General features: G+C 36.1%; 1 protein-coding gene across 10 annotated transcripts; it reads right to left on the bottom strand.

The window, feature by feature from the left end:
* Positions 1-4,062: 4,062 nt before the first annotated feature.
* On the bottom strand, positions 4,063-62,504 carry USP45 (ubiquitin specific peptidase 45). Of its 10 annotated transcripts, none has more exons than XM_042253370.2 (18): positions 62,470-62,504; positions 57,709-57,818; positions 54,188-54,360; positions 52,695-52,798; positions 51,592-51,692; positions 39,622-39,764; positions 38,924-39,019; positions 36,286-36,416; positions 34,919-35,006; positions 26,068-26,149; positions 24,115-24,206; positions 22,513-22,569; positions 22,038-22,181; positions 20,099-20,765; positions 16,509-16,606; positions 12,295-12,381; positions 8,880-9,033; positions 4,063-8,320 (listed from the first exon to the last, which is right to left on the bottom strand). In XM_042253370.2, the coding sequence occupies exons 2-18, from the start codon at positions 57,806-57,808 to the stop codon at positions 8,190-8,192; spliced, it is 2,448 nt and encodes an 815-aa protein (XP_042109304.1). In that variant the 5' UTR covers positions 57,809-57,818; positions 62,470-62,504; the 3' UTR covers positions 4,063-8,189. The 10 variants fall into 10 exon arrangements, with proteins under 10 accessions (XP_042109304.1, XP_004011301.2, XP_042109306.1 ...); XM_004011252.5 differs by having other exon boundaries at positions 54,188-54,357; XM_042253372.2 differs by lacking the exon at positions 12,295-12,381.
* Positions 62,505-63,451: the final 947 nt, after the last annotated feature.

Below are 63,451 nucleotides of genomic sequence, written 5' to 3'. Positions count from 1 at the left end.
ACTTTTGCATGACTGAACAGAGTGCACCAAGTATCTAAATTGTTTCACTGGGAATTGTGCAAAAGAAATAGCAACTAACAGTAAAATAAAATGTTAAAAACACACCTAGAAGGATAAAAAAAAATGATAAAGATCACATGCGTTTGCATGAAATTCAGCCTTCTTGTGAAAATACTTGACATCCAGATGTTCCTGAATCAGTATTAGAACAAAGTCCTCAATAAGTAAAGATCTGCTTGGTCCTCAAATCAAAACCACCCACAAAATACAACTTCATCCTGGGAGAAACATTCACTAAGTACACCTACCAACACCATCAAGTGAGTACATATTACTGGAGGCAAAAGGAAAATTTGGTTCCTTTGATCCTTGCCCTAATTTCACACACACAAAAAGACTACACAACAGTCTAGTGTGATTTTTATGTTGTTTTGGTTGTGTCCTGTGGGATCTTAGTTCCCTCACCAGGGCTTGAACTCCAGCCCTGGGCCAGGAAAGCACAGAATCCTAATCACTGGACTGCCCTGAAGCTTCCCTGGTGTGATTTTTTTTTTTTTTAAGAGAATTTTTAAAAGTACTTCATATTTTATTTTAAAAAATACTATTTTTGGCTGTGCTGGGCCCTCCTTGTGGTGAACAGCTTGTCATTGCAGTGGCTTCTCTTCTTGAGAGGAGCACAGGCGTTAGGTGCATGGGCTTCAGAAGTTGCCACACTGAAGGTTCACTAATTGCAGTGCACAGACTTTGTTGTTCCACAGGCATGTGGAATCTTCTTGGACCAAGGATCCAACCCATGTCCCCTGTGTTGGCAGGGGAATTCTTATCCACTGTACCACAGGGGAGGTCCCCTTAGTGTGATTTTTTAAACCACTTTCTGAAATAAAAACTAGAAGCACATTTACCACATATTATCAGTGGTTGTCTGATTTTGCTGTCTGATCATTTTCCAAGTTTTTTGCCTAGGCCCTGATTTTCAAGTTTATTTCTCTGAGAAACTTTCTAATCAGAAAAACATCCCATCTTCCATGTGAAACCTGATTGCCCTAGAGAAACTTTAAGTGCCTACTTTCTGTAATTATATTTGTTTGCTTGTTTCCTGTAACGTTGAAACAATTTTCTGGTAGGTTTTTGTTTTTTCCTTTGAATTCTGTTCTCCAATTGGCCAACATACTGCTTAGCATATAGAAAGTTCTCCATTTGTCCAATGAGAGAATTATTAAATACCTCACGTTTGTGCCTTCTGCCAGTTTAATGAAGCACCCTCTGCAAACAGTTTGCCAGACCAGGAAATGAGTTTTACATTTCCCTCAACACTTTCATCGAGGATTTCTCTGTCGCTTTATGATGTGAAGAAGACATCAGGCATATTGAAAATATGGGGCATCAGCTTACCAGTTATTTGATATACATAGGAAATTAATATTGGAGACTAGAAACGGGATTTTAATGCAATGGTAAAACATTTAATGTAACTATCACACACAATAACCTGGGAGGCAGAAAATATATTTACTGAAATTTGAGCAGGGTAAGAAGTTGAAAAATAAGTGTGTGTTGGGTACTACTGGATGCATTTGGCAAGCTATTATTAAAAACGAGCGGAGCTCAGAGAGCAGTGCTTACTTTGTAAAGCTGAAATCAGGGAACAGAGGCAACCAGAATTCGAGCCTCATGTTTGCGATTTTCAACTCCAAGCAGTAGGAGATAAACTTTAGAAAGCCTGTTAAATGACAAAGGATCATTAAAACTCAGCCTTGCAGCAAAGATCATACATAAGGGTGTAAACATCATAGTTATTTTGGAAATTTTCAATGGGTTAATTAGGGTAATCTAATTTTTTTTCTCACTTGGGAAAAAAAATACCTAAGGAGGAAAATGTGGTTAAGAGGATGGCTCTCGCATCAAAGCTTATAGACAGAAGGTACCTGCCATAACGTCAGGAGAAATGTATGGAGGTAGGAAATCAAACAAATACACCCAACCCAAGAACTATTTGTCTCCAAAAAAAAAAAAAAAAAAAAAATGGTATTGGCATATAAATCTGACCAGGAACAAAGAGGTTTACTAAGCTTTTAAGAGTCATAGTGAAAAAAGAAACCAAAGCCTTAGCTAACAGAACTTGTGACTATTCTAAACTTTAAAACTTCAGCTCCCAATTATCTAGGAAAAGCCTGAAAAAAAAGCTGTGCAACTTCCAAGGATGTCATACTCCTCAACAGCCATTCAAATGTAGCCAAACAGTGACGTTTGAGTCACAGAGAACAATGGAGAAGTGAATTGTTAAGAGAATAGAGGAAAGGGCTGATAATGAATATTTCCCATAGCCAGGGTAATGACAATGTCTCCATTCTTCTTCCCCTTTCTGAACGAGGATGTTTATTATGGTAATAGTTCCACTGGTTTCACCACTGTACAGTAAGTGTGTAGAAAACAGAACATACTCGTTTCCTGGGCCTCCAGCCTGACCAGTGGGAGCAGCATTCATACCTGACATAGCACTTCCAAAGAGCCTGGTTTTGGAAAGGTGGATGGTACTCTGGGGCTTATCTCTTGAAAGGAAAGTCACTGTGCTCCACATGCAGAAAGAAGAGCTGAGTATCTGGTGACCAGAGGGCAGATTCTGAGAAACTTTTAGTGCACTCACAATCCCATTCTCCTTTTCTTCAGAGCCCTGGAGACTTAACTCTTTTCTTCCCATTCTTCCTTGCAATCAGACAGGGCTATGTGACTGCTTCTTTCTGGTCACCCGGGTGTGCGAAACACATCTAAAGTGAAGAACTTAATTGCTGGTGCAAGAGCTTTGGTGTTCTCTTCCCCTGACACAGGGAAGAGGCCTGGTGTTCAAATGACAGAGCCAGAACGCAGTGAGTGAGGATGACAGTCACCAGTTGGCAAACAGTTGCTTCTGCAGATTGTCCAGACTCTTAGTGGACTTTGGATGAGGAGGAAATAAACTATTTTTTTCCCCTCAGTGCACCTGGATTTATTGTTAGAAATAAACTTTTATTGTGTTAAGTCACTGTTACTACAGCATAACCCAGCCTATTCTAATACATACGGGGATGCAGACGTTTTAGATATTTCTGCTTGAGTACAACTTTAAAAATGTATGAAAATGGCTTCAGGGAATTCCCTGGTGGTGCCATGGTGAGGACTCCACACTTTCACTGCTGAGGACTCCACACTTTCACTGCTGAGGATGTGGGTTCAATCCCTGGGGACTAAAATCCCACAAGCCGTGTGGCACAGCCAATGTTTAATTAATTAAACATCTCATATAAAAAATGGTTTTAAAAGGGCTTCACGGGGTCCATGAACCTCAGAAATTACATTCAAAAATCTGAGGCATATATTTTTCTAATAAAATATAAATGTCAAAATTTCCCTTCCTAGCCTCTCTATTGCCATCAGCAGAAGTTCAGAAACGGCCCCAGAATTAAAACCTTCCACTTCCTCCAACACTCATAGCTTCTCTTTGGGACTATCAGGGCTAATATCATCCATCTTTTATCCCTAGAACATCCTTCATCCCATGGAACTTAATTCCCATATGGCTCTGTGGGTAATGCTGCTTGATTTTTCTCTGTATCATTTAACATTTGAAATATCTTTTCCTTAATTTTCACTCCTTAGAATGTCTGTTTCCTCACTTTTTGGAGAGACTTCTATCTCCTGTGGTCAGTACTGTATCCCCAATGCCTACCACACGGCAGATATTCAATACTTAATGAAGGATGGTCTGTAACATTCAATATAACCTCAAAGAGCTTCGTGTCCTAAAAACAGTTAAATGAAAAAGGGTAGACAAAATATTTCCTAATGAATTATTCTGCCTAAATAACTCAAACAGTTTGAGAAACACTTGAAAGCATGAAGACTTAGCCTTGTTACATACTGCAGTCAAAATGAAAGAGGCCCATGAGATATTTTAGTTTGAAAGAATAAACTTCTGAAATATGAAGGATATTTTAAATATAGCTAAGTAAGCTGATACAGTGTTGATACACAAAATATTCTGTCAATAATGTGCACTGAAAAGACTCCAGAACCAGTCTTGAAACATGAAGTAAATATGAATTTAATATTTATTTTGCATGTTTATATAATAACATTAAAATAATATTCCATAAGTTACATAGCTATTTTCAAAAAAAACTGCAGAAAAAGATAAAATAGTAGGAATGACATATAATCATTATTACTCAAAATTAAAAATATAGTTATCTTTTAAATAGATTTGAATTTATGCATTTCTACATGAACTGAACATTTAAATATCTAAAAATAGTCTTTCTTAATGCAATAGATAATAAAGAATCACATTTACTGTACACATCTGGCTTAGCTTTATTTCTTCAGGTAACATGCAGACAAATTTTGAGGATGAATTTAATAAAGTAGGCAAGACATTATTTTATACCTCAAAAATAAGATGAAGTTGATACATTTCACAGCTTAATCCTCAGGAAATTTTATTCAGATGCCATATAAAATCATTGACTAAACTCACACATGCGAACTAAGAGCTCTTAAATATATCATAGTAAAATAGCTTTGTTGGCACATTTACAGTAAGAAAACAGGTATCACCTACTCTTAGAACTGATGCCACTCTCCATGGCCATTCAAAACGGTGGCCTTTACATCAGTTTTAAAAACATTACATGACAAAATCTTAAATATAAATAGACTTTGGTTATGTCAAAAATATTCACATAATTTATATATAGTCAAAACTTTATCATTTTAAATATGGAATAACGACGGAAAACCAAGGTTATATATACACTGTAAGCCAGTTTCTAAATAAAGCTAAACTCTCGTCTTACTTCTTAAATTCATCTGGCCAAACACTGTGGTAGTTGTTTAGAGGATCTGTAAACATTCTCACTGATTTGTACTATTTCCTGAGGTCATCTGGAAGCTACTGTTACTAAATTAGCTTCACAATTTAATACCCCTGCAAATGTGCTTTGGAAATATTCAAAATAAAAGCAAAAATTTTAATGTAGATCCATGTGTAACTTAACATACTTTCTCTATTACAAAAGCTATTTTTAGTCAATTCTTAGATCTCAAAATTAAATTTATTCCATTACTAGCAGACCTGGAAAAGCAAAGCATTCATAAACTTCAGGCCATTAAAAAAAACAATGAAAACAAATATCAGAATTAACTCATTTAACACTATGGAAATAAAAATAAAAGTTATCTCCTTACCTCTAGATAATGTCTAAAATTTACACAGGCCTCATTTTAAAAGATGTTAAAATAGTACCAGTCCAGTGCCTGACTCCTGGATGATGTTAAATAAAATATATACTTAATGAATAAACATGAAGTTAAGCATAAAAACTACTGTAGTACTTGAGTACTCAGTTAATATTCTGAAGCTACAATGTATCACTTAATGAAAAGTCACTCTTAACTGGTATTCAGAATAAAGTTTAATAGATCTCCTAATTAACAAATATAGCCCTAGTTCATGTCCTAGCATCCTATCAATGAAAAAAGGAACTAGGCACTTTCCTTGATGCTTGTCCTCAGGGATTATTCACCATCTCTACTTAAATGTGTAATGGGTAAGCCAAGAGGAAACAGAAAAGAATGCTCATTTCTTCCCCTTCTTTCTTCTATTCTTTCCTTTCCCTGTTTCTTTCCTTCTCTTTTTCATCTATCCATCTACCTATCAACGAAATAAGAAGCAGGTGACATCCAAAGAAATCTGCATGCCTCTTAATGGTATTTTTTCTAGAAGAAAAATGAGGCAACTTAACATTTACATTTGGGCGAGTGACAATTACATCTTGGTAATTATCATTACCAAGATGGATGACTTGAATAAAGAGATTTAACTAATAGTTTTCCAAAAGATTTCACTGCTCTGGTACTGAACTCTTCAATGTTAATGGAGTAAAGTTAAAGAGAAAACCTTTAAACACTGTTCACCTTTACAGGATACAACCTGAGTTTATAGGTTAACTTATATAAAGATATATTTTTCCATCATTTCACTGTTAAAAATCAAGGAAATCACTACTACTGAAATTTTGACAGCTTAAAAAGAGTTTATGCAATGACTTTTTAAAGCTCTGAATTTCATATATTATTACTGTCTTTAACACTAATCACAATTCCATTCATCCATATAGCAAAAGGCAGCACTAATAACCTTGATAATATTATATACACTTAAATATTAAGAAGGGTCAGAATCTTGGTTAAATATTTCCACATGTTATCTATAGCCACTTCTTTAACAACAGGAGAATGAACTAGCACCAGGCACTTAATCAGCACCTGCCTGTACTATCATCTGTGAGCACTAATGATGAGGATGCTTGACCATGCGTTATGTGTTTTGATTTAATAATCTAACACCAAAGTAGTCATTTTTTAAACATTTAAGCCTAAGGAATAGTAACATTTTCATGGCAAGTTTTGACAGCTTAATAATTTGTTTTCTAGGAGTGTGGGGAAATATCATCATTTTGATATTAATTATTTTGAAAGAAAATCAGAAATGCCAACTTAATGGTCCATTAAAATAAAAACAAAACCTAGTTGAACTTACTAATGATGCTTACTAAAGACAAAAAGTGATCTCAAAACCCCAAAATCATAATTAATATTTACTGCTCTACAGAACTAGAAAATGCATATTTTCCTGTTAAGTATAAGAATATAATTCCCTATCATTTACAAATGTGATTTGGTAATTTACATTTCAAAAGTATCCTATGGTTCCATATGAATTAACAACTTCTATTTACCAATTCTACATGTAACAATTATCTATAAATACATTTTGATCTTGGTTAATCACCTGTAAATTATTCTCAACTCCATCATGAATAGGCTGAATATAGTATGTTGATAAAATATTTTAGTATTTTTCTAGTTTTCAAAACCTCAAAGCAATAAGCTAATCAATGTTATTTGTAAATCCATATTACTGAAGTAACAGTGGTGCTTTTTTATATGATTGAGTCATATAAAAAATGATAAAGTCACTATGCCAATTGTGTAAGTATATGTTACAAAAAGGGCTTCTTTCCCTGATAGCTCAGCTGGTAAAGAACCCCTTGCAATGCAGGAGACCCTGGTTCAATTCCTGGGTCAGGGAGATCCCCTGGAGAAGGGTACCAGAAGGCTACCCACTCTGGTATTCTTGGGCTTCCCTGGTGGCTCAGACAGTAAAGAAATCCACCTGCAATGCAAGAGACCTGGGTTCGACCCCTGGGTTGGGAAGATCTCTGAAGAAGGGCATGACAACCCACTCTAGTATTCTTGCCTGGAGAATACCTATGGACCGAGGGGCCTGGCGGGCTACAGTTCATGGGGTTCACAAAGAGATGGACTCGACTGAGTAACTAAGCACAGCACAGCACATGTTATAGCAATGTTTCCCAAACAGCTGGGTGATATACCACTGGATAGCCCTGAGATGATTTTAAGTGGAGTGCTACATGAGTGGACAATTTTTCTTTAATAGTTATACATTTAATACTTATTAGAAAAAATATAACTAGCACATAAAATGTGGAATATGATCAAAATAACACTATGGTTTAAAAAGGCTAAAAAATAAGGTTAAGAATAATAAACAATGGCATAGGAGATACACACACACACACACACACACACACACACACACACACACACACACAAACAGAAAACTGGTATGTGAGTCACATTTGGGAAACACTGTCTAAGGAATGATTTGACTTAGCCAGCATCATTTCTGAATGCCTGCAATAAGTCACATTATAAAGGAGTTAACTATTGTGAACTGTTATTCTTTTCCAGGACAAATAAGTTTTTAAAAACATGTGTTTATGTTTATTTTAAGGATATAAGTTTGAAAGCATTTAGTTTTGTTTTTACTTTGTTTTGTTTTTGGCTGCATCCCACAAGGTATGCAGAAGCTTAAGTTCCTTTACCCAGGGACCCAATCCTGCAGTGGAAGCTGAGTCTTAACCACTGAACCACTGGGGAAGTCCCTGAATGCATTTAGTAAATTTACTTTAAAAGGATTCACCAAAATGGTAACAATGTTCAGGAACATTTGAGGAACATGCTATTCCTACAGAAAAGACTACAAAGGCACATTGCATATTGTGGTTAACACTGCAGCATTTAAATAAAAGTGACCTAAATAATCATTATCAATACTAATTAACAAATAATTATAATATTCTTTCATAAAAAAGAAGGTATGCTTGTGCACTAAGTGCTCTTGATTCTGGAACCACCTGCACATAAGTGTCACTAACATGGACCCACTGGCTTGCTGATTCACTATCAGCTTCTTTCAAACCTAACAAAACAAAAAGAAGTATAATTTTACAATAAGTATGTTCTGATTTTACACGAAAGTTATCACTAACTATATGTATCTAATGTTAGACTTTATTGCATAAGGCTGTTTGGGGTTAAACATCTTCCAAAATGAACTCTTTCAAAGCATTAATATTAAGAGCATTTAAATATCTAGTGAAATACTAGATAGCCTTATTTAAGGAAAAGTGCATTTACACTAAAAGAGAAAGAAAGAAATACATAGATGACTGAAGCAAATTTTTAACTCTAGCTCTATTCTGAGGACCTAGTATATCTTCAAAAACTACTGATACTATTAAATAAAATGCTATTCCACTGCAAAACACAATGACTTAACACCTTGAAAAACTGGATGCCATTTCACATGATGTGAAGGGTACAGTTTTACGATATTTAAGATTATCTAGGTACTCTTTAAGGTATTTCTCACTTAACAAAGTGAATGCACATGAAGTATCCATTAAAAAACCTACTTCTTCCAGAAAAAGAATAAATTAATTTGTTTTTAAGAATAAAACAAACTTAGGGTGGCATACCAGGTACATTTTTCTTTCCAGTGATGTGTTCCAGTAATTTCCTGGAGGGTGTTCTCACTTTCACGTAAGCGGTGTAGTGACCTCCTCTCATTGAGCCGCTATGTTCCACTACGCCATAGAGACCATAGAGAACTTTACCTCCCACACTTACATTCTTTAAGACAAAGAAAAAAAAAACTCAAATTAATTAGTAATATTTAGTGAAATCTTATTATAAGGAAAATTAAATTAAATGTACATCCTACTTAAAATAACAGCAATTAACACTATACTGGGGTACTTGCCCACCTGTACTAGACTAGCAAAATGCAAAAACTTGACCTTTTCTGTTGCCTGGGCTGTTGGGAAAAAGAGTGCTCACATGTGAGAATGCAAAAGGGTAGCTCTATTCAGAAAAATGTCATGCTATTTAGCTAAGCTACACGTGCATTACTCTTGGATTTATCAGTCCCTTTTCTAGGACTCTATCTCATAGGTATCATGAGCAATATGTAAAAACACATGCACCAGACAAGTGATTGCAGGATTATTTGTAATACCAAAAACCTGTAGACTCAAAAGTGCATAAACTGGGGACGGCTTGAGTAAACTATAATGCATCCACAGAAGAGAGTATTATGCTGTTTTAAAAATGGAGTGCAGATTATCTCTAAACACTGCTATGAAATACTCTCCAGGATACAATGTTAATACAGTAGAAAGAAAGGATACATCTTGTAAGCTATAATTATTAAAGAGGTGAGATATTATATACATATATAATAGATATGTACTTATTTGTTTATATTTTTTAAAATTATAGATGAATAAATAATAATTTGAAAAAATGGTTATCTCTAAAGAAAGGAAAGAAACAGGCAGAACGGACATGGAGAAAACTTACTCTTTTTGAATTTACCTTGATTTATACATTTGACTTTAGAACTACATAAATACTTTATGTAATTATTAAACAACAAAAAAAATTTAAGTAATAATACCTAAAAATGAAAATTTTAAAATAAGCAAATGAACATCCAGTTGGTGGCATAATCATTCTGTGAGCAACCACAGGGGTCATGTCAAAAGAACCGAGGAGCCAACCTGAAGAGGCTCTCAGTGGCCAACAATGGACCCACTAGATGTATTAGACTATGAATTAAAAGAAGAGTGCAGTAAATTCAAACATATTTAGTGTGTTAAAATTCATGAATTCATAATGATAAATTTACTGATCACAGTTTGAGAATGATAGTAAATTCATTATTCTGAAACTGGCTTAAAAGGAGAATGGGGAAAGAATTGAGCATTTATCCTGCCTTTTCTAAAAGAACTATAATGTAAAATAATTAAAGAGATGAAAGGAATTTCTCTTTATATAGAAGTATTCCAGTAAATAAATGAAGAAAGAGTAACAGGATACCACAATTCTGTAACTGTTAATGAACTCATTGGGCAACACTGGTTGCTAACATCACAGAACTGGCATTGTGTGCCACCTGATGAAAGAACAGAAACTCCCTATGAAACAGCCTTATCAGGGGTTGGGGTGGAAGTTGAGGGGTGGGGTGAGGATCTATTCAAGCTTCTCTTGATCCAACTACCTATTTGTAGGAAATCAAGAGGATAAAGGAATAATCATCAAAATCTAAACTCTATGAAACTACCAGAAAGATGATCCAGTTTCTTCAACAAATAAATTGTACGAAGCAGAGATGGGAGAGGGAAACTATGTATTAAGAGAGAGATTTTTCAATCATGACATGTAGTCCTTACTTGGATATTAATTCATTTAAAGAATTCTAACATGTATACTATCATTTGAATTGAATCGCCAGTCTATGTCTGACGCAGGATGCAGCATGCTTGGGGCTGGTTCATGGGGATGACCCAGAAAGATGTTATGGGGAGGGAGGTGGGAGGGGGGTTCATGTTTGGGAATGCATGTAAGAATTAAAGATTTTAAAATTTAAAAAAAAAAAAACTAAAAAAAAAAAAAAAAAAAGAATTTATTAGACAATTGGAAATACGTATGCTAGAAGATAGAAAGCGGAAGTGAAGTCCCTCAGTCATGTCTGATTCTTTGTGACCCCGTGGACTGTAGCCTGCCAGGCTCCTCTGTCCATGGGATTTTCCAGGCAAGGATACTGGAGTGGATTGCCATTTCGTTTTCCAGGGGATCTTCCCGACCCAGGGATTGAACCCAGGCCTCCCACACTGCAGGCAGACTCTACCATCTGAGCCACTAGGGAATCCCAGAAGATATAAAAAGTAATGCTAATTCTTTTGGCGTGAAAGTGTATTGTGGTTATGTTTAAAAGGGAGGGGAGGGGGTAATTCTTATCTTTTAGAGAAGCATAGAGGAAAAGACTTATGAATGAAAGGATACCTGATACTTGCTTCAAAATAATGTAAGAAAAAAATTAATATAAAAGGAAGAGGTAGATGAGTATGTGGATGGGGTGGGACTGGCCATACAGGTAGGATCTGGGGGCGAGAGGTTCACTTGTACTGTTCTCTTTGGTGTTTGTTGGAAATTCTCCATAATAGGTACTTTTAAAAAATATGTTTTTGTAAGTTTAATACACAGCTTGCTAGACATTTTGTTTGACACATTATCAAGTTCTATGACTATATCAAATTCTACGGAGACTGAATATAAACATCTGGCAAAAAAGTGCTAGTATTCCACAGTAGACGAACTGGATTCACTGAAAAACTGAATTTAAGATATTTTTGTCTTGACTGATCAATGTATTGAAATTATTAAGTTCAATAAGTTTATGTACCACTAAACCCAGACTGTTAACTAGAAATGGCGAACAGGGCAATATGTGAGTTACCCCAGAACTGTGTGGTTTCCACATGGAAAGTAAAGTCATCAATTTCACTTACAGTTAGTTCTCACATATAAGCACAAGCAATTATACACCAGCTTGTTTTCTATGTCTGATTATTAAAGTACTAGTAATTTTAAATTTGTACTCAGTTGGCAAGTACACTAGTCTCAGTTACGTACATGAAATGGCATGAAAGACAATGCACTAGTACACTGGTTTACAAAAGAGAAGAAAACTCTTCAAATGCTAAAACTACTACCAATTAAGCACATCATTCACAAGGAACAGGAGAGGGCACAAAGTCTGCTTATTTCTCTCAGCAACTATCTGACTCTAGCAGCATTTACAAGCAGCTTTGATCAGTAACATCATGCCTCACTTATGCTTTACACATCTTTTCAACTTATTCTGTCTCCCAAAGGACAAAAGTCATATTCAGTGTGTTAAATGTTGGATGGAAGAAGAAAGGGAGGAAGGGGACAAGAGAGACAGAGGGTAGGAGATAGGGAGAAAGACATGGTCTAATAAACAATACATAGGATATTCTAAAGCATATTATTTGCAAGACAATTAAATATATTAATAATATACTATACCTTACAAGTAGCAGAACAGAATGGTGCTAAGTCAAGCATAAGTGGAAAATCTACATGTCTGTTTACTTTGCGAAGACTCAAACCAGCCTCAAAAAAAAAAATTGTAACAAACTTAATTTATAGATCATTGGGTTTGTTAATTTTAATTAAAACCAAAAGGGAAATCCAAAAAGTTAGTTTCTTCATAGCTATTAAAATATCAATAATCCAAAACTGATATATGACTAAGTTCTCAATTAGGTTTCATAAACTTATTGCAAAGATAGTTCATTTACATGGGTATTTTTACCACAGACAATATGAAAATAATTACTTTCACTGTGCATTTGAACACTGAAAAATAAACTCAATGTGACTGAAGCTAAGCTACTGACATATATGCTACCTAAAAATGTACTCAATTGAAGGGTCAGGAGTCTGGTATTACAGGCCTGACTCAATGACTGGTTAACAGTTAACTTGACTCTAGACAACCTTATCTAGATCAAGGCAGAAAATGGGTATAAATGCGTTAGATTAGGTCATGTTCAGTTCTAAAATTCAGTGATATTCATTCATTAAAAAGAAAAAAGCCTGAACACCCAAATCATTTTATCAATAAAAGTAAACATTACATATTATATATATCAAAATGAATCTTCATGTTGATTAAGAAACTCTACTTCCTTCTCTATTTTTAGTATCCAAAGGCAGGCCTTGAAAAATGTATATTTGTATTAAGTAATAATAAAAATTTACTGACAGACCATCAAATATATTGGATAGGAAACTCAAAAATAAAAATGGACTCTTTTTAGAATAAGAAGATACTTGAATCCCATTTGGGTAGACAAAATTAATACAGACGCAACCTTTCATGAAAAGCTTTCATGACTTACTTCAATGACTAGTCTTTTTATTTGCATACTAATCACATAACACTTACTATAGATTGTTGCCTATTTCTTATCTTTCTTTAATGAAAAAAAGAAACTTATTTTTTGACCAAAATATTGCCAGTGATTTGCATTTTCAAGTAATCTTTAGGAGTCTTAACCTGATATCAGAAATGAAATTATGAAGTCATATCAGGAAAACTTAATCTGTTAATTCAATTTGTTTGCCTCCTTTTTTTCTTATCAGGTAATATCTATAAAGCAGCTGATACCTGCAATGTCAGATCATGTCAGGCTTATGTGTCCTCCCCAAACAGTACTTTGCTGTTGAAAAATTACCCCTTAAGAGAATAGACTTCTGTCAACACTGTTATAATCTTTACAATTTTGGGCAGGCTAAAAGAGGAATCTCACTGTCATTGTATTTTGCATTTGTTTTGCTAGAAAGAATGGAACTTCCTTTCACTTTTTCTTGGAATTTTTTACTTCTATGAACTGTCAATTCATGTTCTTTACCATTTTACTATTAGAGTCTTGATCTTTTTCTTATTGATCTTTCAGTTCAGTTCAGTTCAGTCGCTCAGTCGTGTCCGATCCTTTGTGACCCCATGAATCGCAGCACGCCAGGCCTCCCTGTCCATCACCAACTCCCAGAGTTCACTCAAACTCATGTCCATCCAGTCTTTAAGGGCTCTTTATTTATTTTCAATATTAATCACTTGCTATATTTATGACAAAGAGCTCCATCTTGTTGAGCTCTCTCAGGTTCTATGGATGTTTCTAATAGAACTCTAAAATTAGTATGGGGAAATAGGTTTTCAGAGACACAAGAAAGCTAGAAGCAGAGACACTGCTTAGAGATTCTGATCCCTCTATTTCACAGTTTCAGGGAATGAGAATGTGGCTTTGCAGACATTACATCTAGCCTGAGATCAAGAAGGGACCTCAGTTCAGTTCAGTCGCTCAGTCGCGTCTAACTCTTTGTGACCCCATGAATCGCAGCACACCAGGCCTCCCTAATCATCACCAACTCCCAGAGTTTACCCAGACTCACGTCCATCGAAGCAGTGATGCCATCCAGCCATCTCATCCTCTGCTGTCCCCTTCTCTCCTAACCCCAACCCCTCCCAGCATCAGAGTCTTTTCCTATGAGTCAACTCTTCACATGAGGTGGCCAAAGTACTGACTGGAGTTTCAGCTTTAGCATCATTCCTTCCAAAAGAAATCCCAGGGCTGATCTCCTTCAGAATGGACTGGTTGGATCTCCTTGCAGTCCAAGGGACTCTCAAGAGTCTTCTCCAACACCACAGTTCAAAAGCATCAGTTCTTCGGCACTCAGCTTTCTTCACAGTCCAACTCTCACATCCATACTTGACCACTGGAAAAACCATAGCCTTGACTAGACGGCCCTTAGTCAGCAAAGTAATGTCTCTGCTTTTCAATATGCTATCTAGCTTGGTCATAACTTTTCTTCCAAGGAGTAAGCGTCTTTTAATTTCATGGCTGCAGTCACCATCTGCAATGATTTTGGAGCCTAAAAAAATAAAGTCTGACACCGTTTCCACTGTTTCCCCATCTATTTGCCATGAAATGATGGGACCAGATACCATGATCTTCGTTTTCTGAATGTTGAGCTTTAAGCCAACTTTTTCACTCTCCACTTTCACTTTCATCAAGAGGCTTTTGAGTTCCTCTTCACTTTCTACCATAAGGGTGGTGTCATCTGCATATCTGAGGTTATTGATATTTCTCCCAGCAATCTTGATTCCAGCTGTGCTTCTTCCAGCCTAGCATTTCTCATGATGTACTCTGCATAGAAGTTAAACGAGCAGGGTGACAATATACAGGCCTGACGTACCTAGACGTCCAGAAAAATTTCCCTGTAAGGGCATGAACTCCTTCTGTAGGTTGTTCCTAAAAGGGATGTAAGTACCAAATATAAAATAACCGTGGTATATCATTCTCAAATCTGGCATGACCCTAGCAAATTCACACCAAGTCCTTGCAGATATACACCTTCCATTTAGCATTCTGATGTACTGTAATGAGACACAATACATCTGCTTCCGCTTTCCATGGCCATTTCCACAGAGTTTCTGTAATGTTGGCTATAGGAAATCAAGAACTTCATCTAATTTCCATGGGTAGGGATGCAGATACAGAGAAAAATCTCTTCTAGTTCATCTGTGGCCCACCTGATACGTTGCAGATATATCATCAAAGCTTTCCATCTCTTGAGATTTCTTTCAATGGTTTTATATTTAGAAAATTGTTCACACAAGGATCAGGTTAGTAATTTTCCTGAAGTTTTCTTCTAGTCTTTCAATAATGTTTCATACAATTAAAAAAATCTGTCTGAAAACAGTACTGATATCAACATATTTGGTCTAGAAGGAAGCTCTAAATTTTTATTTCAAACACCTTTCTTAAGTCCTTTAAAGAATAACCTAGCCTTCTTCCCAACTGGTTTGAGATTCGTCCTATATCATAACAACAGACTTTAAATTGTACTCAAATTCACTGAAATTCTGACCACTATTTAATTACTAAAGTTTCTTCTGGAGAAACTTTAAAATCATTTTATCAAATACAAAAAAAAAAAAAAAGAGAGAGAGAGAGAAGACATTAAAGTATAACCAACTGGAGAAAAACTTTTAAAAATAGGTTCTCTCCCACTAGAATCCTAGAAAAGTGAGGCCTGCCTTGCAGACCTTTTTGCAATTAGTCCCAGCCAACCACACTCAGCCCAAGCACTCTTTCTCCACTGGGATAAAACCTCAGAAAGCTATGTGTACCTTGTTATTTCCCTACTTCTAAGGGTTCCTTAAAAATTCTATTTTCCGCTGACACAAACCTACACACACACTCTCTCTCTCTCACAGACACACACCACTGAGGTTCCTACCATACCAGCTAAATCTTCATATATTGTGAATTAGACAATCTTATTTAGAAAAGTCTTATAAGCTATCATGGCTGAAAGAGCAGTAAATTTCACAAGAAAAATTTTAAATTCAATAAATTACTGTCTAATCCTTGACAGTACAAGACTTGTGTGTGTACGCTCAGTTGCTAGTTGTGTCCAGCTCTTTGCAACCCATGAACTGTAACCTGCCAGACTCCCCTGTCTATGGAATTTTCTAGACAAGAATACTGGAGGGGGCTGCCATTTCCTCCTCCGGGGATCTTTGTGGCCCAGGGATCAAATCCGTGTCTCCTGCATCTCCTGCATTAGCAGGTGGATACCTTACAACTGCACCACCTGGGAAGCCTTACAAGACTAAGGGCTCTGCAAAACATACGATGAAAATATGTATAGTACTACTAAAGAGAATTTACCTGATGAAATCTTTTGAGATGGAGAATCAGGATAGCTGGAACAGCAGAAATGAGCAGTTGCTTCCTGGCATTAGTATAAACCCCCTCTGCTTTCTTTTCTGCATAAGATACAATATAATAAATTTATTTATAAATTACATCTTATACATTATTGCCCATAAAGTATAGTAAACATTTAAACAGAAGCAGTATACCACATTTTTTAAAATGTTAGAAAAGAAATTAAGACTTCTGATTACTGGGAGGCTCAACTCAACCCTAAAACTCCAATGATATGAAAGGGATTTTATTTTTAAGCCACACACTTATAAGGACAAAGAACAGGGGAGGTGACATTTGCAACACAGCTCTGGAAGGCGGAAAGCTGATAGACCAGAAGTGACTTATGTCAACGCCTTCCAGTATACTTGTAGTTGAAAAAACTGGGTCATTACTCATTGCAGTGAAAGAAGATCATGTATCATGGGAACAATGGGACACTTCCATAAAAGGTTGTTACATATGTAAAATAGATAGCTAGTGGGAATCTGCTCTATGATGCAGGGAACTCAACCTGGGGTTCTGTGACAATGTAGAGGGGTGGGGCGGGGTGGGAGGGAGGTTTAAGAGGGAAGGGACATATGTATATCTATGATTCATGTTGATGTATGGCAGAAATCAACACAACATTACAAAGCAATTATCTTCCGATTAAAAATAAATTAATAAAAAAATAAGACGTTGTTAGGAAAGACTTGTGATAGGATTTCAAAGGCCAACTGCATATTTAACTTGGATTAGTATAAGCTGGCATTTCTTCCTCTCCCATCTAGACATTAATTTTAATGTATTAATCATATTTTCATTCTGATGCTTTGACATCCGGGGCCTTGCTGACACTGCAAAGTGCCTTTTCCAGAGCCTAATTCTTAGACAGTAAACAAATTCAGTGTGCCTTTCATATGTATTTCCAAAGCCCTTACCCAACTACCTCCTATACTGGGCTCTGATATTCTAGGTCACTATTAACCTGCCCTACTCACACCAGAGCCAGGTACCAGACCACTAGAGACAGTCCCTATACCTCAGATTATTCACTTCTAAACCTTTTTGCCCTGCTCCATTCATTCCTTCCCTCGGCAACCACAATAAAGGCACTTGACTGCACTTTCCCCCTTGCTCCCTCTGTCTCCTGACCAACCCTGGTGCTTCCCCTTGTTACCCTGGGTGGCATGTCTTAGTGTGTCCCCTTCTCTTGGGAACTACACTTAAGTAATAAACTACCTTTTCAGTGGCAATCATCTCATCTGTTAGGCTCATTATACCTGAATAATAAAACCTACATTTTAAAACAGTCATTAAGAATCAGAATTTTTTCTTCATTTAATCAAGGCTAGAGGTACACCAAAAACTTTCTAATTGACAAATCAACCTTTTCTACTTTTCTCTTGTCAACAAAACATAGTATATAGCTAGCTATATAATATACTACTACTTAAAATCTTCAAATTTATATCTCATGATATGACTTTTGTGAAGGACATTAATCTCACTGGCGTTGCAATTAAGTTTTACAGAAATTATTTCTCGAAAGACTTCACATAGCTCAGTTCAGTTCAGTAGCTCAGTCGCGTCCGACTCTTTGTGACCCCATGAATTGCAGCATGCCAGGCCTCCCTGTCCATCACCAACTCCTAGAGTTCACTCAAACTCATGTCCCTTGAGTCAGTGATGCCATCCAGCCATCTCATCCTCAGTCGTCCCCTTCTCCTCCTGCCCCCAATCCCTCCCAGCATCAGAGTCTTTTCCAATGAGTCAACTCTTCTCATGAGATGGCCAAAGTATTGGAGTTTCAGTTTTAGCATCATTCCTTCCAAAGAACACCCAGGACTGATCTCCTTCAGAATGGACTGGTTGGGTCTCCTTGCAGTTCAAAGGACTCTCAAGAGTCTTCTCCAACACCACAATTCAAAAGCATCAATTCTTCGGCGCTCAGCTTTCTTCACAGTCCAACTCTCACATCCATACGTGACTACTGGAAAAACCACAGATGGGAAAGACTAGAGATCTCTTCAAGAAAATTAGAGATACCAAGGGAACATTTCATGCAAAGATGGGCTCAATAAAGGACAGAAATGGTATGGACCTAACAGAAGCAGAAGATATTAAGAAAAGGTGGCAAGAATACACAGAAGAACTGTACCCAAAAGATCTTCACGACCAAGATAATCATGACTGTGTGATCACTCATCTACAGCCAGACATCCTGGAATGTGAAGTCAAGTGGGCCTTAGAAAGCATCACTATGAACAAAGCTAGTGGAGGTGATGGAATTCCACTTGAACTGTTTCAAATCCTGAAAGATGATGCTGTGAAAGTGCTGCACTCAATATGCCAACAAATTTGGAAAACTGAGCAGTGGCCACAGCACTGGAAAAGGTCAGTTTTCTTTCCAATTCCAAAGAAAGGCAATGCCAAAGAATGCTCAAACTATCACACAATTGCACTCATCTCACACGCTAGTAAAGTAACGCTCAAAATTCTCCAAGCCAGGCTTCAGCAGTACGTGAACCATGAACTTCCAGATGTTCAAGCTGGTTTTAGAAAAGGCAGAGGAACCAGAGATCAAACTGCCAACATCCACTGGATCATGGAAAAGGCAAGAGAGTTCCAGAAAAACATCTATTTCTGTTTTATTGACTATGCCAAAGCCTTTGACTGTGTGGATCACAATCAACTGTGGAAAATTCTGAAAGAGATAGGAATACCAGACCACCTGAACTGCCTCTTGAGAAACCTATATGCAGGTCAGGAAACAACAGTTAGAACTGGACATGGAACAACAGACTGGTTCCAAATAGGAAAAGGAGTACATCAAGGCTGTATATTGTCACCCTGCTTATTTAACTTAAATGCAGAATACATCATGAGAAACTCTGGGCTGGAAGAAGCACAAGCTGGAATCAAGATTGCTAGGAGAAATATCAATAACCTCAGATATGCAGACGACACCACCCTTATGGCAGAAAGTGAAGAGCCTCTTGATGAAAGTGAAAGAGGAGAGTGAAAAGTTGGCTTAAACTCAACATTCAGAAAACGAAGATCATGGCATCTGGTCCCATCACTTCATGGGAAATAAATGGGGAAACAGGGGAAACAGTGTCAGACTTTATTTTGGGGGGCTCCAAAATCACTGCAGATGGTGACTGCAGCCATGAAATTAAAAGACGCTTACTCCTTGGAAGGAAAGTTATGACCAACCTAGACAGCATATTCAAAAGCAGAGACATTACTTTGCCAATAAAGGTCTGTCTAGTGAGATAGCTAGTTCCCTGAAATAAGATTATGTGAATTTGCATTTTCAAGGCAGAGATGGATACTTCCTGTTCTTCAATTTATTTGGACAAAATTCTATTGAAAATTTCTCTTGCCCAGTCAAGTGTCTTCAATGCTAAGGTACAAATATGAGTAAGACAACCCCTGACTTCAAGCAGCCAATGTATGGTGACAGGTCCTTAGGTTCCTCCATGTAGGATCTATAAGCCACTAGTTACTGATTATCAGATAATCCATGAATACTTAAAAAAAAAAAAGTTAAGCTAAATATTTACCTGCAGAAGTGGTTTCCTTTTGGTACTTCTGTTTCTTCTCAGTACAGTTCTCACACAGAAGCTTGTTATTCCCCATTAGCAATTCCATAGATGTAAACTGATAGAGACAAGACTGAACTGAACATTCTTTAGAAGTGGTTATATAGCTCTGAGAAAGGGTCTGAAAAGCATTTTGGGGGCTCTGAGACACCATATGCTTGTCCTCTGAAAAACACAAATTATTTGAAACACTTAGTGGCTGATTTTCTCTGTCAAAATCCCTAGCTCGAATTATAGTGCTGCTCAAATGAAGTTCAGAAATAGCTTCAGCCACTCCCTCGTCACCATGGTCGCCCTCCCTAGTGAGTGGTTCTCTCTTGGACGGGTAGTGAGGGTGTCCATTTGTGTGCGTGTAGTATCCGCTTCTGGATCTCAACAACAAAGTCTGTTTCGGAGCACTCTCAGACTCCGAAGCCTCGCTGTCAGCATCAACGCTACTTTCAGAAAGGCTGTCTTCTTTCTCACTGCCATCGGTAGGGCTTTCAGTCAGAGTCAACTCGGTGTTCATGACGCTTGCAAACAATGAAGAGTCTCTATTCACCTCAAGGCTTTCATTTTTCTGGTATATGACAGCAGCTTTATCTTCTCCAGATTTTCTTGTACATTTTCTGCCATGAATTAGCTGATTCTGTAAGTTGATAGTGTTTTCAGAGAAAAGAATCTTGTGACCTTACTGAAAATAAATGCTAGTAAGTCTTATTTAAACATTTCACAATTATTTAAATACTATTTCTAGTACCTCTGAAATCCATTTCCTAAATCTACCCAAACTACAATGAACAGTATGCTAACAAAAAGCTTTAATTTAAAAATAAACTTTTACACAAGGAACCAACTTAATGGTTACCTATTTATGGGTGGGGAACAGGACTTTTGTGGAACAGTGCTATGCTGGAGGCTTTTCAAGTGTAAACCTCTGCACAATCTCTGTACTTTTGCCCCTTAAAGGACTTTTGAACAGAGTAAGTTAAATCTAGTAATACATCAATTTGCCAAGCTAGTATAAATCATATCATGTAAAAAAGCATTTTTTTTTAATAAGGTGCAAATTCAAATGGATATCTTTAAATTTATATGGCTTTATTCATCAGTCACCATGGTCACCCTCCCTAGTGAGTCCCTGGTGAAACAGTGGATCAGACAATGGTAATCAATTACTGATAACATCACAGGAAAAGAAATATCAAACGTAATATGCACCTCCTGAGGGAAATACATATCATCACTTGAAAAAGTTTTCTTGCAAAAAATTAAATAGTCAAACTTAAAGCTATTTAGGCCTTTAGTTCTAACTGCCTTAGAGAGGAAACAAAGGGAACAGAGGCGTCTCTTAAGAACATCTAGATGAATTACTGCATGCAAAACGAACTACCACAATATGCAAAATGCATTACTATTGATGTGGGAAGGTGAGACTGCTGGAAAAAAATGATCTCGTGTCTTCAACAAATAAATTGCAAAGAAAAAAAAGGTGGAATCTGTGGATTAAAAGACATTTATGAGACGAAGATCCTAAATTCAAATATGCTTGAAAAAGCAAAAGCAAATATTTTATGACTCAATTACAGAAATTAAAATTATGACTAGATGTTTGTCCAATAAGTTTGAAATATTTTTAGGTACAATAATGATACAATGGTTATGTCTTTAAAAAGCATCTTTTGGAGACATACATTTAGATATATGTTGGGATTTATTTCAAAATAACCTAGGATGAGGAGGAGGAAAATGTGAGACAGACAGATAAAACATGACTAGCTGTGAGATGACAACTATGACACTGAGAAATGGGCACATGGAGGGTTATTATACCTTTTTCTCTATTTTTGTATACTTTAAAAAATTTTTCTTACTAAAATGTTTCAAAAAGCATTTGTTTCACAAATGCATATAATCTTACCATATCTTTAGATGAAGAATGCTTCCTGATGGCTCTGGGTTGATGAGTATTTTCTACAGTAACAGTGCCACTGTATTGACCAGTATCTGTCTCTTGTAAACTTCCATATTTACTTATTCTTCCCAAAAGTACAGGTTTTGAAACCTATATAGATAGCATGTACATAATACAAAATTTCTTTAGGAAATAAATTCTGGATATCATATACTTTTTAATATTTGTAACACTTGAAATATAATTTCCTAAATGTTAATTCTCAAAATATAAAGCATAAGGGTTTAAATTCCTTGAGATTAGGAACTATATCATCCTTCACTCATACATATACAAACTCCAATATCAAATACACTGCACAAACTCAATTACTGTATATAAAGACTCATGACTCTCAGATACTTGATAATATACTCAAAAATGCCTACATTATGAATTTATAAATGTCCTTCACAAAAAGACTTAAGGTTTTTCTCCTTACCCTTTCTTCTATTATAGGAAGTGAAATATCAATAAAAGGATCTTTCACCGTGGAGATCTTAAAAAGAAAACACATTGAAAACTTCAGTTAGAATTCTAATGTAAACAATGTAGTTTTATAAACTCTTAAAGAAATCTTCCCAGGAAAACTTAAAATCTTAAGTTAAAAAGCATTCCTGGAAGAAATAGTAATTTAATTGGGTATAGCAACACGTTTGTTCAGTCGCTCAGTTGTATCCAACTCTTTGTGACCCCATGGCAACACATATGCAGTTAATCAAAATAAGATAATCCAAAGCTTTAGTAAATGCAACACAGTTGACTTTTATAATACTGTTAATATGACTAATGTGGAATATTTAAAGTAACTTTTAAAATAAACTGTATATAATAAAACTGATTCACTGAGGATATAAGTATATTTTTGGTGAAATTGGGGCCATAATATATGACATATGTTATGACATAACATAAATAAAATATGAAATGTTAAGAAAAAGCCATGAGAAAAGCTAGAGAACTTGACTGTGTTTTGAAGATTCTTCAGGATAATTCTATTTTAAAAGATACTCTATAGTTTATGAAAAAAGAAATCAACTTCTACGTTGACTATATTAGAAACCTAAGTGGAGCTGACTATTGAACAATGTGGGGGTTAAGAATGCTGACCCCCATCCCACTGAATAGTCAAAAATTAGAGCATAACTTCACAGTTGGCGCTTTGTATCTGGGATTCTGCATCTGCAGATTCAACCAAATGCAGATTGTGTAGGACTTTAGCAGTATCTATTGGAAAAATTTGTGTATAAGTGAGCCTTTGCAGTTCAAACCCATGCCATTCAAGGGTCAACCATAATATCATGATGACACATTCTGTGCTTCACTATGATAGGCTTGAAGGAGATACAATATATAATCCTGATTTTATAAGATTAGAGAGGGAAGATACTCTACAATCTGGGATAGGAAGACAGATATAAAAACTCTCTCTTTTATGATTAAAATCTGACAGAAGTTTAAACCTATTATATGCCATACAGTTCCAGAAATATTCCTTACCAAGCAATTGAAAAACCTGTAAAAATTTATACAGTCCTTAAGAAGCTGTTATAGTACAGATGGCATTCAAAATGAAATTATCACTAAGTTCAAAGATGAGTCAAGTCTGCTTTTTAAGAAAAAACTGAACAAGTCATATAAATGTAAACTTTTAAAGAAGATCAGTCTAAATTATGTCACTACATTGAATTATTTCTATTGGGATTACAATTTAGGGCAATGCATAATGATATTAACGTAGCTACTCTCTTCACAGAAGTTTCTCTTTCATTTTCAACCCAAATGACTAGCTAGCACTAAAATAGGCTAAATGAACTTCACAGGTGTGTCAAGAGGAAAATTTAGATAACATTTACTTAAAAAAAATTATACATTATGTTTATTTTCTAGCAGTGAAGGATGTATTTTTTAAAGACTTTCAAAAACTACTATGTAGTCATCTGTCACAAATAAAAATGACTGCTGATGATTACATGTGAAAGAAAACAATAAAACAATGTGACTATAATCTAGTCCGTGTTGAAGAGAATTCCAAAGTACCTACATTTGAACATTCTTCACACATGACCGTGCTAGTTAATTCACCAATAAAGATATGATCTATGAAGTTCATTTTCACACCTTCTCTTCCATATGCTGTAAAAATAATACTTTTAATGCAAAAAACATATCAACCATCAACCTAACAATGTAACAGGCTTTTTTTCTGTTGAATCAAAAGAAATCTGAATAATCTGGGACCATATTTAATAATATATTTTACTATATGATGTTATAATTTTCTTTACAATTCTATAGAGAAAATGTGACTATCAACTACTGCAGTCTCAAATAAATAACAAACTGATTGTTCTTAAACTTTAAGAAGTAAAATAAGTAGAGTAATCACCACTGTTCATACCACAGTCAACTGCTCCCACTAAACCCTTTGAAAAGCCTCTGTGCCTAACCTAGAGGTAGACAGAGGGATGAGAAAAGAGATTATGATTTAGGGCTACAAATGCCAGGACCCTAACTGTGGAAACAACAGAGTAGTAAAAGACAAGTATACCCTGCAAAGCATAAAGAACTAACATGGAAATTAATAACTTAGCTATATATTTAACTCTTGTTACATAAAAATGCTAAAATCATTCTATTTCTATTTATATATTATATGTTACATATTTATATATTTATAAATAAAAGAAAATGATGCCTATGCTTTGATTCAAAATAATATGGAATTGGGGGAGAACAGATGAAACATGAATCAAGTGTAATTTAAGCATGATTATGGGCACACAGGCACGTGGGCTTCACACTATTCTAACAGAAGTTTGAAATTTCTCACAGTAAACCAAGGGGGAAAATATATTTTAAAAAAATTTTTTTAAACCTATTCACTCCTCTTTCAAATTTCTCTTCCATCCTTTTTGGCTCTCTATCCTCAAATTTCATGCAAACAATTTAAATCATTTTAAAACATTACTTGAAGCACTGAATGACAGAGCAGATTTTTATCTGGACATATCAAGAAATACCTATTAATTATGATGGTAACTATTTAGAAGTTATGTTTGACTAAGATGTTTCATTAAGGAAAATTGTACAAGGGATTGAAAATAAGTCAGATTACAAAACTGAAAAGGAGTGAAAGAAAAAACGAAGTTATTCTAAACATGCACTAGATGGCACTATCTCAAAACAAAAGAACAGAGAATACCCAAGAACCTATTATTTTTTAAAATCTTGTATCTTCAACTGCACATAAAGTTTTGTTATATACAAGCTTAATGTATTTATATTTGTTCATATAGACATGCTTTATATATAATGCTATAAAAACAGAATTAGAAAAGAGAATAAATAAAGTAAAAAATAATATTTTAAAACATTTTCTAAAAATGAATTACTACTTCAAGGAAGAATATATTTATAGGACACAATAAATTGTTAATAAATGGGATATAAACCTACATTTAAATACTGATCATTATAAATGATCAGCTTTGATCAGTTAGTTAATCATTGTTTCTGCCTCATATTTTGGCTGATGAAGAGTCAACACTAGGAGTAGACACGTATGCTTGACTTAACAGTATCCTCTTAAATAATGATTTCCTTGAAGGAATCTCTGGAACACTGAAGCATTTTGCCTAGCTAAGACTAGCCAATATCCATAAATCCACTATAGAAAAATGACACAGTATGATAAAAGTAAACTTCCAAGGGAGGTTGCTACTTTCAACAACCTTTCAAATCTCCCATAGGATACTTCTCTTAAGTGCATCAGTCAAACTGTATATTTGATACTAGTTTTTTTTTAAATTCACATAGATTCTAACATTTTCTATGACCCATTAGACTATCTTGCCACCACAGGAATAAGTAAATTCTCATTACTTCAGAGAATTAGTTCACATAATGTTCAGTTCCTTTCCCACTTCCCCGCTAAAAAGAAACTTACAATATTTTCTTCTAGAAAAAACTCTTAACAGTGAAACTGTCAACATACCTTTGACTTTTTTTCTAGTTTCATCATCAGCAGTTTTAGTAGTTGGGTTGTTGAACGCTTTTAGAATGCCAGCTTGTATTCGCTATAAAACAAAGCAATAAGAATTTCTTAAGAATCTATACTAGAATGTATCCTTTCAAAGCATTATTCTGTGTTCCTGTGACTAGAATCTGGTTTCAGTGACAACTGATTCAAGCTTCATCCTCTTAACAAGAGGATTTTCAAACAGCAACATACACTGGATCTCAGTTCCCTAGTCTGTAAATTAAAATGACTGAATTTTTAGAAAGTTAAATGTATCCTTTACTCCAGTTCTAGAACTCCATGCATGAATAATTGTGTGTTGCCAGATTCTCCCCCAAATAAGTGAAGGTTCCTATATACAGGTTCTCTCTTGTGTTTAAGTATTTTTCACAGTCAACAAAATGCAAGCAGTCTAGCCCCATTTTTTTTTTACAGGTTTAGAATAAGTTCTCCTTTTTTCTTCTATCCCCCATCTCTCCCCATCTCTTGCTTCCTCCCTTACTCTCCCCAACTCTATCCCTAAGATGATTTACTCCTTAATCAGGACAAAAAGTAACAAGTAGACCATATGAAATTTCTTATCTACAAAGAAAGTCGTAATACATAAGAAGCTATTAAATTTGTCACTATGACCTCCATATAGATTATTTTACATATATATATATACACACATATGCATAAACATATCTATATACATGACTAAAGTCCAGAATATTGTCCACAACAAGAAGACAACTCCAGAACTTGATTTTTATTTTATTTGAATTTAGTTGTCAATGAAAATCATGTGTTCAAGTCATCAGCAGCACTTAGTAAATGATAAGGCTTATGGTTCTACACCTCTTCTGGTTTAGAAAAGATCTAACCTCAAGAAAAACTCTCAGAATAAAACTAAATATATTCCAAAAATAAAGATTTATTTAAGCCAATAAATTATCATCTTTTACACTAATTGCAGCCCTCTTAGTGGATAAATTTAATCTTCTCTAATTCACATTTTAACAGTGGGGTGAGGGGAAAGGTAGTAAGCAAAGTCAGGTTTTCATATATGTGAAACCACTGTTTGACTTAGATTTCTTGATATGAAAATGATACATAAATCTTTTGCTAAAAAATTATCATGTCAAAGAGAAATTAAACAGAACTGCAATCTTCTCAGAGAGTAAGAAAACTTTATATGTCAGAATCCAAGATACTTTTCACTCTTCAGAACAGCTTTATATATGTAGATCGATTGAAAAGAATTAAAAATGAATTAAGCAGCTAACTTATACATTTAGAAAAGGACATCAAACTGAACACAAGTATAAGGAAAGAGTTAAGAGGAAAAAAGTAGAAATTGAAGAGAATAAATTAATCAAAAGCTGATTTTCTGGGCACCAGGGATAAATAAACCCACCAACTAATCTAAATCAAGACAAGCGTGAAAAAAAACATAAGCATGAAAAGCATAACATCACATATAACAAAAATGGAGAATCACCACCTAAATGAAAGATATTGCAAATAATCATGAGAGACCACTTTGCTCAACTCTTAGGTAATTATATTTGAAAATTCAGGGAAAAAAATAGATAATTTTCCAAAACATTAGAAAATTTTCCAGCTTTCAAGGAAGAAAAAAAAAAATCATTAAAGTCACTGAATTACATATTCCCTACACAAACCTCCAATAATTTCACAGAAGACTCCAGTAAAGCTATGTCCCAGGGCACAGAAAAAGGGAAGCTATCAAATTATCTTCATGAAGCATAATATTGGTACCAAAAGCTGACAAGAGTGTACACACAGATATACTATCACCTAAAAAAATTCTAAATAAAATATCAGCAACAGAATATAGCTAGCTGCACAATTTAAAAAAAAACAGACAAAGATTATAGTATGACCAAGAGGCTTTTATTCTAGTAATACAGAGATATTAGGGAAATCTAATAACATTAATTAATATAAGCCATCATATACACTGAGTAAAAATAAGATCAAATCCCTCAATACCCCCAATTCACTACTACTATTTAACACTGTATTAAAGTTTTCCTGATGTATTTGACAAAAAATAAATCTCAGAGATATAAAAGTATAAAAGAGAGAAAATTATTTGCAGATGAAAAGCCAGAGGAACTAAATGAAATAAAAAGCTACTATAATAATGAGAATTTAACAGGGAATATATAAATATAATGAAGTCAATCGCCTTCACACAAACAGAACTGTCAGAAGATATAGCAAAAAATAAACTATAATAGCAACTGAAAATATAAAATAGCTAGGAATATACTAAACAAATGTGTAATATCTAAATGAGGAACACTATTGAAAGATACAAAAGAAAATTTGATCAAATGGAAAGACACAGCATGTTCTTGGATAAGTCCTATCATTATGAACATTTCAATTCACCTTCCACCCAATTTATTTATTTAACATAATTCCAGTGAAAATGGCAATAGTATATAGATTTTAGAGTTTTTTCTTTTTTTAATGTGAGAGATTGAAGGGAGAGATAGGTTCTACCCAGATATGGAAAAAATAAATAAGAATAGCAATGAAAACTTGGGGGCAGAGAGGAAAGTGTAGTAAGAGATGACTGACCAAATGCATTAAAATCTTCATAACTGAAAGGTTAAATCTAGTACTTAAACATATAAGCAAACACAACCAAGGGCAAGTTTAGAAAAAACCCAAATAATATGAGAAGTTAGTATAATTAGAGTGCTACCAATTTAGTGGGGAAAGCATATTATATAGTTTGGGTAGCTATAGGACAGCCAAATGGGAAAAATGAAAATATCATGGAACAGGGTAAATTTCAATAGATTACGATTTAGATAAAAGTCAATCATAAAAGTATCAGAAGAAAACATGGGGAAATTCTTTTATAACCTTGAAGTAAATTAAAAATGCCTTTTCAACTAAGACTCAATATCCAGAAGCCATTAAAAAAAAAAAAACTTAAGATTTTTAAATTCAAAAACAAAAAAATGTTTAACATTACATTAAAAAAAAAGCTATTGCAACATTATAGGCAAAATCATATCACAAATGATAAACTTGGTAACATATTTCCTCTCTAGTACACAAAAAGCTTTTAGAAATCATCAAAGGATCAAAACCCAGTAGAAATATGGGAAAAAAAATAAGAACAAATGAAAAGATATTGGGCTTTATTCATAAAGAGAAAAACGTACACTAAAATTACCCTGAGATACCATTTTCTACCTATCAGATTGGCAAAAATGTTAAAGTTTGGTACAAAAGTCTTTTGGTGAGGCTATGGAAAAACACTTATGTTGCTGACACAGTGAAAACTGTACGACTATGGAGGACAATTTGGTAACAGTTATCAAAATTACACATGCATGTGTCATGTGACCCAGAAAGCTCACTTCTATATTTATACAGATATACTTAGAGACATGTGAAATAACACACATACATTATTCATCAGAGCATTGTTCATAAAGGCAAAAACACTGGAAACAACATATAAGGGACAATCAATAAGGAAATGGTTAGAATTGGTTATAAAGGAACAGGTTTTTTTTTTAAAAAGGAAACTTTTTATCTTCTGATATGGAAAGTTGCTACAATATGTCACCTCAAAAAGACAGGGTCATGGATCAGTATATGCCACTTTTTGAAGAATCAAAAGGAAATATACATATGTATACACACACATCACCAAATGAGAACATAAACAAAGAAAGATAACAAAGTGGTTTACAGGCAACAGCAGGGACATCATGTAAGAGAGTCAGAGAGAATTCCCAGAGGACAGTTAGGAAGAATTTCAGAATGATGCTTGCACTTCTAATGTGGGAGGCAACCAATCTAGACTGGGGCAGTGAGACTTACAAGATGGACATATTGTTGACACCAAGATCCCTTCTGCCATTCTACCATGTTTTTCTCTGAGAACAGAATGTACAGGGAATGAGCTGCTAATGTTACATCTCCCCTTCCTGCTCTGCTACCTTGATCAGAAGAGGACACAATTTACCACCCCAGAATTGTTCTGCTTGGGCCTATTCCCGAGAGTCATGATGTGGGCCATGATGAACTCAGAAGCAGAAAACACAGAGCAGTCTCCAACCTTTTGGGATGAGAACTAGTACCTGGTCTCTTTTAATCTCTGTTAATTGACCTTGACTTTGACAGGTGTGACTCAGAACACATTCATGACCTTGCCTACTGACTTTCCCAGAAAGAGGTCTTGTAAATTGGCAAGCCAAAGCCAGACTATGTTCCAGAGATTCTCTCATCTTTTGGGAACCATCCAATAAAGGCAGTTAAGTTTGTGCTTGCTACTCAGTTTTCAAAAACTAAACAATATATTGTTTAAGCATACAGAAGTAGCTCTCAAAACTATGGAATGATTTCTGTAAAGGTCAAAATAGTGGTTACCTGTGCTGAGGAAGAAGTATTTGAAAAAAAGAAACAGGTAGCTTTTATGGTACTAATAATCTATTTTTTAACTCTGGGGGTGGTGGTAGGGAGGAGTGCTAACAGTATTTATAGTATGCTTTAAACTATATTTGTACATGTTCTTTCATATGTATGATATGTTTTATAATTAGTTTTTAATATTCCTCCCCAATAATTATGAAAGTAAGCTCTATTTATTAACTAGCCTATGATCAGCACATTGTATTTCCTAGAACTGCTCACTATTCTCTTTCAAGTGTATTTTGAAAGTTAATGTTAGATTTAAAAATTTAAATATATACAAAGTAGGATATAAAAGTAAACATACAACAATCCATACCATGTTATTCACTCCTAAAATATACTTACATGTGAAGGAAATTGAAATATGTGTCCCAGAAGCTATTAAATATTGAAATAATCTCCAATTCAGACTCAATAAACTTGAAAATTGATATCATTTTGATACTGTCTGAGGTAAACTTGACTTTTTTACCTTGAAAAGAGAACACTGAACTAAAAGAAGCGAATTAGAATGGTGCAAGAGATATGCAAGAGAAATATTCAATGGACTTAAATGAAAGATGCCATAAATACCCATGTTTACCTATAAATATCATCTATAGATATAACTGTAAAAAGTCTCTCAAGCAACTAAAGACCTCTAATTCAACTTACAAGTCTATAAATTTATTCTACAATTTGAACATTTTACTAATTCAGACATGACTTTTAATGAGCCTTTACCATACACTGATATGTAAGCTGTAATATCACTCTTTTTTAAAAGAGTAAAAACAATGAAGCTGTTTAAATTCTTAACTTCTAAACTATTAGACATTTGCTTTTTTTTTATTGTATCCTAGCCACAAATTTACATTCTCTGCTCTAAACTGTTAAAGTTAGTTAAAAGGTAGTTCATCAAGTTGAATAAAATAAATGGGTTTAGGTCCATCTACAACTTTCATTGTTAAGAGCTGTGCTTTGAACCATTTAGATTTTTAAAAAAGACTGGTCAGAGAGCTACTAACAACTGCAGCACATTAATCAATTTGCAGTATCAAGGTTCAACCAGTTCAAACCTCCTTGTTAAACTCTTTTTAAAAATAAGAATGCAAAACACATAATTTAAGTTAGCAGAGCTATTCTACCTTTAAAAGCATGTTACCTAATAATGGATTAAAGTGATAAATCTTTGATAATAAAAATGTAATAATACCATTAATTTAGTGATAGCTCAAACTAAAAGGAAAAAAAGTCAAGAAGCATATATTTCTAAGCTGAAAAGACTGCCTATAAAAGAAGCCCTTATTGTGAATTTGACTTTATTTCACATATAAAAAATTTACAATTTTTCCACAAATGATCCCTTTTATCTCTCTGCTCAGCAAGAGGGACTTATATTCCTCAACTTCATAGTCATAAGAAAAAGACCTTAGTGAAACAAGATGAAAGGAGGTCAGCCGTTTTTTAACCATCACTGGAAGAGTCTGGTGGCAGACATACCGCTGTAGCCTTCCTTCAATCAAAGAACACATGCGCTGACACACTACAACAGCAGCCCGATTAACAGCTGCGGAGTTCCCAGGCCAGACAATGCAGCTCCTGCCCGGGTGCTCACTGTACAGCCAGCACGACCGGCCTTGCTTACGAGACAGAACAGATCCAAGACTTGACATTTTAATTCTGCCACTCCATCTAAAAGCCTCACATAGAGGAAGAAAGATAAGAGCTTTCAAAAACTAATGTTTCCTGCTGTACTGCCTGAGTTTTCAAGATACTGTGAATCCCAACGCATCATTACGACAAAAGAATAATTACAACAAAGAATGCCATCAATGAAAGTAAAATAGAAAAAAAAAAATACAATGATAGATTTTATTGTTTTATTTGTAATAGCAACAGAGAAAAACATTGTAAAAAGGTGACTTTTAATTCCATTACAATGATACATGACCACTATGTAGTAAACATATTCCTGTAAATCTCAGGGGAAAAGAAAAAAAATCATTCTAGCAACTGATGGCTTCAATTAATCCTAAAGTAACTACTGTGTCATCTGTAGGCTCAGAAGGTCAAAATGCATTTACTATTCCTAACACAGAGCATCTCTTTCTACTTGGCTACCTTGTATCAATCCCTTCCATAAGAATATCAATTCTTATTGTATCAATCCCTTCAATAAGAATATCAATTAGTCAATCAGATTCAATACTTTTTCAAATAGTGAAATAATTATGGTTACATTTTAAATTGCAACCTTAAAATGTATATTTATACTAGTCACTGATGATCAAGCATTAACATTAAACCTTTTTTTTTTTGGCCACACTGTGCAGCATGTGGGATCTTAGTCCCCCAACTGGGGCTCAAACTCGTATCCCTTGCAATGGAACCACAGGGGAAGTTCCTAAAATTAAAGTTTAATCGGCAGTATTGTATAGAATTAGATCATTTGTTTGGTAGTCTGAAACACTTAAGTTTGTATCTCCAAACTCATGGTATCAGTTTCCAGATCTAAGAAAATATAATGAATTATTAGCTCAGGGGGATGTGCTAATGTTACCAAAACTTACTCTTAACTGATTTCTTCAAAACAAATTACAGGTAAAACATAATGCAGAACTACCCTTCAATTTAACAGTTTACTCACATTATAACATATTCAAAATAAGTACAAATGCTCCCCAAAACTAGCTAGTTTATTCATTTAAGAAACTGTTTTCTTCCCAATTCAATACGTAAATGAAATTGTCCATTTAAAGAGTAAACACAGACAACATATTGAACAAACATTAAATGAGCACCTACTAAGTGCAAGGCACATAGAATACCATTCCTTGAGGAGATGACAATCTGTTCAGAGGCGACAGACCTGATTTTAAACAGTAGGTGAGTAAAAAGTAAAGTTGCTCAGTCGTGTCTGACTCATTGCAACCCCATGGACTGTAGCCTACCAGGCTCCTCTGTTCATGGGATTTTCCAGGCAAGAGTACTGGAGTGGGTTGCCATTTCCTTCTCCAGGGGATTTTCCCAACCCAGGGATCAAACCCAGGTCTCCAGCATTGCAGACAGATGCTTTACCATCTGAACCACCAGGGAAGCCCCATTAAAATGAAGTGGAAATTCAACTCATTTAATATGATACCCTATAAACAGCCAATTAAGGATAGAACTGTAATATACACTGTTTGGTAACTAACTCATTCTTTAAGATAACTTATGAGAAATTATTAGAATCATGATTGTCTCTTCACTGAAAACTGGCCATACAGAATAAAGAAACACTACAATGTCATGTACAATTCCAACAAAGCAGAATTAAAAAAGAAAAGATACCACCCTTCATAGTAACAAAAGAAACACCTACCACAAGCACATCAGCATTTCACTTGCACCTGGTTGTTCTACTGCATATTAACATATAGATGAAGAAATATATTCGCCTTGAACAGGAAACAGGGTTTTCACCTGTTACGACAATTAAGATTGGCAGGAGCTGTCCAGAGTGCTATGTCGAGAATGATTCTGAGACTGAATCCTGACTCAGTGGAACGGTGATGAAATGATTAGCAGGGTCTGCTCCAAGCGAGAAAGGAGGAAATGGGGGATATGTACTGTATACTGGACATCTTTAATGTCTGGCATTTTCTCTGAAAAACTGTATCCTATTTGCATAGGACCCCACCAAAAAAGGTGTAAATAACTAATTTAATATTAGAGTCAACCAACAGCCACTAAATTAAGGGACAGGGTTACAGTAAATACTGTTTGGGAAATCTATCTAGATCTTCTTTACTCAACAGACCCTGACTCAGGAGGCTGGGACTCCAATCCTCTAGTCCCTGAGTGAATTCTAACCCAACATGGGACAATGAGGTTTCTCTCTTTTGGGAATTTAAAATTAGGATTCACAAGCAGCCAGTTCATCTTTATACATGTGGAGCTGCAACATGCAAGCCATGGCAGTTAGGAGCTACCATTCAGACAGGGAAGCAAAGAAGTTACTCAGTCTGCAGAGACATGCATAAAGAAAATCTACAGAGCCAGAGAAACCAGGGGGAAAAGGAGAATACTTTCTGGATTGCTGAAAAACTTCCTGTCCTATATCCCCATTTATCTGGAATATTAGATTCCTTTTTCTTTATTTAAGCTAGTTTTAATTAATTTCTATTATTTATAGTCAAAGTATACAAACTAATAAAGGATAATAGAGCTGTAAAATGATAAAAAAAATAATTTTGTGGTAGGCAGGGCAAAAAAGGGGAGGAGGATAAACAAAATAGTTTTTTTAAAAAGTCAAATTACTTTCAACTGTACATTAAAATTTTGGTAAAATTCCTTCAATTTTGTACCTTCTTCTTAAAGAGTATACGTGATAAACATTGAGAAATCTGACCTTTGTTTCTTCTGTCCTCACTGCATCCAGCAAATAATGAAGAAGCTCCTGACTGTCCTGTTGTTGAAAACTTTTAAATGCAGGGGCCCTATGATTTAAAAACAAAACAGGAAAGGAAAATAAATACATAAAGTAATTATATCAATAATATATTACTATTATTTAAAATCACCTTGAAATAACATATATTCAATATTCAAAGGTTCAATTTACTCTTTTTTCTATAAAGAGAAGCACAAAATATGGTTACTGTTTCCATGAGGATGAGATCTTCAGGACACTGAAAACAATATAGCTAACATTTATTAAGCAGTGACTACACATCAAGTACCGTAAATGTGTCAAGCTTCACAGTACAGTATTCTGAACTTTTATCTTGAGAATTTGGGGACACCCTCAAGGTACATGACACACCATAGAATATCACAAAACTAGGAATATATGTGTATATATATATATATATATACACACACACACATACACACACTTTTTTTTTCAAATTTCTAGGAAAGAATAAATGAATGCTTTAAAGCTAAGCTAGGTCCTTTATGACATGTTTATTTCTAGGCACATAAGGGTTTTGTTTTTAACTATATTGGCAATATCTTGGGAAATTTACTTAAACTCTGCATGCCTGAAAACTCATCTTAAAAAATAAGAAAACTAAGCGAGATGATCTATAACGGCACTTTTAGATTTTATAATTCTATAATTTTCTACTTTATGGTATTACATAATGGGCTTCTGAGTCAGGACAGACATCTATTTAAACCCTTACATGGAGCAAGGGAAGCTACTCAACTTCTGGCAGTCTCAGTTTTCTTATACATAAAATGGGGGAAAACAATCACATCTTCAGAGCATTATGAGACATAATTTACATAAAGCACACAGTGGCAACTAAACAAATGTTAGTTCCTTCTCTGCATGTGTGCTAAGTGGCTTTCAGTCAGGTCCAACTCTTCGCTAACCCTATGGACTATAGCCCACCACGCTCCTCTTGTCCATGGGATTCTCCAGGCAAGAATACTGGTGTGGGTTGCCATTCCCTTCTCCAAGGGATCTTCCCAACCCGGGGATCAAACCTGCATCTCTTATGTCTTCTGCATTGGCAGGTGGGTTCCTTACCACTAGTGCCACCTGGAAAGTCCCTTTCTCTTGGTAGTCTAAGACATAACGGCAACGTCACAGTAAGTGTCAAACTACTCATATTAAGCTCTAGGAGATCTTCCCTACCCAGGGATCGAACCACGTCTCTTGCATCACAGGCAGACTCTTAACTATCAAAGCCACCAGGGAAGCCCAGATGAGCATATTAGTGCTTCGTAATTCATGATCATTCATATTAAGATGGTAGATGTACCCACTTCTGACAAAGCTGATTAAAAAGAACTTTGGGAGAAAGTGGTCCTCTTTCAGTCTCCTTCATGCTGTGAAGAAACAGGAACAAGGCTGAGGTCAATGGTCCAGGGCTTGAAAGTTCCACCACTAATGGGTCCTTTAAAAACAGGATCAATTCTTTGTCAGAAATAAACAATTTTAAAATAAAATGTGTAAAATTTTAAAATACTGTGTAAATGACTAAACCATCTCAAGTGTATTAAAAAGCTTTATTTCCTCATATACAAGATAACTATATAAAAAATGAAATTAAATGCCTTACCTTGAAAAATATAGGTATTCTCATATCCTCTGCCCTTTACTTTATATAACTATTAGCTTGAGAGTGAAAAACCAATCTTTCATTGCTTTTAACTGTCCCTTCATGTACTCTCCTAAAATTACTCATTGACTTGCTATTTGCACATATTCACAAATAATCATAAACATTTATGAGCAAAACCCCATACTCTTCTGTTTCCAAATATTTTACTAATAAAATAAGGAATGGGAATTATGTCACAAAATACATAACCTTGTACTTATTTTATGCATACTCTTAATAATAATGAAGTACTGAGTGTTTTCTCCCTAATTTGGGGACGAAGACATTTATCACTTCTGTTCAACATATTACTGGTGGTTTGAGCCACAATAAGGTATGGAAAAGAAAGAAAAGGCATACAGATTACAAAGGCCCAAAGAAAACAGGTGGTGAAAGAGCAGTGATCTATACCGATAGTCCCACCACTCAGGTCAACTATTATGTCCTAGAAAACTAAGATCTAAGATTGAAAATTTCCCTCTTAGAATGACACAAACCTACAGTGATCAGCTATAATATCTGACTGCCATATACTAACTTCACAGCTTCAATTGTGAAATACTTAAATCTAACATCAGATCACAGTTAGTCAGAAATCTTTTCAAACACCTATCATTATTTTGTAAAGCAGTCTTCACTAGCTCCCAAGGTGGCAACTGGGCTCCACCATAAAAATCTCAAGAGAATGAAAGGGCAGTGAGTTTACAGACTTGACTTTTCAACAAAAAATACAACCATAGTATCTTTCAAAACTGCTTCTTTGGAAGAAAAATCTAAGGTTACTACATTGGGCTAATAAGTTTTAGAATTGCTCTTTTTTAAGAATTTCAACAGCCAGATTATGAGCTATACCTTCACTCTTTGTTCCTCTAAAACACACAGACAAATCAATTTCTGCTGCTACTGCTAAGTGACTTCAGTCCTGTCCGACTCTGCGACCCCATAGACGGCAGCCCACCAGGCTCCCCCGTCCCTGGGATTCTCCAGGCAAGAACACTGGAGTGGGTTGCCATTTCCTTCTCCAGTGCATGAAAGTGAAAAGTGAAAGGGAAGTTGCTCAGTTGTGTCCGACTCTTCGTGACCCCATGGACTGCAGCCTACCAGGCTCCTCTGTCCATGGGATTTTCCAGGCAAGAGTACTGGAGTGGGGTGCCATCACCTTCTCCGAATCAATTTCTAACTGGAATCCTAACTATTAGTGTAATACCCTCCAAGACCACCAGGAACACACTTGGAGCAGAACAAGATGGGTTCATTACTTGTTGCTTTGAGGGGGAACACACATAACAGGGAACCATGGAGTGTCTCAATCAGAGGTATTCAAAAGAACCAACGGAGGATTTGGGTTTCAGTTGGGTGGTTTAGGGAAGAAATTAAGGAAAATAATTTCAGAAAAGGTCTGCTCTCAGTTGGATGTTGTAAGAAAGTGGGGGTATTTATATGATGAAATATCTCAATAAAAGGAGAAATGGCAACCCACTCCAGTGTTCTTGCCTGGAGAATCCCAGGAATGGGGGAGCCTGGTGGGCTGCTGTCTGTGGGGTCCCACAGAGTTGGACACGACTGAAGTGACTTAGCAGCAGCAGCAGCAGAATGAAGATAAAGCTGTTACAAGTGAAAAAAGAAGTCACAGTGACTCATTTTGGCCAAGAGAAGGTGACTGGGATCTTCTCAGTGGAAGAGTAATCTTGGTTTAGACAAAAAGCGGACTTGTTTTGTCTCATTTTAACAGTCTTGGAGTAACCTTGCTTGAGGCTGGTATTCTGTGAGGTTCACGTGAACAACATGGCCTAACTGTGGGTATCAGGATAGCTTCCAGGTGTCAGAGGCTGCCTTTTTCCCTTTCTCACTAGTTAAAAAACCAATATCAAACTAGGCTCCAAAAAACCTTTAGATGATCACTATTAAAATTAAATCTACCTTTAAAGGATAAAAAATGCTGTATTTAAGGAAATGTTACCAATAACTATAAACTTTATAATAGATTTTATAAAACAAGAATCTTAGACGTTTCATTCAACAAAAATCAAAACGCTTTAGTCTTTTCTAGTAAGTCTACTCAAGAGCTGCCTCAGTATTTTCTCTGTTGTTTGACTTATGAGATGTTTGAAGCAAAACATATCTTAAAGCTCTGATTTTAGAAGTTTTAAGTCTTATTATTTATTTTCACAAAATGTTTTTGGATTATTTTTTCAAATTCTCTGACTACCATCTCAATGGATAGCTCTGAGAAGATAGATTTTGGCAACATCACTGGCTTATCTAAAATGAGCTATTATCCAGATAATTATACTTCTCACCAGTTGAGAGTCAGAGGAAGGAACAATCTTGAGTTCTGTACCATGTTCTTTGATTTCATTCATCAATTCAGTAAGAATGTAAGACTGTGCCAAATTCTGAAAGAAAACAAAAGTATTATCTTCTGATTCAGTTATAATATGCCTCCAACTTCACAGAATAAATATTCTCTCCGAGTTTCAAATATCATCTGATATAGCAAAAATGTCTTTGGGTTTTAAGAAAATTTAACTAAATACATTTTACATTTAATAAATATCACTAACAGAGCCATGGTAAAATACAGAGGTCTTGCAGAATCACTGTGGAAAAAGAAGGCATATGTACTGTATGACAATGGCTAAAGTGAAAATGAAAGTCACTCAGTCATGTCTGACTCTTTGCGACCCCATGGCCTATACAGTCCATGGAATTCTCCAGGCCAGAATACTGGAGTGGGTAGCCTTTCCCTTCTCCAGGGGATCTTCCCAACCCAGGGATCGAACCCAGGTCTCCCACATGGCAGGTGGATTCTTTACCAGCTGAGCCACAAGGGAAGTCCAACTGCTAAAGATAGCCTAAAACAATCAAAAAGAAAACAGACAAACTTCTAGACGAACATTTAGCAGTCCAAGGTGTGCTATTTGATGTCCAAGGTGTGCCAAAAAACACAAATTAAAACAAACTTTTATATTTTACAAAGCTTTCCCATGGCTCTTACCTGCATGACCGCATTAAAGAAGCAAGTATTTCCTAAATTTGTAATTCCCTTTACAGATGTTACACTGCCACCTTTTCTTCCCTTATTTTTTTCACCTGTTTCACATTTTTCTTCACAAAGTTTTATGATTCTAGAAAACGCACCTAAGTTAGAGAAAAGACAATGGATATGAGACTTTAAATACATATCATTTGATACAATTTAAATATATTATTTAAAATTAAATAAGATTTTTCCTCTGAATCAGTGTTTCTGAGGGGCAAGAATACAAATGGAAATAAGTAGCTCTTGTTTTGTATCCTACTACTAAAGCAATTCATTTTAATTCATCTTAATACATACATATCCATTCTTCAAACCTCCCTGTAGAATTCCAGATGAATTTAAAAATAAAGTAGTTTAAAATGAATTTTAAATAAGAAAGCAGAAAAGATCTTGGTTTCTAAATACCATTGTCCATTAAAACAAATGAAGACTCTTTGCAGAAAAGGCTGATTCTAAACCTGGGGCAGCAAGAGGCAAAATGAGCCTATACCATTTTTGTTATGCCAGAAAATAAGTGCTCCAAAGAAGAAAAAAAGAAGAGTATGTCAAAACACACAGGCATCATTTTGAACAGGTTTCCAGTGGTCCAATTTACAACAATTTGAATATCAAAATAAAGAAGAGTGCTGATAAGAATATTACTCACTGAACAAAATGAGAATGAGTCTGAATTGATAAGACTTTTTAAATGAGTATAAAAGAAAAAAAGTCTCCTCACAAAAGAATGCCAATTAATAAGCAGAAGAAATGTGATGGAATTTTAAAAACACCATATAGTAGTAATTTGGGGATGGTACAGTTCTTGTTTTCTATAAATTAGAAACTGTCAAAATAAAATCCATGGATGCTCAAGTCTCTTAGATAAAATGGCACAGTATCTGCATGTAACATACACACATCAACCCATATACTTTAAATCATCTCCAGATCACTTATAATACCTAATACAATAAAAATGCTATGTAAATAAATAGTTGCCAGTGAACAGCAAATTCAGGTTTTGCTTTTAGCAAGTATCTGGAATTTGGGGGGGAATATTTCTGATCTGTGGTTGGCTGAATCCAAGGATGTAGAACCTGAGGCTTGGGGGTGGGGAACCCCACAGATAATATAAAAAGTAAAATACCTAATACTTAAGGGTATGGTAAAGTACATGTTTTGGGCTTACTGACTTGCATAATTAACACTGATTTGCAAATTATATCAATTCATCGTGTTTAATAATTATGAAAATGAAGAAAAATTTCTAACATTTATGAACTGACATTATTATCTATTTAACAGATTTCTAAATCATTATAATTTGAAGTTTGACAGGAAACTGCCAAGTTCTCAAATCTGATTTTAAAGGGATGTTCTTTTATATTCCTTTCAACTCTCAGATTTTACAGTATTTCCAATTATCTTTTTATTTACCTAATACTGACATTGGAGAGGGAAATGGCAACCAACCCCTTCCAGTATTTTTGCCTGGAGAATCCCACAGAGGAGCCTGGCAGGCTGCGGTCCATGGGGTTTCAGAGAGCTGGATACAGCTGAAGTGACTTAGCATGCATGCACGCAATACTGACATGCTATACTGCATTGCTAATTAACCTGGCTGTCTGCTTCTCCAACCAGATTCATGGAGATAAGAGAATGTCTCATGACTGCTCTATCCTCCACAGAGGTGTGATGTTGAAGAGAATATATACATTTTAAAAGCTCAATATAAATTAAAACCGACAACATTAAACAGCAAATACAGTCAAATTTAGCTTTATATGCTTCCAATGAGTTTTTTTTTTTTCCAATGACTTCTTAAGATGAAATAAATGAAGACATCTCCTCCCCGGCCTTCTGTACAAAAGCATTATGGGAGATGTAAAGGAGCTGAGGAGGCCCTTTTCTCAGGGACAGGAGTGGGAAACAAACACCATCAAAAGAAACCTCAGTCTCAGGTACTGGCAGACTGACATCAGGCACACCTTGTTGGTCACATTAGGCTTGACTTGGAACCTGTGACTTTTGCCAAAGAAAAGGCTTCTAGCTATAGGGCTCCAGTATCAATCAAGTGGGATGATTAATATATTTTCTTATATGGTTTGTATAAGGATTAAATGAGCTAAACTTGCTTTACAAAGTATCTAGCATGCTAAGCACTATGTAAGTGTGTGAAAAACAGCCCAGAGAGCCCCCCGAAATTGCTGTTCATGCCAACATCCACATCTTCATGAGCTATTTGTCACATCCATTGTTTGTCTGTTCTCACTTTCTTCTCTTTAATCATTTCCTGTATTTTCCAGGGACTTCCCCCTCAAGTTTATCTCATTTCTAACTGGATTTCCTAAATTGCTAATGTGAGTTTTGCCTTTTACATTGACTTCATGGTTTTTGTGATCCTGCTTTTTTTCCTAATGTGAAAACATCTTAGTGAGAAAAATAGATCTGTGGGTTCTCAGATGTTTCTTTCACTAATCAAATCTATTACAAAGAAAAGATTTTTCCTTCAACTCAACTTTTATCCTGTGACACAACATTTTATCATAAACTCTACTACCTGCTTTTTCCCCCTTTACTCCTGTTTTCCCCTTTATTTCTATGTTAAACACTATTGGTTGTTACTGGATATTTGTTATCCAGATAACGAAGAATTGTTTTTAAATCCCAACCCTAGAGTTCTGAATTAACACAGAAAAGAACTAGTAAAATAGATCTCTTCTCCTGTCCTCCAGATATTAAAATAAATGATAAGAATTGTATCCCATAGTAGAGCCTGGGGACAAAGCTTGGTACAATCAATGGAGAGGGTCGCTGAAGTACAGAGGCCAGGCGTAGAGAAAAGGAAAAGCAGGAAAAGGCCAGACAGTATTCAAACTTGCAAGGAAATGTAAAGCAAATGAAAAAAGCCAGCCAGTGCTTAAGAAGCACTACACAAACAAGAGGAAGCCCCATGCCGATCCTGGCTGGCAAACGGGAGCAGTCCACCTCTTAATTATATCTGATATTCCGACTGAAGTCCAGAATTGGCAGATTTCAGGCTCTCATTGTAGCTGTTGCCACTGGATGGCTTCACAGTGCTTTTTAAGAGATTTAGGACAAAAGAGTAATTAAATCCAAGCAGTGTCCTGTCTTTTGGGGCAAGGTTGTTGCTGTGATTTTACAAAACTCATTCTCCAACTGGTTAAGTGATTTGCCCAGAATTAAAAATTATAATCTTTTGATTATAAATCCATTGTCATTTTGCCAGGTAATTTCTCTTCAGTGATTTATGCACAATGAGAAGAATTACAAAAAAATAGCAGGCAAGATTCGTACAGATTTGACTGTTCTCAACCCCTAACAAATATGACTTCTCACAAGTATTCCCTTTAGTTAACGTTCTTAATAAATGTTGCCATGTTTTAGCTTATTATGAAAACAGAGTGGCTGGGGGAACAAACTATATAGATATTATCTCCATATAAATATATACTATATAATATATCTATAAATTATATTTATTATTCACTTGGGAAAATACTTCCAGAACTAAATTATATTTTAATCTTATAAGGCCAAATAGTATTTGTTAAACCATAAAGTGCAAATGATTTATGTATCTGTATATCACATTTACCCATCAGTTTTCAAAACATCTGGGATAGCATCTTAAAGTAAACAATGTTCATAAGACCATCTGGTCAAAACTGCAGGCAAAAAAAAGCATAAGCATATGGAAAACCAGATTTTACCCTTCCCTTCAGCAGTAAGGGATGACAAATGTCAAACCTAGATATATCCACGCTTCACTGTGCGATGCTTTTCAGCACCACCTGGCTCTCCATGCAGAGCCACCAAATATGGACAGCACTGCCAGGAAGAACATATCCACAGGGCAATGGCAATAAAAATAGATTATTTCATGGTTAAATAGCTACTTCGCGCAAGTGGCAAGAGTCTGTTTTGTTGACTTTTACATGTAACTGTGAGAACACATTCAAAATTAATTATGTTATTAGGCCTGAATATTAAATAGATCCAATAATAGGACTAGAAAACGGACTGACATTTTCTAAGAACTATTTATATGTATCTTATTTAAAGGGCACGTTTTTCATTTTACTAAGCAGCATGCTTATAATGGAACAGTTATATATGAAACAGTTTATATAAATACATGTAAACTATAAATGTAAAATCTAACAGTTCAAATAAAATTGTTTTATTAAATGTCCACTGTGTACCAGATACTGTATGTACCACTATCTGTAATTATTTATAATTAACTGCCTATGATTTATGACTGGAGTATAAGGAATTGACACACAGTGAATAGCATAGAGAAATTTAGCCTGAAATTAATGATTACATCATGGTAAAACTTTTAGAAACTAAGTATTCATGTACATTTACTTGCTGAAACTGTCAGCTGCGAGTTTAGGGTTCTAGTTGAAAACAAGGGTGTTTGAATCAGTCTCACAATTATCTGACCTACGGACAGGTATGCATTTTAATAAAAGGCAATTTATTACTTCCAACGTAGAAAAATTACTGATCATTTTGCTTTTAGAGACAACAAATCTTTCTCAATCTGGCAGCGACTTGAGATCATATTCACTTTAAGAACTCTTCCTTTATGAACACTGAATGACTGCAACTAAGGGCTGAACTTCAAGATGTTTTGAAGGATGGTATAATTAAAAGGACAAAGCTGCTACACCAATAACAAAAAAAAATAAACTAGACAAAGTCTTCATCATTTTCTGGCTAAAGCACCAGCAGAGCCAAAATAAAGAGAAAAAAAAAATGTTTTCAAAATTTGGCTAAGACTATCTAAAAAGTCATCTTAAGTACCTCAAATTTTGCTACCATAAAGATGAGTCCAACACAAAGATTCCCTACTTTTTAAACCAACTCTAGACATTAAATTATAAACTTTAAAAAATCCTTAATGTACCAGAAAATAGTGAGTGAATATCTTTATAACCTTAGAATACAAAAGACTTTCAAAGCATGACCTCAAAGGGTATAAAACCGTTACAGAAAAGACTGGTGGACTTAGTAACAATGACTCTAAAAACTTCATTACTGCTCCCTCCAAACCCCCAAAACCAAATCCAAAAATATCACTAGAAACTATAAAGAAAGTTAGATACGGAAAAATGAGTATTCTTGCCAACTATATCCTTTGCATAGTCTTTCCGGAGGGCAGCTTAACAACAGTAATCAAAATTCAAGATGCGCTTATAAATTGGCCAGAAATTCCAAAAAATTTAACCTACAGAAATACAGAAGCAAATACACAGAGATGCAGTTTTGCTCATCATAGGATACAACTGAAAACAACCAACAGTGGATTTGTTGCCAAATAATATCAAATGTCGCTCTTTTCGCAAAGGCATAAATATTTGTGAACTGTCTTGGTTAAACCAGAGCTGGAACACTAGTGCATCCTGAGTGTCCTATAGGCATGAGGAAAGCAAACTTATTTTGCAGAAAAAAAGAATCTGAAAGCATCATCTCCTCTGATAACTTTCCTCACTGTAAAGATCATGATCAAACTAAGGCACACAGCTAACTGTACAGAGTAGATTCAAACGTGGGCAATCTGGGTTCAGAATCCACACATCCGTTATGATCTGCTACCTGTCTAACAATGGATGATAAGGTTTCTAAGTGTAACAACTTAAGACACTGATGAAATGCTAGTGGTGATAGAGAAGACTACTGCTTTCAAGTAAAAGTTGGATATAATCAATTGCTGGATGTCTTTGGTGTATGAATTTATAGCTTTATTAAAGTTTACAGCAGCCCTGAGATTCTCAAAGGGTTCATCAAAAAATATTAAGCCCTAATACTCTACGTACCCACTGTATGCAATTTAACATCTTCCCCTACACCCAGAAGGGTACAAGTTAGCACCATTTTTGGGAGAACTGAGGAAATTCATTCAAGTGGTTTTCTGTGTTCTATAATTCGGAAGAGGAACTCCAGATTGAAATCCCTACAGGTAACGAGTGGTTTTTTTAAATGTTCAACATTTTTTTTGTCCCTAACCCCTTTCATATATGGGAATAACTATTTTTAGTACTTATGTTTTAAAAATGCAAATTTTAGGCATACAACTGTCACTTGATAGCAGAACTGTATTATTTATTTTAAAAAGTATTACATTATACATTGTTATTGTAAAAGGGTACAATATTATTTATACTCAGATATATTATTTCAGATCCCAAATGTACATACTTTCTTATTTCAAAAACAGGTACAACAAACTTAATAAAACCAAAGAACCAACATGTCTTTTTACATCAGGAGCATAAGCTTAATTAATTGAACAGAATATAATGTTTTATGCTCCTTTAAGTTCTTTGAAAATGGCATCCCATCAGTATTACTCAAATTTACTGGTTTAGAAAGAATGCGGGATTCTCTATCATCTGCCTAGTTCACATATATGCAATGACACAATTTCGACAGGAATTCCTATATTTGTAGAATATTTCTGTGACATTTACAAGACTATCAAAATGAGCAATAAGCCCTCTGAGAAAATTGGCCCACTTTTAACAATACGTATTTCTGGTTTTCTGGGTGGGTCTCACAAGAAAGTTTTCTTGCTCTTTTTCCAATCTTGTGTTATATATGACCTTTTCATTATAAGATTTTATTTGTTGTTTTTAGTTTTCTGATATGTGTTTGAGGTGGAGGTTGTGGAGATTTTTTTTTTTAAAGCAAATCCTAGCATCAGATGTGAGATCTACACAGCTGTAAGCATTCTTCTGGGAACCAGCACTGGGGTTCCCTCAACTGCTTAATGCAATTACCTAAACCAGTCATGTAGTATTAATGTAATTTGCCCATTTCCACAGCTGAAAAGAAGTTTAATCTTTAAAGAGTGAAAGGAAAAACTTGCTATCCCACTATTCCTCTACGTTGGAATCAAATAACAATGACTTCACCTGGTTGTTCTCCAAATTCCTCTACCTCCTGGTTAACCATTGTCCTTAGAAGTCTGGATTGAGTCATAAAATAACATGACACTGCCATATGAGTGGGCAGGTATACATACAAGGGCATTCTCATCTATCTCCATTGCACAGTACGTGGTCTTTCTAAAATACGTAACTGATCATCCACTTCTCTGCTTAGCACCTACAAGTGGCTCAATACTGCCTGCAAGATAAACTCTAAACTTAGAAGGCCCTTCAATAGGTATTTCCACTTACCTCCAGATTCTCACCTCTCACCATGGCCATCATCACAAAACTCAACCTTGCAGCTATACAATCCCCTGAACAGATCCTTCATCAATAAGCTATCTCCCCTTCCCTTTCTGCTTAGCTAATGTTTAGCTGTCCTTCAGCTCCCTGCTTAGCTAATATTTAGGTGGCCTTCAGCTCCCAGCTTAGAAATCTCTTCCTCTAAATAAAAATTTCCTGGATCCTCTAGGTTAGATACCACTCCAAAGTGTTCTCATAGTCCACTGTACTTGCTCCATCACAGCACTATTTAAGCAGCAATTATAATTATGACTTGTCAATATCCCTCACTGACTAAAAAATCAATAATGGCAGAACTGAGCAGATGTGTCTCATGCACTACTGTATCTCCAACATCTAGCAGTTTCTGGCACAAGGTAGAAACTCAGCTATATTAAAAGACTGAATGAACAAATAATTTTATAATATTCAGGGGTGTTTTGGTGAAAATGCAAGAATTCAGTTCAGTTCAACAGTATTTACTGCCTAGTTCTATGAGAATCAGAAAGAACGTTAAGCCAGGGTACATTCCTCAAGACATGTACAGTTGTAAAAATCAGACACAGATACACACAAAAGCTGAACACCACAAAACCGAGTGTTAAGATTATAATGTAGGCTACACAGAAGAGAGAAAACAAAGGACTGGGAAAGTGTCACTGAAGTAGGATCTGAGCCAAGCCTTCAGACAAGAAAAGATGGAAGACAGAAACTACAAGGACAAAAATGTGCTAGTTCAGCAGTTCTCAAAGTGGATCTGAAGATGACCTCCATCTCTTGAGCATCCTTAAGCTCAACAGTATTTTCGTAATAAGCCCAAGATGTTATTTGGTTTTTTAACTTTCATTCATTCTCAATTATACAAAGCAGTTTTCCAGCAGCTACATGCCATGTGATATCAGAACAGACTGGATGCATAAGTAGCTATGAGAATCCAGCTGTTTCTATTAAGCCAGACATTCAAGAGAGTTGTAAAAATGTAAAACAATGCCACTGATTGGTTTGTGTTGTTCTGGGAAACAGTTCTCTGTCCTAAAAATATGATATTTGTGTTAACATGTCATGGAATTACTGCTATTTTTCAGTAAAATTAAAAAACATTCTAATTTTTTTAGTTTTAATTTCTAGTATGAGAAATATTGATAGAGTCTAAAGAGCTACTGGGAACAAAAGTTGAGATTCACTGAGCACAGAGGCTGAACTAGATGTATCAGATGTGAAACGAGCCCAGGCATCATGTAACTTAAAAACATGTTTAACATACAGGTACCGGCTTTCCTCTCAGTAGTTATTTTTACTTAACATATAAAAAGACTCCTTTTAAGTCACTCTTATCCTTTCACTTGAACACAGTGTATACGGTTTAAGAGTCTTTTTGAGTTTCCATATACAGACACTTTTATATTTCCACAATCTTCATGATTATCATTTAAAATAGCTATATAATCATATCCAGCATTCTTACAAACCTCAATAGCAACTTCCATATTTGATTTGTAAAGCATTTTATAATAATATTACTATCCCAAAAAACTTACTTCTAGAATACCATGGGATCTTATCTTAAATCAAACTTGCCCAAGAGCTACTGAAACTTGGAACACAGAGATAATAACATTTTGACCTAGAACTTCTGGAAACCCTGAATTCAGAACTATGTCTCTCCCTGACTTTAAAGGTTCTACACACTCTCAAACTCCTTCAAGAACCTGTTTCCCCTATTCCAAGTGCTACCCTGGTTCCATAAACAGTTAAAGCTTACATTAGCACTTCTTTCTCACCACCTGAAATGATGTCTTCTACCTGTCCAAAGTTTATTCTTTAAGGACCAACTTGGAAGCCAGCTCATCCACTCATGCGTGATTCCTACTGAGTTCAATTGAACACTGTATTGCTCTTTGAATTTCTGAAGGACTCTATGTGAATATCACTCAAAATATAAATTCTATTTGAATTACATCATTATTTTTTTAATTTCACACCTTAAACCTTAAGAAAGGTCTTGTCAACCTCTCTTCTCATGGGAAAGATGGATAAAGTGCTGAGGAAAATGAGGCTCAGACAAGACTTCCCTGGTGGTCCAGTGGTTAAGACTCCACACTGTCACTGCAAGGGGCCTGGGTTTGATCCTTGGTCAGGGAACTAGACTTCACATGCTGCAACTAAAGATCCCACATGTCGCAGCTAAGACCTGGTGCAGCCAAATAAATTTTATATTAAAAAAAAAAGGAAAGAAATAAAAGAACAAGAGCTAGTGATTGAAGAGAGTCAGATTTGAATGCCAAATCCCCCCATGATTTTTCTCCCATTCCACACTCCCTACCTTACAATATCCTTTGTGATAATAAATACACAAGAAATCTGTAAAATTCAATGGAATCAGAGTGTCTTTATTCTTAACCTCAAGGAAGCTCTAACGTAAAAATCCAGATGAAACAATTTCTACAACTGTAGTTTTGGCACCCATGCCATCCTGTCCCTACATTTCTTCTTTTGGCCAACAAAAGTAATGTGCAGCTTTCAGGAGAGAGCCATCAAGACCAACATCTGCTCTCTAAGTATTAAATATCTACAACCACCATATTTTCCAATGAGTGAGTGATAAAATTAATCATTTCTTCTGCTGTCCAAGAACCTGAGTTTACCTTCTCCAGCTCCTCCTCCAGTGTTTCACCATTACTGTCTCAGAGCAATAGCTAATAAAAATCATTCTCAAAAAAAAATCATTCTCTAATGGGCTACAGAAAACACAGCTGAAAACTATACTTTTACATAATTTTTCAGTTTCTGATGCCACCTACTAAGCAGTTCAATTCCTGCTCCAAAGGCATTTCAAAATTATCATGGCCGTTTATCCCCATTCGCCTTGTTAACCCAAATCCTGAGAGCTGTACTTGATGCCTCCTACTCTCCCTCACTCATTACACCTAGTCCACCACTATCCACCAGAACCCCTCCTCATCTCTTACCTGCCCTGCCCCAAAAACCTCTTTAAGGATCTCCCCACCTCCACTCTTCATGCACAACAGTCTATTCTCCATTTGGCAGAGTAATCTTTATTTTTTAAAAAGACAGAATGACTACTACATTTCTACTTAAAATGCTTTAACAGTTTCCATGACTTTTCCAATAAAATAAAAATTCTTTACCAATGAATTCCCTACGGTATCCTTCATGACCTGACAACGGTATCTTAACTTCATCACATTCTGCTCTCTCCCAGCAAACCACATTCCAGCCACGTAAGCCTTTCTTGATCACTATGACCATGAGACCACATATCACTGCAATCTGTTCCTTTCCTCTGCAGCACTTATCAGAAGTTACATGTGTGTTATGTTTGTCTCTCTCCCTATGCTCTAAACTCCGTGAGGACAAGTTAAAACTGCTTTTGTTTTACCACTTCATATCAAAGTATTAAGTGGTAGGCACTTAACATTTTTGATTGAAGAAACTGCTTTTCTATATATTCTTAATATATATTAACATGTGTTACATATTGCTTATACGTTAGATAAGAAAATACAGTATGTAATACATCACTTCCATAATAAAGAATTTGGCTGCTCTTTATTCCAAGTTCCTGAGAAGACCTCTCTAAATCTTTGGATTTCCAGAGTGATTGGAGAATCTATTCTACTTATGGTGGGCCCTTCATACCACTCTTGATAGTTTATGTTAGCAAAGTATCTTTTTTATTTATTCATGTGGGACTCTAGAGGGTGTACACTAATGAGATGACTAGGGATGGGGGCCAGCCATACCAGAAGGACCAAATGTGTGATTAGAGGGTTGGGATACTGGAGGCTCAGTTAAATCATGTGGCCAGTGATTCAATCAACCATGCCTATACAATGAAACGCTACTAAAACTCCAGACACCAAAGCTCTAGTGAGCTTCCCTGGTTAACAATACCCTGGGTGTATTGACACATCACTGAGCTGGGAGCGTGATGCATCCTGACCCCACAGGAAGAAGATACAAAAGCTTCATGTCTGTTACCTTCCCACATCTCAGCTTATATCTTTTCTTTTGGCCAGTCCTGATTTGTGTCTTTTTTTGTTGTTGCTGCTATATTGAAACAGAAGTATGGCACTTTCCTATGTTCTGGGTCATTCCAATAAATTACTGAACTAAGAAGATAGTGGGCACCCTGATAGCCAGTCGGTCAGAAATGCAGAGGGCCTGAGAACTCCTAGCCCGAAAATAGTGTCTGATGTGAGGGCAATCTTTTGGGAACTGAGCCCTTATCTGCCAGGTTAGCCTAACTCCAGGTAGTGAATGTCAGGATGGCATTACGATGATGACAAATAACAGATGTCATTTCATAAATATGTGTTGAGATTTATGTATTTTTATACACATTACTTCCTAATCTTTAGAGAACATGTCGAAGCGTTACAACAATCCCACTTGATAGAATTATCATACAAATAAGAAGTTATAGTCACACAGACAATTTAATTATTTAGGTGGAACTGAAATTCAAATTCAGCACCATTTGACTCCAAAGCCCACAATCCAGTAACTATCCTCTCCATCTTCTCATTATTAGTTATGTAAGTACAACACAAGATAACATCACATGAGAGGTCACACTAAAATTCAAAGTACTCTTTATAAATGTATCATTTCTTTATAGGAATTATAAAATATTATACTTTAATACAAATTTCTTTAGCAATTGCTGTTAACTTACTTGTTTGTGTTTTAGAAACATGTTTCTGGAGAAAATCAACTGTCTGAGCCAAAACCTTCTTATTACAATGTGTTGATAATTTTTCATCACACTCATAACACCTAAAAAAAAAAAATTTAAGCAAATATTATGAAAACATGTTCAGTAGTTTTACACATCAAGTAATAAAGTTAGTATTTATCCACTTTTGTCTTTAAATTAAGGGGTAAGGGAAATACATAGGGTGAGGCAAGAGCAATGAGATACAGCTACAGACATAACCACGGACAGTTCATACAGAGCGTTAGTATTCAAATTAAGAGTATGGGTCACTTATCCTAAGTGTAATGGAGTGCCATGGGAGGTTTTTAAGCAAGGGTTGCCATGATCCAATTTACATTTTAAAAACATCACTCTGTCTAATGTCAGATTGGATAGCATCAGGAATAGCAGGAGATCAGGGTAGATACAGTGGCTCGAGATAGAAATGAACAGATTTATATACTTTCAGGTATAGGCAGGAATGAACTGGACATGAAAAGAAAGAGGAAAGGGAGAAGCTGATGTGGGTATGTCAAGTGACTCTCAAACAGGAGCAGTTCTGCCCCACCCACACCCCTGGGGACATTTGGCAAAGCTGTGAGACACTTCTGATTATCACAACTGGCAAAGCTACTCTCGGCACCCAGTGGCTAAGGGCCAGGGCTAACTCTGTCCTCTCATGAGACAGGCCCCTCTACAATGAAGAGTTATCAACCCAAATGACCACAGTACTGAAATTGAGAGATCCTTAAGTTTTCACAAACTGTACATGCTTAGGCTATCCCCTGTAGAGAATCACCAAACCAACTGACTACTGAAGAACTGATACTTTCTCCTCTGGAATTCTAATTTAGCAAAATCAACTAGCAAGAATTTTTCTTTAACGTACAGAGAAAATGTTAAAGAAAACTAGAGATATGACTAAATTTCTTTCTTACTTAAATTTTATATTCATGGATAATGTTAATTTTCTTATTTTATAGATTCTGTTCAGGCTTAAAAGCGCAAGCTGATATAATAGCTTTAGATATCTTACCTTATAAAACTCAGATATTTACAAGTACTAACCAAATCTAACTTACCATATGATCCATGTGCTCAGATTAATTATAATACAGTGAAGCTCTGCTCTCCAACTCTTGAAATGCTTCAGTGAATGCTGGCCTTCTGAGTTTTTACCACATCCCTAAAGATAAATAGAACACTATTTGTATGACTTCCAGACAAGTTTATTTCAAATTAATCAAAACCTAAATTATCCTTAAATGGCAACCCACTCCAGCATTCTCGCCTGGGAACTCCCACAGACAAAGGAGCATGGCAGGCTATAGTCCGTGGGTCACGAACAGCTGGACAGGACTGAGCATGCAGCAGCATGCAGCACACCCTTGATATGTCAGATATAACTACAGTTAATGTAAACTGGTCTTTGTAAATGAGAATGTTAACTGATAAAGACCTAATGAACCCCAGAGGAATTAAAAGATTAAAAAAAAACACAAATGGCTGAAATGTGGGGGGTGGGGGAGCGGAGTTTTGTTTTAAACTTTTTTAAAAAGTTTCAGAAAGCAATTTAGATTCTCATTAAACTCAACTTCTTGCAGAGAGGCTAATTTAATTTACTTCTTGTCATACAGTAAAAACAGGCATGAGCCAAGTTAATTTCCATACCATTTCTGTGATGCACAGTGCAACACTGAGCATCTTCACTGGCCAGCAGTGCTTCTCCCCTGTACACACACTTCTAATATCCTCACACCTCACCCAACTCCACTGAAAACTACTGAGACTCAAACCAATCACAGTAACTCCCATCACCTGGTAAGTAAAGAAATGACATTCAATTTCTGTCAATGTGCCATGAGGGGCAGTCTAATATATGTTTCTGGAAAAGTTTTACATATAGGAAGGGATGTACTTTTTATCCTCCTTCTGACCTTTGGGGATTGCTGTATGATACATGATGCATGAAACTTCTTCGACCATCCTGAAACCATGGAATAGGATAGCACAGCAGAAAAATGGAAGACATCTCAGTTTTTTATGTTTTTTCCACTGAAGCAACTAACTCAGGAGTGACCCTATTTCTGGCTTTCTATATGAGATAATAAAGATAACTCTTTTTGAAAAATATACATATATACGTTTAATTTTATTTAGAAATTCCCTTGTTAATAGAATCAGTTGCGTCTAAGCTCTTAAGAGAAGTTACTCTGCAAAAAAGAGAAAAATCACTTCTCATAGAGAAGAAAATGAATCCCAAAAGATTTCTTAAAAAGGCTTGGATCCATTTCCTAAGTAAATACAAATAGGTAAAGGAGGGTCCACATATGAGAACTACTGCAAGTAGGTTGGATTCCCTTTCAAAATACTTATAAACCATGCACAATAACTCTCTGAACACAATGTACATTTTACTTTACCTTAAACATTTCTGTGCTTGGCCTTGGAGAGTTCTATCTAAACACAGAATAAATTTATCTTAAATTCTAAGCACTACCAACAGTCCAACTCAGAGCGAGCAATTAAGGAAAATATTTAAGACAAACTCTCACAGAAAAGAGACTTTTCTCACCTGAAAACCACACTTGAGGCACAACCAGATATCAGGAGGAAGTATTGGCTGTCCATCACAGAATCTTCTTTCTTTTAAACATTCCAAGCAAACTGACCACAGGTTCTCAGCTATTGCTTTTTTTACATGATGCACACTGACAGCATGACTTATATGTTGGCAAGTGAAACCTAGTGAAAGAGGCAAAACAAAATTTGAACATCAGCAAGCAAAAGTCAACAATATTAAAATACTATTAACTAAAAAGCACGAAGATTCAAAAGACAAAATAACTTAAAAGAATACATACTGTATGATTCCATTTATAAAAGATTGTGAAATAACATAATTATAGAGTTGGAGAACACATTAGCAGTTGCCAGGGGCTTTCGATGGAGAGCAGTGGTGTGGCTATACATAAGCAGCGCTCAGAGTGGCCAGTGTGTAGTCAAGTATTTTGACAGTGCTGGTTATAGAAAGCTACATGTTATTAAGCTATACACACACATACACACACATGTATGTACAACTGGTGAAACCTGAATTAGCTCTAAGGACTGTACCCATTTCAGTTTCCCGGTTTTGATGCTGTGTGACAGAAATACAAGATATTAAATCAGAAGAGATTGGATGAAGGGTAAATGGCGTATCTTTTGTACCTTCCTGCGAATCTAAAATTAGTTCAAAAATTAAAGTTTAATAAATAAATTAAGAAGATTATTTATTGAGCAGCTACTATGCCTCAAGCATTTTGAACATATTTTCTTTCTGCTAAGATACACAAGTAAAAGCTTTTCCCATGGCTAGCTCTTCTGTGATACTATTTTCACCACTGCTGAAAGAAAGGAGAGGAACAAACAATGGCATAATTTGCAGGAACAAGAATTATCTGAATTCTTCTTAATGAATATTCCCAAATAACAAATATATTTTGCATGGCCAATAATTATCCTTTATAACAGATTCCAACTATGTGCACTGTGTGGAGACAAAAGGCCAAAATGAGCATATATGTTAATTCTTCAAATAACCATATTCGTCTCCCAAGGGCTCAGTACACTTCCATTTCTCCTAAATGAACTCTTCAATTTCTCCACCTCAAATGTCCCAAATACTAAACCTACAGCTATCTGCCAAAATCAAACAACAAAGGCAGAAACTGAATACCTTGAAGAGGGAAACAGAAGTATATACATTTCAACTTTCCCTACTTTCCTTTCTGAACATAAAGCATTCCTTTTTATCTACTGGTTAATGAGACTAAATATTACTTCCATTTCATTCTGAAGACAAAGAATGTGACAAATTAAAATAAATAATTTCAACAAAAGTAAAATGTAAATCTGATAAAAGATTAAAACTTCTAATTTTACACCAAAAGCAAGTTATAAGAATCGGCATAAAAGAAGTAATTCTGAAGTCCTTTGGTTGAACAGCAAACATACATGTCATTGAAAAAAGGTGTTAAGAGAAAGACTGATAAAAATGACCACATAAGAACTAGAAATGGTTCACCAAAAGTCATCACTTTGTTTTTGAGCTTTTATATTTTAAAATTCTAAGGAAAAATCACTCCATACACCTTTTGAATCATCTCTAGTATAAGATGTAGCCAAGGTACAACTTAACCAGTCTCTGACTCTACAACTCAGACTTACAAAAGTGAAATTGCTAATGAATTCAGAGATACGTGAATGCAAGATAAAAAGGTTGCAGGTTCCTAAATTAAACTTACTAGCTTTTAAATATCTCAACTGTATATACTTTTTATAAGTATAAACAAATTTAAAAGTCTGAGGTTTTCCTATAAGTGTTTAAACAGTATTTACTATCTTCTGTGAGGAGGGAAAATGTAAAAAATATCCTTCTACGTTAATAAGTAAATTTCCTCAGTTTCCTGCAAGTTGTTTAATCATATAACTGTCAAATTTTCATTTGACAAACAGGTCCTCTAGAGATTCCTGAATAAAAATATAAAAATGTATTAAAAGCAAATAGTTGTTTCACATTCATAAATCAAAAGCAATAATCAAAATCTTCACATTTTAAAAATATTAATAAAAATTTTACATGGAGGGCTTCCAGCGTGCGAATGGTGACATAAAATCAACACTCCCCCTTTCTCCTCCCCAAAACTATCCAAGGGCAAAAAGAACAGAAGGTAAAAATACAAAGCTCATTCTCAGAGCAACCAGGAGATAGCTGAAGCCCGAAGTCACAAATCAAACGGGAAGACTTCCACCTCAAAGCAGTGGAGATCAAACAGGATTGCGCAGAGAAGGAAGTGGAGAGAACACCGCAGCAGTGGATTCAGAGAACCATGCACACTTTGCGCATACAGAACAAAACCTACATCTCTGTGCTGCAGCAACAGTGGCAGGAGCGCCCCTTTATCCAATTTTGTTTTCAGAAGAAATGAAAGAAGGGGATTTCTCATTCACTAAGTGAAAGTAAAAATGCAAGCCATAGTGGCAGAGAACAGCCTTATTCCTACGGCAGTTGGAAAGAAGAGAGAATTTGGATTCTGAAAAAGCCCAGGACTGAATAATCCTGGTAGCTGGAAAGAAGTAAAGGCTAACTGGGCTCAAACTCAACAGTTAGGTCTCAGCAGTGCTCTAGCCCTCCTTTTTACACAAATATTCTAAACCGAACTGGCCCAAGAAAGGCAACTCTACATGAAAGAATAGGTAATCAAAGAAAATCAAAGCCCCAAATTCCGTGCTAAGATAATATGAAAAGGGAAGGAAGGAAAAGCAAAAATGGCAGTGCAATCACTGCCATGAGAGGAAAACACAAAAAAAGAAGTGAACACTTGAGGCTCAAGTGGCAACACAAAGGGAAGTGACCAGCAGAGTTCAGGAAAAATAAATCAAACAAAGGTAACACCAAAAAGAAGATGACAGAGACACTGCTGAACACACTAAAAAATAAAAATGAACAGCAGACAACAAGAAAAGGAAAACAGGAGTTTTAGAGGCTTTAAGAAAAAATGGTAACTATGGTAGATAGGCAAAAGAGAGTTATAAGAATAATCAAACCCCTGAAGAACACCATATTAACAGAACAAATATTTAAAGACATAATTCAGACTTCCCTCAATTCAGCAATCTGTTCTGAAATACTGTCCTAGTTAAAAATACTCAAAATGGAAATAACAGATTAAAAACATCTTTTTTAAATGGAGAACTGAACTGGTAAAGCCAGTAAGGAAAATCCTCAGAAGCTAAAACCCAAGGCATGAGGCTAAAGAGAAAGAAAAACCAGGAAGCCCCTGAAGGGCTTCCAACCAACCTCACTGGCTTCAGGGCTCAGTTCTAATAGTCATGAGAAACAAACAACAAGAGAAGATGCCAGTTCTAAGTTACTTTAAAAAATAAACAAAATCTCAGCAAAAATGGCAACACGATATTCTGGAAATAGACAAGCTGATTTTGAAGTAATGCAGAACATGGCTAAAATAAAGAGCAAAGGATTTATTCATTAAAAGCACGTATGATTTGTCCTCTGCAACACTGTTCAGGATGCGAGACATCATAATTTACCAGCAACGTCATCTGACGAGTCTTCATCGTGAGGTATAGGAGGCCTTTTACTTCTCTTAGCTTTCTCAGGTGAAGCTTTGGATGGCTGTTTCACCCGCATCTGTTATTTACTGAAAAGATTGGGGGTTGGGGGGAAAAACACATTAATCCTCAAAATTAAAAATTGTATGTATTTTACTTAATGCATATTAAAATGACTTCAAGTTTAATGAGCCTCGTAAATTAACAGAGGAGAAACAGGGGAACATCAGCTGAAACTAAAGAAATTTTTATTACACCAACACACAAATGCCACATTACATCTGACTTTAACCAACAGTTCCCTACATGTATGATGTCCAGGTGAATTTAAAAAAATAAACTTTATGCCACTTCTGACTCCTGTGCTCATCTCACCCTTTCTCTTGTTTCACCAGCTAGGAAGCAATGGGAGCTGGAAAAGCCACAACATGCCAGGGATGGATGCCAAGTGCCAAGCACAGTACAGCCACCCTTCCTGTACTGTATGACCCAGTGGACTACAAAGAGAGAAATACATTTCCAACTTTTTAAGCTCTTGCCTTTTTTGTGTGTTTTTTTCCCCATTTTCTAGTTATGAAAAATTTTAAACTGTCACATAAGTTGAAACAACAGTATAACGAACACCATAGACTATCTAGAGTCCATATCTGGAACATTTTGCCACATCTGTTTTATCTAAATATCAATGCGTACACAGATATATCTACACATGTATGTGAGTACATCTGTTTTTGCTGAACTATTTAGAAGTTGAAGACAACATATATTCCTTAAGGAGATTCTCCTATACACTTACATCATTATCATTTCTAAGAAAATTAAGAGTAATTCCCTAATATCATATCTTATCATATTCTCATTTCTTCAGGTAACCCAAAACGTCTGCTTTTTTGAATAAGGATTCAATTGGTTATGTCAGTATCTTCTAATTGACAGCTGTTCTTCCCGCAAGAAATGGGAGAATAGTGTTTCACCTCCCTAAGACCCTAACTTTTTGAGAGATCAGGACAGTGCATATGAGTCACATTGGAGAGTGTGGATTTTGATTCAAGTCTAGCAAAATCCTCTCAAAGTGTGGATTTTGATTTAAGTCTAGCACAGGACCTGAGAGTCTGCCTGTCTAAAAAGCTCCCAACAGGAAGCCACTGCTGGGATCCACAGACCACACTTTCAACAGCAAAGCTGTATAATGTCTCACACAGACTTTAATTTTTTGTTCATGCTGTTATTTACCTCTAAATATATTTTTAAGAAATCTCTTATATTTCATAAAAATTCAAAGTTAATTCTAAAGGTTTTACATAGAAGTTAATGCATGTTTTAAAAACCACTATATCTCTGGTAGCTCAGCTGGTAAAGAATCTGTCTGCAATGCAAGAGACTCCAGTTCAATTCTTGAATCAAAGTTCCCCTAGAGAAGGGAGAGGCTACCCACTCCAGTATTCATGGGCTTCCCTGATGGCTCAGATGGTAAAGAATCCACCTGCAATGCTGGGTTCAGTCCCTGGATTGGGAAGATCCCCTGCAGGAGGGCACAGCAACCCACTCCAGCATTCCTGCTTGGAGAATCCCCAAGGACAGAAGGAGTCTGAAGGGCTACAGTGCATGGGGATCACAAAGAGTTGGACACAACTGAGCAACTAAGCACACACATATCCTAAATCCTACCTAATATCATGCTGCTACACGGCTAAGCTATACTGTAATTTTTATGGTTGTGTATATGCTTCGACTGATCAAGGTAGAACAATCGCTCAATTCAATAATAAATTCTGAATCCTGATTTAGTTGTACCAAGTTCCACATAAGGAAGCTTTTGCGTTTACCATTTTAAAAGTCATTTCTTTAGGCCCAAGGGTCATCACTATTGAACAACACTGCAATAAATTGATGCCTTCAAGGTTACAGAGATGCAGAAAGCCTCCAAGTTTCTGACCACTTCATTTATTCCTGCCTTCACCCTCCAGACTACTTCATTAACTTATGGCTACATTTCAACCTCACAAAATCACTAATTCGAGTATTCCATTCTCTGACCACAGCTTCAAATTCTGCCAGCTTGCTTGATCAGCCACTCCTATTCTCTTTTAATGCCCAGGTTGAGAAGAGGCTACATCTCCACAAGCCCTTCCATGATCACTGTAGCAGGGAAGGGAGAAAGAGAAGCAGAAAATTTAGTGCTGGTTCTTCAAGCTTCACTTGCAAATGGTGCAAGTCTGCTTATGTTTTACGGGCCAACACAAGTCATATAGCCACATTTAATTTCAAATAGACATGGTAGGGGAAAGGGAGGGGTGAGAGTAAAGGGAGGTGTACAAACCGTACAACCTTATCATGTACCTAGCAAGAACAGAATACGTGTACACAGCCTAATGGCTACTATGTCACCCCCCTAACAATCTCAATCCTAGATGAGCCAATTAACCATGTTCTCCATGACAGTATCCAAAGAGGCTAGAGAAAAAGTCTTGCAAGAAAGGTGACTGGGTCCATTAAATTAACAACCACAACTGCAAACAGATCAAGACATCCCATTATCTACAACTTCTGGTCAACTTATTACACAGCAATCTGAAATTGTTTTCACTCTCCCAATCTCCAACTCCTCCTCTCCCTACTCTTTCAAATATCATCTGGTCTTCTACTTTCCTGACAGAAAGGACACAAAAGAGATTGCAAATCAGATATTTCCACCCTTAAACTTACACACTTACTATTGTAACTATTGTTGTAACTATTGTAACTTGATGTCCTGAAAAAGAGATGGGCATAATTAAGCGAATCCAAGAAATATGGTCCATAAGAAACTGGTCATATTTTTACACTCCCCGCACAGCTAAACTTTGAAACTTCCATGATGACTCAGATGGTAAAGAATCTGCTTGCAATTTAAGAGACCCAGGTTCAATCCCTGAGTGGGGAATATCTCCTGGAGAAGGAAATGGTAACCCACTTCAGTATTTCTGCCTGGAGAATCTCACAGACAGAGGAGTCTGGCAGACTACTGTCCTTGGGATTGCAGAGTCAGACATGACTGAGCAACTAACACGCGCACACACAGGTAAACTCTTGATAAAGATGAGCATTAATACATAACTAATCCTGGCAGAGGAACCAAAAGAACCAGATACTTAACTTAGAATCTATAAAAGACCTATGCCTTTTCTCAAAAACACTGACTCAAATGTGGCAATGTAGTCAATTCCAGGGATTTTTCTGACACACTCAATATGTCTAAACATAGAGTCATTTTGGACAGTAACCTACTATTAAGCAGTCACTCATTTGTATAGCTTTCTTTTTCAATTCCCCGTTCAGGTAAAAAGAGACAAAATTAAAGTCCAATTATTACCAAAAAATTCCAATTATTAGAGCTTCACATATTGCATATCATCAATAATGTGTCTGGAGAGTTCTGAGATCACCCTCACATGTGGAGATTTACTCAAGGACTCACAAGACCTAGCATATAGGTGTACTCATGGCTAACGTTTATTGCAGCAATGTAGTGTGAACACACAGACTATCATAATGAAAAACACACAGGTGAAGTCTAGAGCAATCCAAATGCAGCCTTCCTTACCATTCTCTCCCTCCCAAGAGTGGTCAAACACCCTACATCCTTCCCCCAATAAGTAATGTCTGTGTAATGTTTTCTGTTTCTGACAAAAGCCCATTACACACTCACAGGTGCAGGATTTTTATGGGGGCTAGTAACTTCTGGATAAATTATGTCCTACAGAATAAACCATATTGTTCCCAGGCAAGTCAAGCAAGGGCTAACCTTGCAAGCAGACCTTTTTAAGGACAGCCATCTCAGGCCTGCTATGTTGTCTTTTCAGCACAAATAAATTATGGCCATTTTTCTCAGGTGATTTCCTAATAAAACTTTCCAACTTCCAACTTCTGCATTACCCTAATATCTGTCCATAATGTAGGATGTGCAACTAAACTATTTATGTGTTTTTTTTTTAAGGCCATGCTTGTAGAAGCCCATATTCTCAGGAAAGAAAAAAAAAATTATTTTCCTACTCTTGAGCCATTACTTTCTGCGAGGGTGCGAGGGAGGGAGGAAAGGGACAAAATTTCTCCGTTCAGAGGTTCAAAAGGATACCAGGCTCAAAAAAATGACTAGCACTCACTTTTTCGTGCATCACACTCGGTTCTAAGGACTTCAGCGATATTAACCCACTTCATCCTCCCAAGCACCAACCACTTTATGAGGTAGGTTACTATTATTTTCCCCATTTTACACTTGAAGAAAGACAACCAGGAGTTAGGTGACTTGCAGAAGCCAAAAGCCAGTAAGTGGTAGATGGCGATCTGGACCCAGGCAGTCCCTCTCCAGGGTTCCTAATACTACATGATGCTGCCAGAAGACCTTGGTAAGACACGCTTTCTCTGGTCTCTTAACAAAAACATCCCAAATTCCCGAAGAGAAAATGCGCCGCGAGGCTGAACACGGAAGGGCGGCCGGAAGGCTGCTGGGTCGCCGCGCCCCTAGGTCAAGGTGAGGCGGCCCCTCTCCCGTCCCGCCTCCCCGGCTCCTCCCGCGGCCGCCCCGACACCCTGCCGGCTCCGCCACTCTCACATGGCCCTCGGTGACCGCCTGGAGCCCCCAAGGACCGAGAAAGGCGGGGAGAGGGTTCTCTCCCAAGCCCGTCCAAGCCACAAGGGGCCAGGGTTGCGTAAACGAAGTTGGAGAAAACGAGGCGACCCAGCAACGGACCCGCAACTCACCCTGACAGGCCGAGCAGCCGCGTCCACAACCCCATGAGACTGCGCCTGCGCAGCCGCCCCTCCCGCCGGCAGGGGCGGGGCCTCGTGTGTCCGCCCCAACGTCCGGACGAGTTGGGACCGCCCCTCGCGTAGCGGCTTACCCGGAGTTGGGCGTGGACACCGGGCTCTGCGGGCTGCAGTCGCACATGCTTCCCGTACTTATACAGGAGTAGGTAGACCCCAGCTAATCTTAGGGTAACGTAAATAGATCCTAATTGGATCCCGATAGGGCTTGGAGTTTGCCCACCTCCCGTATTCTCGGAGTCGGGTTTAAGTCCCACTTGTGGCTGGACACCCTGCGCAGACTGCCTCCGACTTCCCTCCGTCACACTCTTCCGTGCTGTTAAGTCAAATCTATCATGTTTTCTTGCTTTTTTCCATTATTGTTGCTTTACTTGCCGTTCTCTCTTCTTCATTTGAAAATTTCCTGACCTATACCTAAACCTCTTTGAAGCTCGATTATTCAAAGTGTTTTGCACTTTGCACGTTTAGTAAAAGTAGTTGGTTGAAAAATATTTTGTTTGAATAATGTAGCAAACATCCACCCTAGTTATGGCTAAATGCTACGAGACAAGATTCGTAATCTTTAGCAGTTCTTCAGCCAAGGGACAGATGTAGCCTTACGGAGAGAGTCTTGGATTACGAGTCAAAAGTTACTAGAAATAAACCCCCCAAAACTCTGATTTTCTCTTAAAAACTTTGGTTCATTTCTTAAGAAATAGTTTAAATTATTTACAATTATTTACACATAGAGAACTTGGCCAAGGAAGTTATTAGACGTTGGCATTCTGTGTATGGAAACCATTCATTCAACAAATACAACTGAATACAAATATGTGTCATTGTGCTAAGTATTGGGGTACATAATCATGTTTTAGGGTAGGGAATTTTTTTTTCCCCTAGGGAAAAAGAAAATACTCAACAAATAAGCCCAGGTTGTGTT

Source organism: Ovis aries, chromosome 8 (assembly GCF_016772045.2).
Source record: "Ovis aries strain OAR_USU_Benz2616 breed Rambouillet chromosome 8, ARS-UI_Ramb_v3.0, whole genome shotgun sequence".
NCBI classification, from domain to species: Eukaryota; Metazoa; Chordata; class Mammalia; order Artiodactyla; family Bovidae; genus Ovis; species Ovis aries.
This window is presented reverse-complemented; position numbering and strand designations above follow the sequence as displayed.

Bases quoted from the DNA above. Each gene is read 5' to 3' on its own strand.
- USP45 (XM_042253370.2), bottom strand. From the start codon at position 57,808: ATGCGGGTGAAACAGCCATCCAAAGCTTCACCTGAGAAAGCTAAGAGA. The intron at 52,799-54,187 runs GTGAGAAAAGTC...ATTTATCTTTAG, and splicing joins GCCTCAAGTGTGGTTTTCAG to GGATGTGGTAAAAACTCAGA. The intron at 39,020-39,621 runs GTAAGAGCCATG...GTTTTCTTTCAG, and splicing joins TCTTTAATGCGGTCATGCAG to AATTTGGCACAGTCTTACAT.